Source organism: Indicator indicator, unplaced genomic scaffold (genome assembly GCF_027791375.1).
Source record: "Indicator indicator isolate 239-I01 unplaced genomic scaffold, UM_Iind_1.1 iindUn_scaffold_76, whole genome shotgun sequence".
Classification (NCBI taxonomy): Eukaryota; Metazoa; Chordata; class Aves; order Piciformes; family Indicatoridae; genus Indicator; species Indicator indicator.
Window position 1 is genome coordinate 6,463 of NW_026539202.1, and position 68,501 is coordinate 74,963.

At 56.0% G+C, this 68,501-nt stretch overlaps 3 protein-coding genes across 3 annotated transcripts in view; 2 read left to right on the forward strand and 1 right to left on the reverse strand.

The window, feature by feature from the left end:
- The window catches only part of UBE2T (ubiquitin conjugating enzyme E2 T), a gene marked incomplete at its 3' end in the record, with an annotated part of 4,899 nt that extends 1,666 nt beyond the window's left edge, over nt 1–3,233 (reverse strand). Inside the window, exons 1-2 of the mRNA XM_054398665.1 lie at nt 3,122–3,233; nt 1,960–2,029 (exon numbers count right to left, since the gene is read on the reverse strand). Coding sequence (XP_054254640.1) covers nt 1,960–2,029; nt 3,122–3,233 — 182 coding nt within the window. The remainder of the gene's footprint in view (nt 1–1,959; nt 2,030–3,121) is intronic.
- Nucleotides 3,234–11,232: 7,999 nt separating this feature from the next.
- LOC128980215 (cryptochrome-1-like) lies at nt 11,233–28,183 on the forward strand. The gene is made up of 10 exons (XM_054398670.1): nt 11,233–11,678; nt 13,220–13,336; nt 16,253–16,400; nt 18,405–18,545; nt 20,042–20,212; nt 21,874–22,014; nt 23,456–23,607; nt 25,414–25,511; nt 26,354–26,464; nt 28,092–28,183. Exons 1-10 carry the CDS (start codon nt 11,266–11,268, stop codon nt 28,181–28,183), a joined length of 1,584 nt encoding a protein of 527 aa, XP_054254645.1. The 5' UTR covers nt 11,233–11,265.
- A 28,763-nt stretch (nt 28,184–56,946) lies between these two features.
- LRIF1 (ligand dependent nuclear receptor interacting factor 1) overlaps nt 56,947–68,501 on the forward strand; it is a 15,995-nt gene continuing 4,440 nt past the window's right edge. The window contains exons 1-3 of the mRNA XM_054398667.1: nt 56,947–57,029; nt 64,373–65,840; nt 67,456–67,731. Of these exons, the coding sequence (XP_054254642.1) occupies nt 56,947–57,029; nt 64,373–65,840; nt 67,456–67,731 (1,827 nt within the window). The remainder of the gene's footprint in view (nt 57,030–64,372; nt 65,841–67,455; nt 67,732–68,501) is intronic.

Here is a 68,501-nt window from a genome sequence, read left to right on the forward strand (position 1 = left end):
CAAACACCTCCAGGGATGGAGCCTCAACCACCTCCCTGGACAACCCATTCCAGGCTCTCACCACTCTCATGGGGAAGAACTTCTTCCTCATGTCCAATCTGAATCTCCCCACTTCCAGCTTTATTCCATTCCCCCCAGTCCTGTCACTCCCTAACACACTCAAAAGTCCCTCCCCAGCTTTCTTGGAGCCCCCTTCACATCCTGGAAGGCCACAAGAAGGTCTCATGGGAGCCTTCTCCTCTCCAGACTGCACAACCCCAACTCTCTCAGGCTGTCCTCACAGCAGAGCAGCTCCAGCCCTCTGCTCCTCCTCATGGCCCTTCTCTGGACACCTTCCAGCATGTCCATAGCCCTCTTGGAACAGAGGCTCCAGCACTGGACCCAGAGCTCCAGGTGTGGTCTCAGCAGAGTGGAGCAGAGGGGCAGAATCCCCTCCCTGGCCCTGCTGGCCACACTTCTGCTGCTGCAGCCCAGGCTCTGCTTGGCTCTCTGGGCTGCAAGTGCTCACTGCTGGCTCCTGCTGAGCTTCTCCTCCCCCAGCACCCCCAAGTCCCTCTCCTCAGGGCTGCTCTCCAGCCAGTCCCTGCCCAGCCTGGATTTGTGCTTGGGATAGGTGATAAGAAAGCAAGAATGAGGTTTGGATTTGTGCTTCAGCCCCCAAACTGTGCCACCACAGCCTCCCCCTGGCCATTTGCAATCCCAGATGTGTCCAGGTTTGAGAAGACCTTTAAGGTCAGAGCCCATGGACTAAGGGATTCCTTCCCCACCCATATTCATGAATCAGGACCACAGAATGGTTTGGGTTGGAAGGGACCTTACAGATCATCTAGACCCATGGGCAGGGACACCTCCCACTAGCTCAGGTTGCTCAAGGCCTCATCCAATCTGGCCTTAAATGCTTGAAGCCTCCACAGCTTCTCTGGATAACCTGTTCCAGTGCCTCATGGGGAACAATTTCTTCCTAACATACGATTTAAATCCAGCTTCTTCCAGTTTGAAGCCATCTCTCCCTTGTCTTGTCACTCATGCCTCTGTATAAAGTCCCTCTCCAGCTCTCCTGCAGCCCCCTTCAAATTCCAGAGGGCTGCTCTAAGGTCTCCCTGGAGCCTTCTCCTCCCCAGGCTGCACAACCCCAACTCTCTCAGCCTGGCCTCCCAGCAGAGCCCTTCCAGCCCTGCCAGCATTGCTGTGGCCTCCTCTGGCCCTGCTCCAGCAGCTCCCTGTCTGTGCTGTGCTGAGGGCTCCAGAGCTGCCCCAGCACTGCAGGGGAGGTCTCAGCAGAGCACAGCAGAGGGGCAGAATCCCCTCCCTGCCCCTGCTGCCCACACTGCTGGGGATCAGCCCAGGCCAGGCTGGGGCTGGGCTGGCAGCACTCAGTGCCAGCTCCTGTCCAGCTCTGCACCCCCAGCACCCCCAAGTCCTTCTCCCCAGGGCTGCTCCCCAGCCTGGATTGATGCTGGGGCTTGCCCCAACCCAGCTGCAGGAGCTTGCCCTTGGCCTGGTTGAACCTCATGAGGTTGGCATTGGCCTGTCCAGGTCCCACCAAAGGGAGACCTTCTGGTTCCCTACAAGTACCCAAAGGCTGGAGCCAGGTGGGGGTTGGGCTCTTCTCCCAAGGAACAAGTGACAGGATGAAAGGAATTGATCTAAAGTTGCCCCAGGGGAGGTTTAGGTTGGACATTAGAAGAAACTTCTTCACTGAGAGGGTTCTCAAAGCCTGGCACAGGCTGCCCAGGGAGGTGGTTGAATCCCCATCCCTGAAGGTGTTTTAGAAACTGCAGAGCTGTGGTGCTGAGGGCCATGGTTTAGCCCCAGCCTTGGCAGAGGTAGAGAATGGTTGGACTGGATGAGCTGAAAGCTCTTTTTCAACCAGAACAATTCTGTGGTTCTATGAAATATTTAACATCAGTTAATACTGCCCCACAGCAGCTGCTTAACCAGGTGTGGCTGCCCACTCACCTTTCAGGAACAACTATTTCCAGGTTGAAGATTCCTTTCTCATATGGTGTGTCTGCAGCTCCTAAAATTTCTTGAGAAGAAAGAAGTAATTGTCAGCTGTCCCTTCAAAATCACCTGAATTCATCCAGCAGCCACTGAACTCTAACAGTGCTCACCTCCAGGAATAAATAATCAGGAATAAACATCAGCTCATGCAAGAATAGAAGGGTGACAGAGCTGGGGAAGGGTCTGGAGAAGAGGGCTGGGGAGGAGCAGCTGAGGGAGCTGGGGGTGTGCAGCCTGGAGAAGAGGAGGCTGAGGGAGACCTCATTGCTCTCTGCAGCTCCTGAGAGGAGGCTGGAGCCAGGTGGGGGTTGGGCTCTGCTCCCCAGTCTCAGGTGATAGAAGGAGAGGAAATGTCCTGAAATTGTGCCAGGGGAGGATTAGGTTGGAGAAGAGGAAAAATTTGTTTGCTGGAGGAGTGTTCAGGGATTGGAAGAGGCTGCCCAGGGAGGTGGTGGAGTCCCCATGGCTGGAGGTGTCCAAGCAAGGTGTGGCCATGGCACTTGTGGCCATGGTTTGGTGCCCATGGTGGGGTTGGGTTGGTGTTGGACTGGGTGATCTCAGAGGGCTTTGCCACAGAACTTGATGCCACCTCAGGGCAATCAGAACCATGGGCAATGACCCAGCCACAGTTAAAGAAAAAGAGCAATACAAACCCCTAAGTGATTTGCCAAAAAATTCCACACTTTCACAGATTGCAGCAGGTTGGAAGGGACCCTCCAAGGCCACCTTGTCCAACCCCCCTGCAGGCAGCAGGGACAGCTCCAACCAGATCACAGTGCCCAGGGCCACAGCAAGTTTGACCTTGAGCATCTCCAGGGCTGGGGCCCTCACCACATCCCTGAGCAACCTGTTCCAGTGTCTCCCCACCCTCACTGTGCAGAGCTTCCTCCTGATGTCCAACCTAAATCTCCAGTCCCAAGCCACTGCCTCTCATCCTATCTCTACAAGCCTTTTGAAACAGCCTCTCCCCAACTCTCCTGTAGGCCCCCTTCAGATCCTGAGGTTGTAAGGACTTTGCACTTCCATGCAATTTAGCAAGCCCAGACCTAGCAGCAGCTCTACCACCACCCTCCCTTGCAGAGGGCCCCCTCCCCCACCCCCCGAGAAGGACACCTACGTGCTCGCAGCTCGTCCAGCTGGCTGTGGTGGTGCTGCCAGCAGGTGATGCCGGGCGGGGGCTCCGTAGCCAGGAGTGAGAGCTCCCTCTGCAGCCGCGAGGCTCTCTGCATCCTGCTGTGACCAACCCCCCGGATCCGCTTGCTGGGTTGTCCGGAACAGCGCCGAAGCTTGAGGCTTTTTTCTTCTTAAGAATTAACCTGCGTTTGGAGCTGTTATCCCGATGTGATATTCCGTGAGGAGCCTGCTCCTGGAGGTGCTCTCACGCCCAGCTGGAGGAGGAGAACCAAATCCTTACCCTTTAGAACCAGTGGTAGAATTAGAGAATTGTTAGGAAGGGACCTCAAGGCTCAGCCAGTCCCAACCCCCCTGCCATGCCCAGGGACACCTCACACCACAGCAGGTTGCTTACAGCCACCTCCAGCCTGGCTGCAAACACCTCCAGGGATGAGGCTTCCACCACCTCCCTGGGCAACCTGTGCCAGGCTCTCACCACCCTCATGGGGAAAGACTTCTTCCTAACATCCAATCTGAATCTCCCCATTTCTATTCTTTCTCCACCCCACCCCCGCCCCGAGTCCTAACCCTACCTGACACCCTCAAAAATCCCTCCCCAGCTTTCTTGTAGGCCCCCTGCTCCCCCAGTCCCCAGCTGAGCCTAATAAAGCTTCCCAGTCCCCAGCTGGGCTCCACATCCCTAACAGGAACTGTGACACCTGCCCTCTCACCACCCTTGTTCCTTCAGGGTGAAATCCTCACCCTGCATGGGCAGGATCACCCTCCTAGGGACCACCTAACACCTATGGGTGCCTTGGAGAGGGACACCCACCAGTGCCACCTCCCTGCAGCAGGCAGGGAGCCTCTTCCCACCCCAAAGGCACCTTGGCTCTCCCTTCCCATGGAGCACCCAAAGCTGCCTCAGGGATGGGGGACACACACTGCAGGCATGCCCCTGACACCCCTGAAGGCAGGGATCCCCTCTGCTGTTGCTCACCTCCGAGGCCAGGGAACCTCCTCCTGAGCTCACAACTCAACCTCCCTCACACAGCCCTCACAAAGGGGACAGTGGGGACCTGGCTCCCACCACCCACTCCAGACCTCCCCACTCCCCCTCAGGTGGGGGAACCCTTCCCTGGCTTAACCACCTTCCCAGGACCTCGCCCCCCACCCTGGGCACAATTACCAGCACACAGACCAGAAACCACCCCATAGCCTACACATACCCCCCCTAGGTACTACCTAACCCCTCCTCAGTCTAGCTGCACCCCCCCAAGCCTCACTACCTCCATGCTGCAGCTTCACCTCCTCCCCAGACAGGGGATCCCTTCCTCAGCCTCATTCCCCCTCCCTCCAGCATACATCCCCCTCCCACAGCTGGGAATGGCCTCCCCTGGCCTAGCACCCACACCCCCAGGTACAACCTCCTCTCCCCCAGCCTAATTCCCCTCCCTCCAGCCTAATTCCCCCCCCTCCAGCCTAATTCCCCCCCCTTCAGCCTAATGACCCCCCCTTCAGCCTAATGACCCCCCCTCAGCCTAATTATCCCCCCTCAGACAAGGGTTTCCCCCCCCAGCTTAACTTCCCCCTCACAGTGTTGGGAATGGCCTCCTTCAGCCTAAGCCCATCCCCAGCCTCACAGAATCCCACCAGGAACAACCTCCCCTCCAGCCTCACTGCTCCCTCAGCCTCATTAACCCCCTCAGCCTAATTACTCCTCCCTGGGCCTAATTATCCACAGGCAATGACTGCCACCAACCTCCGCCTTAGCTGCCCCTCACGGGGTCGGGAACGGCCTGGAAGCAGCCGGCCCCCAGCCTCACGGAATCCCGCCAGTACCAACCTGCCCGCTATCACCTGGCTGTTTCCCAGACCTGACGCCCCTTCGCCAGCCGCTCCGCTACGGACCGGCAGCGCCGCGGCCCCGCTCGGCGCGCAGCCACCCCAGGGGACGCCTGGCCGGCAGCCCCGCCCCAATACCCGCAGCGCCGCCACTGATTGGCTACTACTCAGCACCGTCCCCTTAGCGGCTGCCGTTCGAATCGGAAGGGGTGACGCGCCGCCATTGGAGGAGCGCTGCAGGCGGGAACACAAGCCCCGCCCCCTCTCAGTAAATCCGCGCAGGGTGGGTGTGGCCCGCGGGCTGGGGGCGTGGCGCGGGCGGTGGCAGGCAGCGGTGGCAGGCAGCGGGGGCTGGCCCGCGGGCTGCCCCCTTCGTGTGGTGGTCCCGGTCCCTAGCCCCAGGCCAGCTGTCCCAAACGGTGTCAAACCTCCCCGGGCAGCTCACGGCGCCCCGGCGGGAGCGGGCTGCACCCTCCCGTCCAGTGGCTCTTGCGTAACTGACCCTGCCCGGCCCCTCCTCCACCGGCCGCCGTTGTGTAACCGGGCAGCGCCGGGCCAGGGACGGGAGCGGGAGCGGAACCGGGCGCTGGGCTCTCTGCGCTCCCAGGCCGCAGGGAGGAAGGTAACGGCAAGGCTGTGGGCGCTGGGAGCCGCGGGGTCGGGCTGGGCTGTTCGCCCCCTCCCCGCCGGCTGCCGACTTGGGGCTGGGGTCGCTGCCTGCTCTCCCGGCCGCGTCCTTTCCGCCGCCCGCCCGAGGGCCCCGGTCCGTCCCCCGCCTCGGGTCCTTGGGCCGCTCCACGGGGGTGGCTTTGGGGCTCCTTTGCTGGTGCGAGCTCGGATGCCGTTTCCTTGCCGCCGGTGCTGTGTTTATCTCCTCGTTTGTCACTCAGTGTTTGCCGCCTGAGCTGTTCGGAACCGGAGATGTTGGATCACGGCAGCCTCCGGGCTGGCTCCCTGCGGAGCCTGGGTTTATGTAACCAAATTCATGCGAAAAAAAAAAAACCAAACCAAACAAATAAACACCAAAACCCCAACCCCAAACACTTAAATCCCAAGGAAGGAGCCCTCCTGAAGCCTGCCAGATCAGAAGAAGATGAAACAACTTAATGCTGACAATTATCCCAATTCACAAACCCAGACTGCAGCTCCAGAGGTTTTTTGTTTGGTTGGTTTGTTTGTTGTTTTTTTTTTTTCTTTCCTTTCCTTTCCTTTCCTTTCCAGCTGCCTCAGACACCTATTCAAAGCTTTCTAATGGCGTTAGGGCTGCTTCCCAGCAGCTGGGCTTGTGGCCAAGGACAACAGCCCTGCTTGGACTGAATTGCACCTTCTGGCTCTCTGCAGCTCCCTGAAAGGAGGTTGGAGGGAGGGGGGGGGGTTGGCCTCTCCTCACAGGTCACAACTGCTAGGACAAGAGGAAAAGGCATTGAGTTTAGGTTTAGGTTGGACACTGGAAGTCATTTCTTCACTCAAAGGGTTCTCAAAGGCTGCCACAGGCTGCCCAGGGAGGTGGTTGAATCTCCATCCCTGGAGGTTAAGGGCAATGAAGCTGGGGAAGGGTCTGGAGAAGAGGGCTGGGGAGGAGCAGCTGAGGGAGCTGGGGGTGTGTGGTGTGGGGAAGAGGAGGCTGAGGGAGACCTCATTGCTCTCTGCAGCTCCTGAGAGGAGGCTGGAGCCAGCTGGGGGTTGGGCTCTGCTCCCTAGTCTCAGGTGACAGAAGGAGAGGAACTGGCCTGAAATTGTGCCAGGGGAGGGTTAGGTTGGAGAGAAGGAAAAATTTCTTTGCTGGAGGAGTGTTCAGGGATTGGAAGAGGCTGCCCAGGGAAGTGGTGGAGTCCCCATGCCTGGAGGTGTTTAGGCAAGGTGTGGCCATGGCACTTGGGGTTTGGTGGGGTTGGGTTGGTGTAGGACTGGATGATCTCAGAGGGCTTTGCCAACCCAAACAATTCTAGCATTCCATAACATTAGGAAAAACTTCTATGGCCAAAGGGTTCTCAAAGACTGGAACAGGCTGCCCAGGGCAGTGGTTGAATCCCCACCCCTGGAGCTGAGTAAAGCCATCTAGAGATGGTGCTCAAGGAGGTGGTGTGGGAATGACCCTGACAGAGTTGGACTTGATGAGCTTGGAGCTCTTTTCCAACCATCTGTGGACAACCAAGAGCACCCATGGAGGAAATGAAACTGTTAAAAGTTTTCCTTCCCAGCTCCTGGTCCATACCTGCCCCATCTTGTTCTGCAGGGTGGACCAGAGGGTGGTGAGCCAGCTGCCATCCTCCTCCTTCCCCTGCTCCTCCTCCTCCTCAGGAGTTGCACAAAGCCTTGAGCTGCTCAGGTTGCCTTTGCTGCAGGAGCCACCTCACTGCTGCTGTTTGTGATGTTCAGAAGTGTTTAAACCTGACAAGGAATTTCCCAATGCTTGCAGGGACAGGAGCTGAGGCACTGCTGGGGTCAGATGGTGACACCCTGAGGACCACAGCATCCCTCCAGCAGTTTCCTGCCCTCAGAAGAGCTGTGATGAGTGACTCTGTGACATCCTCTTCTGGGGCTGGCATGTTTTGAAGACCCCAGAGGTAGCCCTCGAGGTAAGGCTGGCTGGGGGACTTCCCTGCTCTCTGTCCTGGTTGTCCCCAACACGTGGGGGGTTGTCAGCTGGGAGGTGGATTTCCTGCCTGCACTGGAGCAGGCATAGCCCAGGAGTCTGCCAGGCCTTGCTGGGTGAACTGGTGCTGCTGGAGAGTTGGAAGGGGGCTGGTGGGATGCCAACACAGCTGATCCACAGGCAGTGTTGATCTGATCAGTCATTTGGTGCTGTCAGGCTTGGGCCAAACTCAGGTTAGGGCTTGAATGTCTGCAAAATGGGGAGGGAGGGGATTTGGGGCATTGGGAGGGTTTGGGATGTGCCAGCAGGCACTGGCATGTACTGGGTGGGGACTGGGAGTGGATTTGGAAGGACCAGGAGGTACTGGGGAGTACTGTGATGGGCTGGGAGGGACTGGTGGGCACTGTGAGGACACTGGGTGCTGAGCCTCCACCTCCTTCCCAACACCACCACTGTGCTGCCAGGCACCCACCAGTGGCTCCCCTCTCCTGTTCCTTGGCACCCAGTGCTGGATCCAGCCTCCCTACCCAGCCCTGACACCCTGCCAGCACCTTTCTATGGAACCCCTGCTCCCCACCAGCTCTGATTCCCTCAGTTCCCTGCACTGGGAGCCTCTGAGCTGCTCTAAACCCCAGCCCTGAAGCCCACCCTGGCCTGGTGTCCCCCTGCCCTCTGCCCAGTCCCTCCCAGTTCCTGCCCAGATGTGGCCTCACTCCCCACAGCTGTGCCCCACTGGTGCTGCAGGAGATGTCACCACTGGAGGGGATGGGATGGGGACCCCCTCCACCCTGGGACACCCTGGCTTGGGGTCCTGCTGAGGGCTGTGTGGGGCCCTGGGCTCAGTGGGACCTCAGTGACCATGTGGGGCTGCAGAGCCCTGGGCCCAGAGCAGTCCTGGGGCTGTGTGGGGCCAAGGGGCAGTGACTTTGGGGTGACTTCATGGTTTTTGTGGAGCTGCAAGCACCTGGGCTCAGGGGCCCAGGGTTTTGGGACAGCCCCAGAGGCTGCAGGGAGCCTTGGAGCCCCCAGCTTGGGGCAGCTCCTCAGCTGGTGCCATGCTCCTGCTGCAGGGTGCAGAGGACTCTCCCAGGGCCCTTTGCAGGGTTTGCTCCCCAAAGGTGGCACCAGCTGGGTGCTCCCTGAGCAGCAGGAGGCTTGTCTGGATTTTCTTGCCCTCCCAGGGTGGTGTCTGAGCTGGGGTGCAAGGCCAATGGGGGGAGGCTCAACAAGGTCAAGGGCCACATCCTGCACTTGGGTCACAACAACCCCATCAAGGCTCCAGGCTGGGGCAGAGAGGCTGGAAGCTGCCTGGGAGAAAAGGAGCTGGGGGTGCTGAGTGACAGCAGCTGGAGATGAGGCAGGGGGTGCCCAGGTGGGCAAGAAGGGCACCAGCAGCCTGGCCTGGAGCAGCAATGGTGTGGGCAGCAGGAGCAGGGCAGGGATTGTGCCCCTGGGCTGGGCACTGGGGAGGCCACAGCTTGAGTGCTGGGTTCAGTCTTGGGCTCCTCACTCCCAGAAGGATATTGAGAGGCTGGAGCAGGGCCAGAGAAGGGCAACAGAGCTGGGGAAGGGTCTGGAGAAGAGGGCTGGGGAGGAGCAGCTGAGGGAGCTGGGGGTGTGCAGCCTGGAGAAGAGGAGGCTGAGGGAGACCTCATTGCTCTCTACAGCTCCTGAGAGGAGGTTGCAGTGAGGTGAGGGTTGGTGTCCTCTCCAAAGGAACAAGTGACAGGACAAGAGGAAATGGCTTCAAGTTGCCCCAGGAGAGGTTCAGGTTGGCCATGAGGAACAATTTCTTCCCCTTGAGGGTTGTCCAGGGCCTGGCCCAGGCTGCCCAGGGCAGTGGTGGAGTCCCCATCCCTGGAGGGGTTTCAAAGCCTTGGAGCTGTGGTGCTGAGGGCCATGGCTTGGTGGTGCCCTGGCAGTGCTGGGTTAAGGCTTGGACTCCATGACCTGAAAGCTCTTTTCCAAGGCAAACAATTCCATGAGAAGGAGCCAGGTCATCACTGCAGCCCTTGGAGGGGATGTGAGCAGAGCAGTTTGGAGGAGCTGAGCAGGGTCAGAGATCAGTGCCTGCTGCCTTGCCAGACCCTTCACCTGCTTGCCCTCCTTCACCAGATTGCCCTCCTCAGTGTCCTCTGCCAGGTCCCTCCTGCAGCAGCTGTTTCACCACCTGGCTCCACAGAGCAGGGCCTCTTCCCCACATGGCTCACTCAAGCCCTTAAATTAAATCTCGGAATTAAATGAAAGCCAACAGCACTCATCAGAAGGAAGGAATCAAAACAGAGCCACCACAGCTCCATAGGCTTCAAGAACTATTTATAACCTCCTGGATGTGGTGGCTTGAAACTGTGCCAGGGGAGGGTTAGGGTGGAGATGAGGAAAGATTTGATTGCTCCTCACTCCCAGAAGGACATTGAGAGGCTGGAGAGGGTCCAGGGAAGGGCAACAAAGATGGGGAAGGGTCTGGAGAAGAGGGCTGGGGAGGAGCAGCTGAGGGAGCTGGGGGTGTGCAGCCTGGAGAAGAGGAGGCTGAGGGAGACCTCATTGCTCTCTGCAGCTCCTGAGAGGAGGCTGGAGCCAGGTGGGGGTTGGGCTCTGCTCCCCAGTCTCAGGTGATAGAAGGAGAGGAAATGTCCTGAAATTGTGCCAGGGGAGGGTTAGGTTGGAGAGAAGGAAAAATTTCTTTGCTGAGGAGTGTTGAGGGATTGGAAGAGGCTGCCCAGGGAGGTGGTGGAGTCCCCATGGCTGGAGGTGTCCAAGCAAGGTGTGGCCATGGCACTTGGGCCAGGGTTTGGTGGCCATGGTGGGGTTGGGTTGGTGCAGGACTGGATGAGCTCTGAGGGCTTTGCCAACCCAAACAATTCCATGTCTCTATTCCTGGTTTCTTCTCTCATGAGAGCTGTTTGGAGCTGCAGTTCTGCAGAGTGAATAAATGTGCTGAGGAGTGACTGAAGGAGCTGGGGATGCTCAGTGTGAAACAGAGGAGGCTGAGGGGAGACCTCAGTGCTCTCTACAGCTACCTGGGAGGAGGTTGTGGAGAGGTTGGTGCTGGTCTCTTCTCACAGGTAGTTAGGGAATGGCCTCAAGCTGCCACTGGGCAGGTTTAGACTGGACAGGAGGAAAAAATTTTTCCCAGCAAGAGTGATCAGGGATTGGAATGAGCTGCCCAGGGAGGAGGTGGAGTCCCCATGGCTGGAGGTGTTTTAAGGTGGTTCAGGTGTGGTGCTTGGGGATATCATAGAGTCATAGAATCAGTCAGGGTTGGAAGGGACCACAGGGATCAGCCAGTCCCAACCCCCCAGCCATGGGCAGGGACACCTCACACTACATCAGGCTGCCCAGAGCCTCATCCAGCCTGGCTGCAAACACCTCCAGGGATGGAGCCTCAACCACCTCCCTGGACAACCCATTCCAGGCTCTCACCACTCTCATGGGGAAGAACTTCTTCCTCACATCCAGTCTGAATCTCCCCACTTCCAGCTTTATTCCATTCCCCCAGTCCTGTCACTCCCTGGGAGCCTAAAAAGTCCCTCCCCAGCTTTCTTCAGATACTCTTTAGAGGTGACCCTTGTAGAGCAGGGTTCTGGGTTGGCCCTGGTGGTCCTGAGGCTCTTTTCCAAGCTGAATGTTTCTGTGGTTCCTCACAGGGGTCCTGGCTGCCAGCACTGAGGGTTGCTCTCCCCTGGCAGCACCCCAGGGCCCCCAGCCCCATGGCTCACCACAGCATCCACCTCTTTCGCAAGGGCCTTCGGCTCCATGACAACCCAACCCTGCTGGCTGCCCTCCAGTCCTCCCAGCTCCTCTACCCTCTCTACATCCTGGACCAAAACTTCCTCTCCTCTGTGCTGCACATGGGGGCCCTGCGCTGGCATTTTCTGCTCCAGTCCCTGGAGGACCTCCAGCAGAACCTCTGCCAGCTGGGCTCCTGCCTGCTGGTGGCCCAAGGAGACTATGAAGCTGTGCTCAGGGAGCTGGTCCAGCAGTGGAACATCACCCAGGTGACTCTGGATGCAGAGGTGGAACCATTCTACAAGGAGATGGAGGCCAAGATCCGATGCCTGGGGGAGGAGCTGGGCTTTGAGGTGCTGTCCCTGGTGGGCCACAGTCTGTATGACACCAAACGGTAGGTGCCTGCCCCAGGGACCTCCAGGAGGGCTTAGTTTAGATCTAGGAAAGCAGCAGGGAGAGGGCATGGCCTGGAGCTGTGCCAGGGGAGGGTTAGGGTGGATGTTAGGAAGCATTTCCTCATGGAAAGGGGAATAGGACACTGGAGTGGACTGCTCAGGGAGGTGGTGGAGTCCCCATCCCTGGGGGTGCTGAAGGCAAGATTGGATGTGGGACTTTGCCATGGGCTGGTCCAGGTGGTGGGGTTGGGTCAGGGCTGGGCTGGATGGGGTCAGAGGTCTGTCCCATCCTCAGTCATTTTGTGATCACAGAATGGGAGGGGTTGGAAGGGACCTCCAGAGATGAGTCCAACCCCCCTCCCAAAGCAGGGTCCCCCAGGGCAGGGCACACAGGAACACAGCCAGGTGGGGCTTGAAAGGCTCCAGAGAAGGAGACTCCAGAACCTCTCTGGGCAACCTGCTCCAGGCCTCCAGCAGCCTCACATCAAAGGAGTTTCTCCTCATGTTGAGGTGGAACTTCCTTGGTTCCAGTTTGTGTCATTGCTCCGTGTCCCATCACAGACTGCTTTGGGTTGGAACTGACACTTAAAACTCCTCCAGTCCCACCCCCTGCAGTCCCCAGGGACAGAGCAGGTTGCTCCCAGCCCCAAACCACCTGACCTGCAATGGTGCCAGCCATGGGGCAGCTCTCACCTCTCTGGGCAGCCTGGCACAGGCTCTCCCCACCCTCAGGGTCAAACATTTCTCCCTTCTCTCCACTCTCAATCTGCCTCTTTGAGTTCCAAACCATCCTCCCTTGTCCTGTCACAACAGACCCTGCTCAAAGCTCTGTCCCCAGCTTCCTTTCAGGTCCCTTGGAGCACTGCAAGGCCACCAGAAGGTCTCCCTGGAGCCTTCTCCTCCCCAGGCTGCACAACCCCAACTCTCTCAGCCTGGCCTCCCAGCAGAGCCCTTCCAGCCCTGCCAGCATTGCTGTGGCCTCCTCTGGCCCTGCTCCAGCAGCTCCCTGTCTGTGCTGTGCTGAGGGCTCCAGAGCTGCCCCAGCACTGCAGGGGAGGTCTCAGCAGAGCACAGCAGAGGGGCAGAATCCCCTCCCTGCCCCTGCTGCCCACACTGCTGGGGATCAGCCCAGGCCAGGCTGGGAGTCCAGCCAGGCTGCTCTCAGGGTAGACGTGCATCCCCCCAGGGAAGTTTTACCTCTAAATCTGTCATTTCCACATTCAGCTGTGTGAGCTTCTTGCAGTTTTTTTTCCCCTTGAGGGCTGTCCAGGCCTGGCCCAGGCTGCCCAGGGCAGTGGTGGAGTCCCCATCCCTGGAGGGGTTTCAGATCCTTGGAGCTGTGGTGCTGAGGGCCATGGCTTGGTGGTGCCCTGGCAGTGCTGGGTGAAGGCTTTGGCCTCCATCATCTTAGAGCTGTTCCACCCCAAGCAATTCCTTGATTCTTTGATTCCATGACCTGGGGCTGTGCTGTCACCTTCCTGTCCCCTGCAGCTTCCTTGTCCATTTCCCCCACGGTGAAAATTCCTCTTCTTTTGCTCAGAGTTTTGGACCTGAATGGTGGGAGCCCACCCCTGACATACAAGAGGTTCCTCCACATTCTGTCCCTGCTTGGTGACCCTGAGCTGCCTGTCAGGAACCTTACAGCTGAAGACTTCCAGTGAGTAACAGGAGCCAGCAGGAACTGGCAGCTCCTTCTCCATGCCCAAAAGAAGAGCCAGGACCAAGCTGCTCATGGGGTGGTTTAGGTCCTCTGTGGTAGATCCACACCTGGAGGGTTATTGACCAGGGGAAGAGGGGATGTGAGTCTGCTCTCAGCAGGGGAGAGGGGGTGAGAGGTGGCACAGTCCAAAGGCTTCTGCTTTGCAAGGCAACAATGAGGGAAACTTTTAAGGGTTATAAAAGTTTAGCAGAGAAATGACCCAGGAAGAGCAGAGCTGACCCAGGAATGGCAGATCCATGACCCAGGAATGGCAGAGCTGTGACTCAGGATTGGCAGAGCTGACCCAGGAAGGGCAGAGCTGACCCAGGAATGGCAGATCCATGACCCAGGAATGTCACATCCATGACCCAGGAAGGGCAGAGGTGACCCAGGAAGGGCAGAGGTGACCCAGGAATGACAGTGGTGACCCAGGAATGACAGATCTGACTCAGGAATGGCAGAGGTGACCCAGGAATGGCAGATCCATGACCCAGGAATGGCAGAACTGACTCAGGAATGGCAGAGGTGACCCAGGAATGGCAGATCCATGACCCAGGAATCTCTTCTCAAGGGTGTCCTCAGCATTCCTCCCAGATCAAAATCCTGGGCAGGAATTGGTTGAACCTCTCTGATTTATGCAGACATTTGCTGGAATTATCTCCCTGCTCCCTTCTGCTGTGGGAGCTTCTCTCCTCCTCCTGCTGTGTGGGCAGAAGGGGCTGAGGTTGTATCTCCTAGGCCTTGAGAAGAAGCTCAGAGTCAAGGATGCTTCTCCCTCCCAGAAGGACATTGAGAGGCTGGAGAGGGTCCAGAGAAGGGCAACAAAGCTCCCCAAAGGTGGCACCAGCTGGGTGCTCCCTGAGCAGCAGGAGGCTTGTCTGGATTTTCTTGCCCTCCCAGGGTGGTGCAAGGCCAATGGGGGGAGGCTCAACAAGGTCAAGGGCCACATCCTGCACTTGGGTCACAACAACCCCATCAAGGCTCCAGGCTGGGGCAGAGAGGCTGGAAACTGCCTGGGAGATAAGGAGCTGGGGGTGCTGAGTGACAGCAGCTGGAGATGAGGCAGGGGATGCCCAGCTGGGCAAGAAGGGCACCAGCAGCCTGGGCTGGAGCAGCAATGGTGTGGGCAGCAGGAGCAGGGCAGGGATTGTGCCCCTGGGCTGGGCACTGGGGAGGCCACAGCTTGAGTCCTGGGTTCAGTTCTGGGCTCCTCACTCCCAGAAGGACATTGAGAGGCTGGAGCAGGGCCAGAGAAGGGCAACAGAGCTGGGGAAGGGTCTGGAGAAGAGGGCTGGGGAGGAGCAGCTGAGGGAGCTGGGGGTGTGCAGCCTGGAGAAGAGGAGGCTGAGGGAGACCTCATTGCTCTCTGCAGCTCCTGAGAGGAGGCTGGAGCCAGGTGGGGGCTGGGCTCTGCTCCCTAGTCTCAGGTGATAGAAGGAGAGGAAGTGTCCTGAAATTGTGCCAGGGGAGGGTTAGGTTGGAGAGGAGGAAAAATTTCTTTGCTGGAGGAGTGTTGAGGGATTGGAAGAGGCTGCCCAGGGAGGTGGTGGAGTCCCCATGGCTGGAGGTGTCCAAGCAAGGTGTGGCCATGGCACTTGGGGCCAGGGTTTGGTGGCCATGGTGGGGTTGGGTTGGTGCAGGACTGGATGAGCTCTGAGGGCTTTGCCAGCCTGAACAGTTCTGTGGTTCTCTGCTCAGCTCAGCATGAGGAGAGGTCAGGGATCCACAGGGAGGTGAGGCTGGGGTGGGAAAGAGCTGGCAGCTGGGAATGAGACTGCAGAGACTGGGATGGGGCTGCAGAGACTGTGATGGGCTTGGGACTCCTGCATGACCTCAGCTCTGTGTTGGTGACCTGGGCTTAGGGCTTCCCATCCTGGGGGAATCTGCATTGCTGCCTGTTGTCCTCAGCCAGTCCCACCAGGAGGTCCTTGTAGATCAGCTCCTGTATTTTTTTTCTTGCACTGTGTTGGGTTTTTTCCCTCTCTAATTTGTTTATCTGCACTTTTAACACCACTGCTGCTTAAGAGGTAAGTGGTTCACATGCTTCCCAGCAGGCCCCAGTTAAACCAGTGCTCTGAGAGCTGCACTGGGCCCTTGTCTAGCTGTCTGCAGCTGAGCTCAGTCGGTAAGCAGAAAGATCTCTTGAGTTCTTTGATGCTTTTTGAGACACCTGCTTACCACTGGTGCTTCCCTGAGCCTCCTCTTCTGTGATTTACAAGGGGGGAAAAAAATCTCAACCCTGGTCCTCTTCCAGCCTCACAAGGGGCAGAGACCTTGGGGAAGCCTCTCAGCAGCTGAGGCTGCAGAAGAGACATGGGAGGAGTGCTCAGAGATGGGAGCTTGGGGAACTTTCCCCTGGGTTAGGAAAGAGCAGCTGGGGAGGTGGCCCAGGGACGCTGATCTGTCTCCTCCTCTATGAAACCTCTCCCAGAGTGACCTCTCCCCAGGGGCTGTGGAGCTGGAGCAGCCTTTGGAAGCAGCCCAGAGCTCCAGAATTCTGCTCAGAGCCTGAGGAGGCTCTTGGCTCCCTCCCTGGGGGGGATGAGAGAGCAGAGGGGGGAGCTGGAGGGGAGGTGACTCTGAGTCTGGTGTAGCAGGGGGGATGAGAGCTGGGGGAGGGCTGCAGCCAAGCCCTCTGAGCACTGAGGTGTGGTGGTGGAGCTGTTCCTCTTCCAGCTGACAGTCCAGCTGACAGTCCCCTGGAGGGGCTGCAGGATGAGCTCTTCCTTCACACGGAGGGTGCAGCCTGGGGGGGGTCTGGCTGTGCTTTTGTTGCGCTGGGCTGTGACAGAGGAGGTCTGGGCGTGTGCAGCGGGCAGGGCTCTGCCTCCTGCTCCTCTTCCCGCTCTGAAGGAGGTTTATCTTTCACTTCAGGAGATGCCAGCCCCCTGCCCCGGGCCTGGCTGAGCGTTACAGGGTGCCCCTCCCCGCGGACCTGAAGGTGCCTGCGCAGAGCCTCTCCCCCTGGAGGGGAGGAGAGTCCGAAGGGCTTCAGCGTCTGGAGCGGCACCTGGCAGACCAGGTCAGCCCTGAGCACATGGCTGCTGCTGCTGCCCTCCCTGCATGGCCTGAGATCAGAGAATGATAGAATCAGGCAGGCTTGGAAGGGACCACAGGGATCAGCCAGTCCCAACCCCCCTGCCATGGGCAGGGACACCTCACACTGGATCAGGCTGCCCAGAGCCTCATCCAGCCTGGCTGCAAACACCTCCAGGGATGGAGCCTCAACCACCTCCCTGCACAACCCATTCCAGGCTCTCACCACCCTCATGGGGAAGAACTTCTTCCTCATGTCCAATCTGAATCTCCCCACTTCCAGCTTTATTCCCTTCCCCCCAGTCCTATCACTCCCTGACATCCTCAAAAGTCCCTCCCCAGCTTTCCTGTAGCCCCCTTCAGATCCTGGAAGGTCACAAGAAGGTCTCCCTGGAGCCTTCTCCTCTCCAGACTGCACAACCCCAACTCTCTCAGGCTGTCCTCACAGCAGAGCAGCTCCAGCCCTCTGCTCCTCCTCCTGGCCCTTCTCTGGACACCTTCCAGCATGTCCATAGCCCTCTTGTAACAGAGGCTCCAGCCCTGGACACAGAGCTCCAGGAGTGGTCTCAGCAGAGTGGAGCAGAGGGGCAGAATCCCCTCCCTGGCCCTGCTGGCCACACTTCTGCTGCTGCAGCCCAGGCTCTGCTTGGCTCTCTGGGCTGCAAGTGCTCACTGCTGGCTCCTGCTGAGCTTCTCCTCCCCCAGCACCCCCAAGGCCTTTTCCTCAGGGCTGCTCTCCAGCCAGTCCCTGCCCAGCCTGGATTTGTGCTTGGGATTGCCCTGCCCCAGCTGCAGGACCTTGCCCTTGGTCTTGTTGAACCTCCTGAGGTTGGCTTGTGCCCAGCTCTGCACCTGTCCAGGTCCCTCTGGATGGATCCCTTCCCCCCAGCTGTCTGCACCACACAGCTTGGTGCCATCAGCAAACCTGCTGAGGGGGCACTCAATGCCTCTGTCCATGGCACTGACAGAGATGTTGAACAAGCCTGGTCCCAGGACTGATCCCTGAGGGACTCCACTTGTCCCTGGCCTCCACTGGGACATGGAGCCATTGACAGCCACTCTTTGGGTGCAGCCATCAAGCCAGTTCTGTATCCATCTTGTGGTTCACCCATCAAACCCATGTGTGAGATGAGTCTCCTCCTCTGACCTCTGCTTGTGTGAGGACCTCAGGAAGCTGCTCAGCTCTATTCCAGCTCTGGCTGAGTTTTTCTCCACTGGGGCTCAGCTCTGGATGAAAAAATCTGGAGGTGCAAAGCTGGACAGGAGCTGGCCCTGAGGGCTGCCAGCCCAGCCCCAGCCTGGCCTGGCCTGATCCCCAGCAGTGTGGGCAGCAGGGGCAGGGAGGGGATTCTCTGTGAGCCCTTCTGCTTCCCAAAGGGAATCTGAGAATGGTAGTGGTTGGAAGGAACCTCTGGAGCTCATCCAGTCCAACCCCCCTTGCCAAAGCAGGGTCAGCCAGGGCAGGTCACAAACATCTCCAGGTGGGTTTGGAATCTCTCCAGAGATGGAGACTCCACAACCTCCATGGGCAGCCTGCTCCAGGGCTCCCTCACCCTTGAATTACAGAAGTTCCTCCTGATGTTCAGATGAACTTCTGATGTTGCAGTCTGTGCCCTTTACTCCTTGTCCTGTCCCTGGGCACCACTGAACAAAGCCTGGCCCCATCCTCCTTGGGGTATTGATCAGCATTGATCAGATCCCCCCTGGGGCTGCTCTTCTCCAGACTCTCAGCCTCTCCTCCTCCCAGAGCTGTTCCAGGCCCCTCAGCAGCTTTGTAGCCCTTTGCTGTGCCCTCTCCAGCACTTCCCTGTCCTTCCTGAACTGGGGAGCCCAGACCTGGGCCCAGGCCTGCAAAGTGTCCTCAGCAGGGCAGTGATGCTGCTGCTGCCTTCAGGCTCAATGTTTTCCATGCATGCAGAACCTACTTGCCAAGACCTTTTCTTTTCCCCTGGACCTTGCAGCTGACCCTGGCTTTCTCTTTCCATTTCAGGGCTGGGTGACAACTTTTACTAAACCAAAGACAATCCCCAACTCACTGCTGCCAAGCACCACAGGCCTGAGCCCCTATTTCAGCCTGGGCTGTCTGTCTGTCCGTACCTTCTTTTATAGGCTGGCAAAGATTTATGCCCAGGTAAGGAAGGGGTTGGTCAGAAGGAAGCAGCTCCAGCATTTCCCTGTCTCTGGGATGTGAGGTTGGGATTTAAGTCCTGGAGTTTCATGGTACAGACCTGGGAAAAGGAAAAAAAAAAAAAAAGCAAGCTGCTTGGCTGATGTCTTCTCACAGCTTCCTGTGACATCTGAGGTGGGTTTAGGTGTGGGACAGCTGCAGTGGGACAGCAACCTCAGCCAGGGGACTGTCATGTGGCCAAGAGGGACAATGGGGTCCTGGGCTGCATCAAGAAAGTGTGGCCAGCAAGGCTAGGGAGGTTCTCCTCCCCTTCTCCTCTGCCCTGCTGAGACCACACCTGGAATGCTGTGTCCAGTTTTGGGCTCCCCAGGTCAAGAGGGACAGGGATCTGCTGGAGAGAGTCCAGGCTGTGAGGATGATGAAGGGAGTGGAACACCTCTGCTGCGAGGAAAGGCTGAGAGCCCTGGGGGTGTTTAGTCTGCAGAGGAGAAAGCTGAGAGGGATCTGATCAATGTCTATCAATAGCTGAGGGCTGGGGGGCAGGAAGAAGGGGCTAGGCTCTCTTTGGTGGTGCCCAGTGATAGGACAAGGCCTTCTTGGCCACCTGAGCAGACACTGGCTGAGAAATCCCAGGGTGGCACCATGCTGGCAGGTAGGTAGAGGAAACACTGAGCTCTGAGAGAGTTCTCCTTTGCTTTGGGGCTAGGAGCACTGCTTCAGCCCTTTGGTGTCTGTGGCTTCCCTGCTGAGGTGCCATGAAGGCAGCAGTGCTGTGATAGCCCTCAGAGTCACACAGGGAGTGAGGCCATGGTAGAGGTGAAGTGAAGCAGGTCAAGAGAGGTGATTCTGCCACTCTGCCCTGCCCTGCTGAGACCCCACCTGGAGCTCTGTGTCCAACTCTGGGGTCCCCAAGAGAGGAAGGAGATGGAACTGCTGGAGAGGGTCCAGAGCAGGCCATGAAGATGCTCAGAGGGCTGGAGAACCTCCACTCTGGGAATAAGCTGAGGGGGTTGGGGCTGTTCAGCCTGGAGAAGAGAAGGCTCCAGGGAGACCTCAGAGCAGCCTTGCAGGACCTGAAGGGCTCCAGGAGAGCTGGGGAGGGACCTGGGACAAGGGCTGGGAGTGCCAGGATGAGGGAGAATGGCTTTGAGCTGCATTTCAGTATCTGAAGGGAACCTACAGGAGAGCTGGGGAGGGACTGTGTGGAAGGGTTTGCAGTGCCAGGACAAGGAGCAATGGTTTGAAGCTGGAGCAGGGCAGATTCAGGTTGGACATCAGGAGGGAGTTCTGCTCAGTGGGGCTGGTGAGACACCTCCCAGGGAGGTGGTGGAGGCCTCATCCCTGGAGACATCCAAGGTCAGCCTTGCTGTGTCCCTGGGCAGCCTGCTCCAGCTGGAGATGTCCCTGCTGCCTGCAGAGGGTCTGCACAAGATGCCCTTTGAGGATCCCTTCCAGCCCAGTGCAGTCTGTGAAGCTTTCACCTCGGGTGTCTTTTGCAGGCCAAGCATCACTCTCTGCCTCCAGTGTCCCTCCAAGGGCAGCTTCTCTGGAGGGAATTCTTCTACACAGTGGCATCAGCAACCCCAAACTTCACCAGGATGGCAGGGAACCCCATCTGCCTGCAGATCAGCTGGGCTGAGGATGCAGAGAGGCTCCACAGATGGAAAACGGTGAGGAGAGGCCTTGGCACCACTGCTTCTGCCTCTGCAGAGTTCTGCTGCTGCCTTGGGATAGCTCCCTGCTGGCTGTGAGCAGGAGAGAAGGATCCTGAAGGGTCCTGAAGGGTCCTGAAGCTTTGTGTGGGAGGGCAAGAAGAAAGACTCAAGTACCTACAGGGCAGTCTGCCTCAGCCCCGGCCCTTGAGAGGAGAATTAAGCTGCATTTGGAGTTGTTATCCTGATGTGCTATCCAGTGGCAGAGAGGAGCCTGCTCCTGCAGCTGCTCTCACACCCAGCTGGAGGAGGAGAACCAAATCCCCACCCTTTAGAACCAGTCCTGCTCCCCCAGTCCCCAGCTGAGCCTAACAGAGCTTCCCAGCTCCTTCTGGAGGTCATCCCTAAGCACATGGAGGAAAAGAAGGATACCAGGATTGGGCAGCATAGATTCACCCAGGGGCAATCATCCCTGACCAATCTGAGAGGCTTCTCTGATGGCCTGGCTGGCCGGGCAGAGGGCAGAGCAGTGGCTGGTGCCCACCATGGCTTCAGCCAGGCCTTGGGCACTGCCTTCCTCCTAGGGAAGCTTAGGGAGGGTGGTTCAGATGAGTGGGCAGTGAGGTGAGCTGAGAAGTGGCTGAGGGACAGAGCTCAGAGGGCTGTGCTCAGTGGGGCAGGGTCCAGCTGCAGGGCTGTACCTGGTGGTGTTCCCCTGGGGTCAGGACTGGGCCCAGCCTCGTTCAGCATCTTCATCACTGACCTGGATGAAGGCACAGAGTGCAGCCTCGGCCAGTTTGCTGATGATCCAAACTGGGAGTTGTGGCTGGCACCCTTCAGGCTGTGCTGCCAGCCAGGGGGCCCTGGCCAGGCTGAGAGCTGGGGGAGAGGAACCTCAGAAAGCTCACCCAGGGCAAGGGCAGGGAACTGCCCCTGGGGAGGAACAACCTCCTGCAGCAGCACAGCTGAGGGGGGACCTGCTGGAGAGCAGCTCCAAGGAGAAGGACCTGGGAGTGCTGGGGGACAGCAAGTGCCCAGGAGCCAGCAAGGTGCCCTTGGGGCCAGGAAGGTCAATGGGGTCCTGGGGGGCATGGAGAAGAGTGTGGGCAGCAGGGCAGGGGAGGTTCTCCTGCCCCTCTGCTCTGCCCTGGTCAGGACACAGCTGGAGTCCTGGCTCCAGTTCTGGGCTCCCCAGTTCAGGAGGGACAGAGAAGTGCTGGAGAGAGTCCAGGGCAGGCTGGGAAGCTGCTGAGGGGCCTGGAGCAGCTCTGGGAGGAGCAAAGGCTGAGAGCCCTGGGGCTGAGAGCCTGCAGAAGAGCAGCCCCAGAGGGGAGCTGAGCAATGCTCAGCAAGAGACAAAGGAGCTGTGGGGAGCAAGAGGCTGGGGGCAGACTCTTGGCAGTGGTGCCCAGGGACAGGCCAAGGGTCAAGGGCCACAAATTGGCACCCAGGAGGTTCCACCTGAGCAGGAGGAGAAACTTCTTTGGTGTGAGGGTGCTGGAGGCCTGGAGCAGGCTGCCCAGAGAGGTTGTGGAGTGTCCTTGTGTGGAGAGCTTCCAACCCCCCCTGGGCATTGTGCCCCTGGGCAAGCTGCTGTGGGTGCCCTGCTGGAGCAGGGGGTGGATGATCTCCAGAGGTCCTTCCCAAGCACAGCTTGCTGGGGTTGCTCTGTGCTGCAGGCCCAGACAGGGTTCCCCTGGATCGATGCCATCATGACCCAGCTGCGCCAGGAGGGTTGGATCCATCACCTCGCTCGCCACGCCGCCGCCTGCTTCCTGACACGAGGAGACCTTTGGATCAGCTGGGAGGAGGGCATGAAGGTTCCTGTCTGTTCTGTTGTTGTCTTTCTTCTGGGGGACCTAGAGGAGCCCCCTGCAAAATGTGTGCCTGGTGGTGGGAGGAGGAGCTGCAGAGTGCTGCTGCCCCACTGAGCCTCACCACAGGGCTCGTGGTTCAGGAGGGCTCTTGCTTGAGTCTGAGCGTCTGGGTGGAGCCCTGAGAGGTCATTTCCAGCCCCAAGACATGATGGGTTTGGGATGAGGAGGACATTGGAGACCTGCTCAAGTCTGCAGCAGGCCTCAGCCAGAACTGTGGGGCTTTGGGTTTGGGCTCCTAACTCCCAGAAGGACACTGAGAGGCTGGAGCAGGGCCAGAGAAGGGCAACAAAGCTGGGGAAGGGTCTGGAGAAGAGGGCTGGGGAGGAGCAGCTGAGGGAGCTGGGGGTGTGCAGCCTGGAGAAGAGGAGGCTGAGAGGAGATCCCTGAAAGGAGGCTGGAGGCAGGTGAGGGTTGGACTCTTCTCCCAAGGAACAACAGGAACAGAGGAAATGACTTCAGGTTACCCCAGGAGAGGTTCAGGTTGGCCATGAGGAACAAGTTCTTCCCTTTGAGGGTTGTCCAGAGCTGGTCCAGGCTGCCCAGGGGCAGTGGTGGAGTCCCCATCCCTGGAGGGGTTTCAAAGCCTTGGAGCTGTGGTGCTGAGGGCCATGGCTTGGTGGTGCTCTGGCAGTGCTGGGTTAAAGCTTGGACTCCATGACCTGAAAGCTCTTTTCCAAGGCAAACAATTCCATGAGAAGGAGCCAGGTGACCACTGCAGCCCTTGGGGGGGATGTGAGCAGAGCAGTTTGGAGGAGCTGAGCAGGGTCAGAGATCAGTGCCTGCTGCCTTGCCAGACCCTGAGCTCCTCATTCTCTGCCTGCTCACACTCGAAGCAGAAGCAAGTGGAGACCCTGCTCGGGGGTGGGCACTGAGCTGCCCTCTCCCGGGGCAGAGCTGAGGCTGCGGTGCGGCCGGGCGTGGACACAAGGTGGCAGCAGAGCTCCGTCTGGAGACCTCCAGCCCCGAGCCGAGCAGACAGCAGCCGTGGAGGGAGCAGCAGCTTCAAGGCTCTGCCCTGAGCTGCCCCAGGGGAAGAGCCAGGACCTGCCCTGCTGCTGTGTGCTGCAGCATGGCTGGGCTCGGGGGAGACCTTTAAGGTCAAGTCCAACCAGGTCTGGCGCGTTGAACACCTCCAAGGAAGGGGCATCCACAACCTCCTTGGGCAACCTGTTCCAGGGCCTGAGAACCCTTGCTGGCCAGGCTGGATGAGGCCCTGAGCAGCCTGGGCTGGTGGGAGGTGTCCCTGCCCATGGCAGGGGCTGGGCACTGCCTGATCCCTGAGTCCCTTCCAACCCAGCCCTTGCTGTGGTTCCATCATTCGCTTCTCTCTCGCAGCACAGCTGCTTCAGGGAGGTTTCTCTCTTCCTCTTCCCCATCCCTGCAGGTGTTTGAGGAGCTGCTGTTGGATGCTGACTACAGCATCAACGCAGGGAACTGGCTGTGGCTCTCAGCCAGTGCCTTCTGCCCCCAGTCCCGCCGCATCCTCTGCCCCGTGCGCTTCGGCCGCCGCACCGACCCCCAGGGACACTACATCAGGTAGGCTGCTGGGCACCCTGGCACCCCCTGCTCCCCCTCCAGCACAGAGCCACAGCTTGCAAAAGAGCCTCCCAGGATCAACCAAGTCCGACCCACAACCCTACTCTGCAAGGGTCACCCCCAAACCGGAGCCCCAAACACATCCAAACCAGCTTTGAACGCATGCCGGGTTGGTGACTGCACCAACCTCCCTGGGCAGCTCCTTCCAGTGCCTGATGGGCAGGAGCTGAGGGGCCAGCTCTGTTTGGAGCACCCACCCCTGCCTGCTCATGGCTTGGATGATCCTTAAGGTCCCTTCCAAGCCTGACAGTTGTGGCCTTCCAGGATCTGAAGAGGGCTACAACAGAGCTGGGGAGGGAGAGGAACTTTTGAGGGTATCAGGGAGTAGAAGAACTGGAGGGAGTGGATCCAAGCTAGAGGACAGAAGGTTTAGATTAGACCTTAGGAAGAAATTCTTCCCCATGAGGGTGGTGAGAGCCTGGCACAGGTTGCCCAGGGAGGTGGTGGAAGCCTCATCCCTGGAGGGTTTTGCAGCCAGGCTGGAGGTGGCTGTGAGCAACCTGCTGTGGTGTGAGGTGTCCCTGCCCATGGCAGGGGGGTTGGGACTGGCTGAGCCTTGAGGCCCCTTCCAAGCCTGGCAGTTCTCTGACTCTCTGATGTGGCTGCTTGGACATCAGTAAAGCCTTTGGCACTGTCTGCCACAGCATCCTCCTGCAGAAGCTGCCTGCTCCTGCCTTGGACACTTCCCTGGGTGACAAAGTGGCTGAAGGCTGGACCCAAAGAGTGCTGGGGACTGGAAGCAGCTCCAGTTGGTCCCCAAGGGTGTCCCCAAGGCTTGGTGCTGGGACCAGTTCTCTTCCATGTCTTTGTCCATGATCTGGGTGAGGGCATCAAGGGCACCCTCAGTCAGCTGCAGGTGGCACCAAGCTGGGTGCAGGGAAACTGAGGCAAGGGAAGCAGAGAGACAGCCCCAGGGGTGCCCAGGTGGGAGCTGAGCAGGGCTGAGCAGGGCACTGTGTTGGTGTGTGGGGAGTGGAGCTGAATGCAGCTGTGGGCACTCAGCAGTGGTGTGCCCAGGGCTCAGGCCTGGCACCTGTTCACTTCCAGGTCTTTAGCATTGGTCTGGCTGAGGGCATGGAGGCTCCTCAGGCACTCTGCAGATGGCACCAAGCTGGGTGGCTGTGCTGAGCTGCTGGAGGCTTGGAGGCTCTGCAGAGGGCCCTGGCCAGGCTGCATCCCACTGGGAGGAGGCTCAAGAAGGCCAAGGGCTGGGAGCTGCCCTTGGCTCACAACCACCCCAGGAGGGCTCCAGCCTGGGGGCAGAGTGGCTGCCAGCTGCCCAGCAGAGAAGGCCCTGGGGGTGCTGGGTGACAGCAGCTGGAGAGGAGGCAGGGGGTGCCCAGGGGGGCAAGCAGGTGGCAAGAGGAAGGGACCAGGCTCTTTTTGCTGGTGCCCTGTGACAGGACAAGGAGCCATGGACACAAACTGCAACCCAGGAGCTTCCATCTCTCCATGGAGGAAAAATTTCTTTGGGGTGAGGCTGCTGGAGGCCTGGAGCAGGCTGCCCAGAGAGGTTGTGGAGTCTCCTCTGGAGACTTTCAAGCCCCACCTGGATGTGTTCCTGTGTGCCCTGCCCTGGCAGGGGGGCCTTGGACTGGATGATCTCTGGAGGTCACATCCAACCCCTCCCATGCTGTGATTCCATGATCAATAGGGTCCCCAGGAGTTCTTTTGGCACAGGTTGCTTTGCTCTCTCTCCAGTTTCATCTGCAGGCTCCCAGCCCCCACCTCATGCCTCTTTTGTAGGAAATATTTGCCCATACTGAAGAACTTTACCTCCAAGCACATCTATGAGCCCTGGACAGCATCTGAGGAGGAGCAGAAGCAAGCAGGGTGCATCATAGGTAACTCCCCTGGGTACCCTCTGAAGGGTTTCACTGCTGCTGACTGAGCACAGCAAGGACAGCTGTGAGGTGGAAGTGTCCCAGTGCCACCACAAGTCCTCTCCTTGTCCTCTGAAAAGGGATTCAGCCAGCAGTCTGCCTTCTGCCCCTTCTCCTGCATGGTTTGGTACTGGAGTCTCATTTCACACTGCACAGTTTGGCCTCAGTGGGAGCTCCTCAAGTGGGAGATCCTCAGATGGGAGCTGCTTGAAATGGGAGCTGCTCAAATGGAAGCTCCTTCAAGTGGGAGCCTCTTCAAATGGGAGCCTTTTCATGTTGGAGCTTCTCAAATGAGAGCTTCTTCAAATGGGAGATCTTCCAGTGGGAGCTCCTCAACTGAGAACTCCTTCAAGTGAGACCCTCCAAGTGGGAGCTCCTTCAAGTGGGAGCTCTTCAAATGGGAGCTCCTTCAAGTGGGAGCTCCTTCAAGTGGGAGCTCTTCAACTGGGAGCTCTTCAAATGGGAGCTCCTTCAAGTGGGAGCTCCTTCAAGTGGGAGCTCTTCAAGTGGGAGCTCCTCCAAGTGGGAGCTCTTCAAGTGGGAGCTCCTCCAAGTGGGAGCTCCTTCAAGTGGGAGCTCTTCAAGTGGGAGCTTCTTCAAGTGGGAGCTCTTCAAGTGGGAGCTCCTCCAAGTGGGAGCTCCTTCAAGTGGGAGCTCCTCCAAGTGGGAGCTCTTCAAGTGGGAGCTTCTTCAAGTTGGAGCTTCTCAAATGAGAGCTTCTTCCAATGGGAGCTCCTCAGATGGGAGCTCCTCACCCCTCTTTGCTTAGCTCCATGAAGTTCATTGTCCCTGTGTCACACCAGGTCAGGACTACCCCTTCCCAATGGTGAACCACAAGGAAGTCAGTGACCACAACCTGGAGCTGATGAAGCAGGCCAGGGAGGAGCAGCACAGGACAGCTCAGCTCACCAGAGGTAAGAGGAGCTGCAGGCCTGGGAGTGCTGAGAGGCAGAGCTCTGGGGCTGGGCTGGTTCCCAGGACACCTCTGCTCTTGGTTAGGACCAAAATGTGGCTGCTGCTCCTCTTGTGCCTGTGAAAAGGGACCCCAGAGGCTGAGCAGTGATCAGCCCCCAGAGTCCATCCAGACTGGGGATGAAGGGCTGGGGAGCAGTCCTGGGGAGAAGGACTTGGGGGTGCTGGGGGTGCAGAGCTGGACAGGAGCTGGCACCAAGCACTGCCAGCCCAGCCCCAGCCTGGCCTGGGCTGATCCCCAGCAGTGTGGGCAGCAGGGGCAGGGAGGGGACTCTGCCCCTCTGCTGTGCTCTGCTGAGACCTCCCCTGCAGTGCTGGGGCAGCTCTGGAGCCCTCAGCACAGCACAGACAGGGAGCTGCTGGAGCAGGGCCAGAGGAGGCCACAGCAATGCTGGCAGGGCTGGAAGGGCTCTGCTGGGAGGCCAGGCTGAGAGAGTTGGGGTTGTGCAGCCTGGGGAGGAGAAGGCTCCAGGGAGACCTTCTGGTGGGCTTTCAATGCTTCAAGGGACCTGGAAGGAAGCTGGGGACAGAGTTTTGAGCAGGGTCTGTTGGGACAGGACAAGGGGTGATGGTTTGGAACTCAAAGAGGCAGATTGAGAGTGGAGAGAAGGGAGAAATGTTTGAGGGTGGGGAGAGCCTGTGCCAGGCTGCCCAGAGAGGTGGTGAATGTTGTTGGGATTGCTCTTGGGGGATATGGAAAGCCAAAGGTTGAAAACCAGACTCTCCCATTTATCCTGAGTGCTGTGTCCAGTGCTGGGCTCCTCAGTTTAAGGAAGATGTTGAGATGCTGGAAGGTGTCCAGAGAAGGGCAATGAGGCTGGGGAGGGGTCTGGGGCACAAGGCTGGGGAGGGGTCTGGGGCACAAGGCTGGGGAGGGGTCTGGAGCACAAGGCTGGGGAGGGGTCTGGGGCACAAGGCTGGGGAGGGGTCTGGGGCACAGCCCTGTGAGCAGAGGCTGAGGGAGCTGGGGGTGTTCAGCCTGGAGAAGAGGAGGCTCAGGGCAGACCTCATTGCTCTCCACAACTCCCTGAAGGGAGGCTGCAGCCAGGGGGGGTTGGGCTCTGCTCCCAGGCAAGCAGTGACAGGAGGAGAGGACACAGCCTGGAGCTGCCCCAGGGGAGGTTTGGGCTGCATGTGAGGAAGAAATTCTTCCCAGGCAGAGAGATTGGCCCTGGGGATGTGCTGCCCAGGGAGGTGGTGGAGTCCCCCTGCCTGGAGGTGTTTAATAGAGGCTGTGTGAGGCACTCAGTGCCATGGCTGAGCTGATCAGAAGGTGTTGGGTGCTAGGTTGGACTGGATGAGCTCTGAGCTCTTTTCCAGCCTGCTTGATTCTGTGGTTCTGTGATCCCAGACTGGTTTGGGTGGGAAGGGACCTTGGAAGCTCCTCCAGTGCAAGCCCTGTGCAGGCAGCAGGGACAGCTGCAGCTGGAGCAGGTTCCCAGCCTGGCTGCCTGTGGCCAGAGGCATTTTCTGCCACACTTTCTCTTGCCAGGCTGCTGCTGGCTGCTGCTGCTCTGCAGCCAGGCCAGGATTGGCAGACTTTAATTCTTTCTTCCCCCCTTGCTGCAGATGACTCAGCTGAGCCAAGGGACCTGAAGGTCAGACATGAGCACTCAGAAGAAAACCTCCCCAGAGGGAAGGTGCCCAGGGTGACAGAGTGAGCCCAGCAGGGCTGAGCTGCTGGGGACCAAACAGATGGCAAAGGGACAGCCAGAGGCCACCTGGGCAGGACAGGCTGCACTCAGTGCTGTGTCCTAGAGCTGGTGCCTGGGGAACCTGCAAGAAAACTACCTACAGGATCCGAGGATGGGTTGGGTTGGAAGGGACCTCAAAGCTCAGCCAGCTCCAAGCCCCTGCCATGGGCAGGGACACCTCCCCCCAGCCCAGCTTGCTTAAGGCCTCATCCAGCCTGGCCCTGAACACCTCCAGGGAGGGGACAGCCACAGCCTCCCTGGGCAACCTGTGCCAGGCTCTCCCCACCCTGGTGCTAAAGAACTTCTTCCTCAGCTCCAGTCCAACCCTGCTCTCCCTCAGCTTCCAACCGTTCCCCCTTGGCCTGTCTCTAGACACCCTCAGGAAAAATCCCTCTGCAGCCTTCCTGCAGGATCCCTTCAGGCAGCTCTGAGGTCCCCCTGGAGTCTTCTCTTCTCCAGGCTGCACACCCCCAGCTCCCTCAGCCTGTTCCAGTCTCTCCCCACCCTCACTCTCAACAATTTCTTCCTCCTCTCCACTCTCACTCTCCCCACTCCCAGCTCAAAGCCATTCTCCCTCATCCTGTCACTCCCAGCCCTTGTCCCAAGTCCCTCCCCAGCTCTCCTGGAGCCCCTTCAGCTACTGGAGGATACTGGATGGGACCAGGGGAGTTTATGGAGGCTCCAATCCTGGGGTTGTCCAAGGCCAGGCTGGATGAGGCCTTGAGCACCCCGGGCTGGTGGGAGGTGTCCCTGCCCATGGCAGGGGGTTGGAGCTGGATGATCTTGAAGGTCCCTTTCAACCCAACCCATTCCATGACTCCATGAATCCATGAAATTGGACTTCTTGGGCATTTTAAGGGTAGCCTTGCAAAATGTCTCACTGCATGAGGGCTGAGCTACAACTTTCCCTCACTCTCACAGAATCCTAGGATGGGGTGGGTTGGAAGGAACCTTGAAGATCAGCCAGTTCCAGACCCTTCCTTCTTGGCTCATTCCTCCAGATTTTTCTGTCATGTGCAAAAATGTCTCCTTCCATGGCAGCATCTCCCTGGGCAGGTTCTGCAGGAGGCTGGAAGAGTGAAGGCTCCTTGGGGGTGGGGAGGAGGTTTTGAGCACTCTGGCTTCTGGTTTGGTTTATGGATGGAAATAAAACTGGTTTCTGGCAGGAAAACTGAAAGCTCTCTGGAGTGGGCTCTGAACACCTCCATCCCTGGAGCCCTGGCTGCAAGGGGACTCCAGCAGCAGCCCAGTGCACCCAGCCTGCCTCACCTTGACCACAGCTCTGCAGAAGCAGCACAGGACCCCTCCTGGGCCTGTGGGACCCCTCCTGGCTCTGTGGGCCTCCTCCTGGCTCTGTGGGACCCATCTTGTGTTGGGTTTGTCCCTGGGGGGGTTGGTGGCAGGGAAGGGGGAGGGGTCCTGCTGTGGCTCCTGTAAGAAGCTTGAAGAAGCTCTCCCCAGCTCCAGCCCCACCTCTGGCCAAGGCTGAGCCACACAGCACCGCTGTGACACTGCAGAGGGGGAAACTGTTGGGGGAGTTCCTTAGTTTTGGAGGTTCTTTGGTGCCCTTCTTGCCCCCCTGGGCACCCCCTGCCTCCTCTCCAGCTGCTGTCACCCAGCACCCCCAGGGCCTTCTCTGCTGGGCAGCTGGCAGCCACTCTGCCCCCAGGCTGGAGCCCTCCTGGGGTGGTTGTGAGCCAAGGGCAGCTCCCAGCCCTTGGCCTTCTTGAGCCTCCTCCCAGTGGGATGCAGCCTGGCCAGGGCCCTCTGCAGAGCCTCCAAGCCTCCAGCAGCTCAGCACAGCCACCCAGCTTGGTGCCATCTGCAGAGTGCCTGAGGAGCCTCCATGCCCTCAGCCAGACCAATGCTAAAGACCTGGAAGTGAACAGGTGCCAGGCCTGAGCCCTGGGCACACCACTGCTGAGTGCCCACAGCTGCATTCAGCTCCACTCCCCACACACCAACACAGTGCCCTGCTCAGCCCTGCTCAGCTCCCACCTGGGCACCCCTGGGGCTGTCTCTCTGCTTCCCTTGCCTCAGTTTCCCTGCACCCAGCTTGGTGCCACCTGCAGCTGACTGAGGGTGCCCTTGATGCCCTCACCCAGATCATGGACAAAGACATGGAAGAGAACTGGTCCCAGCACCAAGCCTTGGGGACACCCTTGGGGACCAACTGGAGCTGCTTCCAGTCCCCAGCACTCTTTGGGTCCAGCCTTCAGCCACTTTGTCACCCAGGGAAGTGTCCAAGGCAGGAGCAGGCAGCTTCTGCAGGAGGATGCTGTGGCAGACAGTGCCAAAGGCTTTACTGATGTCCAAGCAGCCACATCAGAGAGTCAGAGAACTGCCAGGCTTGGAAGGGGCCTCAAGGCTCAGCCAGTCCCAACCCCCCTGCCATGCCCAGGGACACCTCACACCACAGCAGGTTGCTCACAGCCACCTCCAGCCTGGCTGCAAACACCTCCAGGGATGAGGCTTCCACCACCTCCCTGGGCAACCTGTGCCAGGCTCTCACCACCCTCCTGGGGAAGAATTTCTTCCTAACATCCAATCTGAACCTCCCCACTTCCAGTTTTGTTCCATCCCCCCCAGTCCTATCCCTCCCTGACATCCTCAGAAGTCCCTCCCCAGCTTTCTTGGAGCCCCCTTCAGATATGTAAGGTCACAAGAAGGTCTCCTGGGAGCCTTCTCCTCTCCACCCTGGCCCTCAGCCACTCAGAGCTCATCTTGCAGAAGGAGATGAGGTTGGTCAAGCAGGACCTGCCCTTCATGAGCCCCTGCTGGCTGGGTTGATGCCCTGCTTCTCCTGGATGTGCTGCATGATGGCTCTCAGATGATGTTCTCCTCGACCTTTCCTGGCACCAAGGTCACACTGGCAGGTCTGTAGTGACAGCACCACAGCAGCACAGAACATGAGAGGTTGGAAGGGACCTCTGGAGATCATCCAGTCCAAGCCCCTGCCAGAGCAGGGTCCCCCAGGGCAGGGCACACAGAACACATCCAGGTGGGGCTTGGAAGGCCTCCAGAGAAGGAGACTCCACAACCTCTCTGAGCAGCCTGCTCCAGGGCTCCAGCAGCCTCTCACCACAGAAGTTTCTCCTCATGCTGAAGTGGTTCCCTGGCTCCTCCTTCCTGCCCTGCTTGCAGGTCACATTTGCCCATCCCTGGTCAGCTGGGACCTCCCCACTCAGCCAGGGCTGCTGGGCAGTGATGGGAAGGTGCTTGGGGAGCACCTCCAGCAGCAGCCTTGGGTGGCTCCCACCTGGCCCCATAGACCTGGGTGGGACCACACCACTTGGGTGGGTGTCAGTGATCTCTTCAGCCCTGATGATCTGCAAGGAGGAACAGAATGAAGAGCAGCTGTGGAAGCCCTGAGGAGGGCAGAAGGCCACCCAGGTGGTTGTCACTTCAGGGAAGATGCCTCCAGCTCTGCAGCCTCTTGTCCTCCATCATCTTTGTAACTGGTTCCTTCCTGTGCTCAAGGATATGTTGCCTGCACCCCTGCAGTGCTGGAGCCCAGGGCTGGTGCCCACAGGGCTGCTTCTTGCCTCATATTTTAAGGCATAATCATTGTCTTCAGGTCCTCCATGGGCTGGGTTCTGAGCAGCTAAAAGATCTCTGTCTTGAGGAGCTTTGAGTCACCTGAGCTTCACTGTGAGGCCTGGGAACCACAGAATCATGGAATGGCAGAAGGGGAGGGGTTGGAGCAGGTCCAGAGAGGGGCAACAAAGCTGGGGAAGGGTCTGGAGAACAGGGTTGGGGAGGAGCTGCTGAGGGACCTGGGGGTGTCCTGCAGCAGTGAGGGAAGTCCCTCCCCAGCTCTCCTGGAGCCCCTTCAGGTCCTGCAAGGCTGCTCTGAGGTCTCCCTGGAGCCTTCTCTTCTCCAGGCTGAACAGCCCCAACTCTCCCAGTCTGTCTCACATCCTCTGATCATCTTCATGTCCTCCTCTGGCCTCTCTCCAGCAGCTCCAGGTCCTTCTTGTGCTGGGGGCCCCAGAACTGGAGGTAGTGCTGCAGGTGAGGTCATTGAGAGGCTGGAGCAGGGCCAGAGAAGGGCAACAGAGCTGGGGAAGGGTCTGGAGAAGAGGGCTGGGGAGGAGCAGCTGAGGGAGCTGGGGGTGTGCAGCCTGGAGAAGAGGAGGCTGAGGGAGACCTCATTGCTCTCTGCAGCTCCTGAGAGGAGTTTGGAGCCAGGTGGGGGTTGGTCTGCTCTCCCAAGGCACAAGTGATAGGACAAGAGGAAATGACCTCAGGTTGCCCCAGAGCAGGTTCAGGTTGGCCATGAGGAACAATTTCTGCCCTTTGAGGGTTGTCCAGGCCTGGCCCAGGCTGCCCAGGGCAGTGGTGGAGTCCCCATCCCTGGAGGGGTTTCAGAGCTGTGCAGATGTGGTGCTGAGGGCCATGGTTTGGTGGTGCCCTGGCAGGGCTGGATTCAGGCTTGGACTCCATGACCTGAAAGCTCTTTTCCAACCTTAAACAATTCCCTGATTCTCTGACCTGAGGCTCAAAGAGCTGCCAGGAGGAAGGAAGAAACTCAGAGCAGTTTCCTTCTGGGCTGCCCAAAGGCTGAGGAGGCTCTGGGGCTCTTCCACTCTGCACAGGGTACAGGTCAGCCCCAGCTGCCCCAAGGAGGGAACCACAGGAAGGGGACTCTGTGCAGCCAGGGGGACTTGGCCTGAGGAACACTGGAGAGGGAAGGGCAAAGGGCTGAAGGAGGTCAGGTGAATCACAGAGTGGTAGGGGTTGGGAGGTAGAACTTCCTGGCTTCCAGTTTGTGTCCATTGCTCCTTGTCCTGTCCCTGGGCACCACCAAGAGCCTTGGCAGCTCCATCCTGCCCCCCACCCCTCAGACACTGAGCAGATCCCCTCTCAGCCTCCTCCAGGCTAAGCAGCCCCAGGTCTCAGCCTTCCTTCTCAGCAGAGATGCTCTGCAGGACCATCAGCAGCCACTGAAGGTCTTTTGCTGCTCAGCACAACTTCTAACACTGTGGTACAGGAGATGGCTTTGGACACTCATGGTCAGGGATCTCCATGCAGCCAGACTGGCATCCACCCTAGCAGGAGAGACTTTGGTGGCCCTTGGGCAGCCATGAAAGGAGCCAGGAGGGTCAAAGCCTCTTTAGGGCTCCTTCTGTCCTGCAAGGTGTTAGCTGTGCTTGGAAGTGGCAGGGGAAGTGTCTGCTCTGGGGTGGAGCAGGACACTGAAGTGCAGTTGGGCTCTAGGACATCTGCTACTGGCTGACAGAGTACCAGTGGGGAAGTTCCCGGGAAGCAGGAGAACCAAGGTCCAGTTTGTGATCTAGACTCACTCAGGAACCCAGGAGGTTCCATCTGAGCAGGAGGAGAAACCTCTTCAGTGTGAGGGTGCTGGAGGCCTGGAGCAGGCTGCCCAGAGAGGTTGTGGAGTGTCCTTGTGTGGAGAGCTTCCAACCCCCCCTGGGCATTGTGCCCCTGGGCAAGCTGCTGTGGGTGCCCTGCTGGAGCAGGGGGGTTGGACTGGATGAGCTCCAGAGCTCCTTTTCAAACTCCTTCACCATTCTGTGATCCCATGACACAACTTCCTTCCTTGAATAGCCTGAAATTGTGCCAGGGGAGGGTTAGGTTGGAGAGGAGGAAAAATTTCTTTGCCGGAGGAGTGTTGAGGGATTGGAAGAGGCTGCCCAGGGAGGTGGTGGAGTCCCCATGGCTGGAGGTGTCCAAGCAAGGTGTGGCCATGGCACTTGGGGTTTGGTGGCCATGGTGGGGTTGGGTTGGTGCAGGACTGGATGATCTCAGAGGGCTTTGCCAGCCTGAACAGTTCTGTGGTTCTCTGTTCAGCTCAGCATGAGGAGACGTCAGCTCCTCCAGCCTTGGTGTCTGCACTGAGCCTTCTCTCCTCCAGGCTGAGCACCCCCAGCTCCCTCAGCCTTCCCTCACAGGGCAGAGGCCTTCCAGTCCTCTGCTCATCCTCCTGCCCCTTCTCTGCACATCTCCAGCCCTGCCCACAGCTTTTTTTTTTTTTTTTCCACAGAAGGGACCAACCCTGCAGGCAGTGCTCCAGGCTGAGCAGAGTGGGGCAATGACTTCTCTCTCTCTGCTGCTGATGCCCTTGGTGATGCCACCCAGCAGCCTGTTGGCTTCCTGTGCCCCTGCAGCTCTCTGTTCACTCCAGCTTGGCTTGGTGGCCACCCAGACCCCCAGCTCCCTTTCCACAGGGCTGCTCTCCAGCCAGCTGGGTGCCAGGCTGGGCTGCACTCCTGGCTTCTGTCTTCCCAGGTGCCAGAACCTGCCCTTGGCCCTGCTGAGCTGCAGGAGCTTCTTGCCAGCTCACTCCTGCAGCCTGCCCAGGCCTTCCTGGAGCCTGGCTCTGCCTTCTGCAGTGCCAACCTCTCCACAATCCTATGGCTGAGGGCTCCTCTGGAGCTCTGCACCCACCTGTGCACAGCTTTCCCACCCTGGGAAAAGCCCAGAGGAGAGCCTCAGAGATGCTCCAGGGCTTCACTGCTCCATCCCCAGCATCTCTACCTCCTCTGCCCCCTGAGCACTGCAGGTGGATGGGGAATGGGAGCCTGTGGTCTCCTCTGGGAAGATTGAGGCCCCTGGGCTCAGCCTCAAGGAGAGAAGGTGAGAGGGACCTAAGAGCTGTCTTCAGCTGCCTGACTGAGTGCCAGTGGAGAAGACAAAGCCAGAATCTTCCTGGAGGTGCACAGTGAAAGGGCAGGAGGCAGAAAGGGCAGCAAAGGAAATCCTGGGTGGGCAGAAGGAAAATATTTCACTGCAGAATCACAGAATGGTCGGGGCTGGAAGGGACCTCAAGGCTCATCCAGTTCCAACCCCCCTGCCATGGGCAGGAACACCTCACACCACAGCAGGTTGCTCACAGCCACCTCCAGCCTGGCTGCAAACACCTCCAGGGATGAGGCTTCCACCACCTCCCTGGGCAACCTGTGCCAGTCTCTCACCACCCTCCTGGGGAAGAACTTCTTCCTAACATCCAATCTGAATATCCTCTCCTCCAGCTTGGATCTTGCTACCGGTGTGGCTGAGCAGCAGTGTGGGGGCCAGAGAGGGTCTGGGATCTCTTCCCTATGGAATAGTCCAGACTTAACTCACTGTGCTGGGGCACACCCATCCTGGATGGGGCTGAGAAGAACCCAGCCCGAGGTGGACAAAAGAAACTTAATCTGGGGAGGGTTTGGCCCCTCCCCTGCTGGGAGAAGGTGGTCCCTGACTCAGAGGTGGTCTATTCCACTCCACCTTCCTGTCCAGCAAGCCTATAAAAGGGGGATATCTTGCTGCTCTTCCCTTTTTCCTGCCTCGTCTGCTCGAGAGGATTTTCTGCTGCTGTTGCTGTCTCCTGCACCGGACCACGTGGCTGGGGCCCTCTCTCTCTCAGCTGAATCCACGACATCCAGGGGAACACAAGGCCATCCAGGCTTGGGTTTGTATATTTTTTTTTTCCACTTACCCTCATCCCTCACCTCTGTAAACCACGCCCCTGTTACTGAGATAGATATATATATATATATGTAAAATTATTTTTCCTTTCCCTTTTGTAAAAAAAAAAGAAAAAAAATTTACTCCTCCTACTTCCAAACTGACTTTAGACTATTTCTTTCACGAATTTATTTTTTTTTCTTTCCCCTACCTTTTTTTTTTTTTCCTTTCTTCTCTCTCTCCACCCTGCTGAGGAAAAAGGGAGGACAGGGGGAGGAATTTATATCTATTATCATTTGAGCTCCTAAACTCAGAGCTCAAACTACCACAATATTTCTTTTGGCGCTTCCAACATGGGGCTTGGGAAATAATATTTTTTGCTTGAAAATAACACCTGATTGGGAAAGAAGGGTTTGGAAGTAGAGATGGTAATTTTACAGATTCTTATGGTTCAAGTTTTTGGATGGGCTGTTGGCTGGATCTTTTGGACGCATGTGTATAAACTACTGACTTACCATGTGCTTTGGTTAATTATAGAGATGCTGCTTGACTGGATAAAAACTCTGCCAATGCAGTTTTGCATGTACCTCTTGAATTCCATCAATCTTACTGGCGGTGGGCACTTCTCAAACTTTTCTGACATAAAGAATTTCTCTGAAACCTGTTATGAAACTAAACGTGTGGATAAAAACATTGCTGAAGGAGAATGGGACTATGTAAAAATATGCTCTGTAGGTTTAAATGTAATCTTGATAATCATACTGGCTCTGGCCATGTGGGGAAGGGGGTGCCCCAACCCTTTAAGAGCTATCTGTGGAGGGACAATGGGTTTAGGGAATTCTTTTGTAAGCCTTAATGGCCCAAAGGAGGAGAGCTGTAAGCACTGCAGGCACTGTGATAATGTTTATGAAAACAGGAGGGAGGGGTCTGGCTGCTGTGAATGCTGTCCAGCCCGATGGAATGGAGGCTGGCCAAACCTGAGGCCCAGCCCCGAGGGTTTGACCCCCCACCAACAGCTTCACACATAACCCCTGATGCTCCTCCACCTGTAGTTTCCCTAGCACTGGTTACCACACGCAGGAAAAAGATGCAAAAATCAGCTCCAAATACGGATGGTGAAGAAGGCACCTCAGCAGGACCCAGCACATCTCAGAACCCACCAGCAGATGGAGAGGACTCAGATCAGGAGATCATAACCATCACATCTCTGCCCAGAAAAGAATTAAGGCAAACTCGTCTGGACTACGCACGGAGAGAGGGTGAGACAATACTAAACTGGACCCTAAAATGTTGGGATGAGGGTGCAGAAACTGTAGATCTAGATAAGAGGGAGGCAAAACTTCTAGGCTCCCTGTCTCATGATGCTGGCCTGGATAAAGAATTAGCAAAACTCGATGGAACACACACTCTCTGGGCCCGGATTACTAATGCTATAAAGCGCAGGTACCCTACCAGAGAGGATTTGCCTTGGGCCCCAATTAAATGGACGGCTATGGAACAGGGCATTCGGTACCTGAGACAGATGGCTGTGCTGGAGATCATCTATGGAAATGGCCAGCTCCCCTTGGACCCAGATCAGGTGTCCATGAAACGGTCCTTAGTAAAGAAACTCACCCAGGGTGCCCCTCAAAGATATGCACACACACTAGGAGGGATGCTTCTGACTGGGCAGGATGGAAGTCCTAAAACTGTGGGTGAGTTTGCTAGTGACCTGAGGGAATATGAGGACAGTGTCAGTCACAGGCCTGTAATCTCAGCCATAGAGGCTATGACTAAAGACATCATCAAAGAGATTAAGGCCTCCAAGCCTGAACTGAAGGAAGGGGATGACACCTTTTCTTCCCTTTCACCTTCTCCATCAGAATGGATCCATGTTTCAGCCATCAGGAATAAACGTCATTCTCCTCCCCCTAGGAGACCACCCCAAGCTAATCAGGGGATGTCAAGGGTGGCTCTGTGGAGAGCTCTCTGTGACCATGGGGAAAACATGAACCGCTGGGATGGCCAACCCACCTCTGCACTCTGGGCCAGAGTACGGGAACTGCAAGGTGGCCCCAATGGGAATAACTCGCCCAGGAGAAGGGCAGCCCCAGTTTTCCAGTGTGGTTCCTCCCGTTCAAGAGACCCTTCTCCCAGTAACACAGGGCCCTGTGACAAATGTGGGCATCGCCGCCAGCATTAGAGGTGCCCTGCCTCCAGCCAGGCGGAGGTCAGGGACAACAGAGTGTACTGGGATGTGTTTGTGAAATGGCCTGGCACTTCTGAAGCCCTGAAGTACCGAGCTCTGGTGGACACAGGGGCCCAATGCACCCTAATAGCATCAAGCTACAGAGGGACCGAGCCCATAACCATTCAAGGGGTCACAGGGGGCTCACAAGATCTGACTGTACTGCAGGCTGAGATAAGCCTGACTGGGAATGAGTGGGGAAAACACACCATAGTGACTGGTCCAGATGCACCTTGCATTCTTGGCATTGACTTTCTGCGGGAGGGATGTTTTAAGGACCCTAAGGGGCACAAGTGGGCATTTGGGGTAGCAGCTGTAGGGACTGCAGACTAGGAACAGCTGTCTGCCATGCCTGAGCTGTCAGATGACTCCTCCGTAGTTGGCAGCCATAAGGTGCAGGATTTGAAGTTACCAATTGCTCCTCACATAATGCATGGCAGGCAATACAGGACCAACCGAGACTCTCTGCACCCCATACATCAACTGATTCGACGACTGGAGAGCCAGAAGGTAATCAGCAAAGCTCATTCACCTTTCAACAGCCCAATATGGCCAGTGGGGAAGGCAAACGGGAATGGAGATTGACTGTGGACTACCGTGGCCTGAATGAAGTGACTCCTCTGATGAGTGCTGCTGTGCCAGACATGCTGGAGCTCCAGTACGAACTGGAATCGAAGGGGGCCAAGTGGTATGCCACAACAGACATTGCTAATGCTTTCTTCTCCATTCCCATTGCAGAAGAATGTAGGCCACAGTTTGCTTTCACCTGGAGAGGTGTCCAATATCAATGGAATCGTCTCCCCCAGGGGTGGAAACACAGTTCTACCATCTGCCATGAAGTGATCCAAACTGCGCTGGAGAAGGGTGGAGCCCCTGAGCACCTGCAGTTCATTGGTGACATCATTGTATGGGGTGAGACAGCAGAGGAGGTCTATCAGAAGGGTAAGAGGATAATAGATATCCTGTTGGAGGCTGGCTTTGCCATAAAGAGAAGCAAGGTAAAAGGGCCTGCCAGAGAGATCCAGTTTCTGGGAGTTCGATGGCAAGATGGCTGTCGCCACATCCCTCAGGATGTGGTGAATAAGGTAGCCACCATGGTGCAACCCACTAGTAAGAAAGAGACACAATCCTTCTTGGGGCTTGTGGGCTTCTGGAAAATGCACATTCCTGGGTACAGTCAAATAGTGAAACCCCTCTTCCATGGAACAAGGAAGAAAAATAATTTTGTGTGGGGATCTGAGCAACAGGTAGCATTTGACCAGATAAAAGGAGAAGGAAGTGGTCCATGCTATGGCTCTGGGACCTGTTTGAAGTGGGCCAGAGATCAAGAATGTGCTGTATACTGCGGCTGGTGAGAGTGGTCCTACATGGAGTTTGTGGCAGAAAGCTCCTGGTGAGACAAGGGGCAGGCCCCTAGGTTTCTGGAGTAAGGGTACAAAGGTTCTGAGGCCAACTACACTGCAACAGAAAAGGAGATCCTAGCTGCCTATGAGGGAGTCCGAGCTGCTTCTGAGGTAATTGGGACCGAGTCACCACTCCTTTTAGCTCCAAAGCTTCCAATCCTGACTTGGATGTTTAAAGGGAGGGGCTCAACCCCACATCATGCTACAGATGCCACCTGGAGTAAATGGATGGCCCTGATAACTCAGCGAGCTCGAATGGGGAACTTTGAACGCCCTGGCATAGTAGAAGTGATCACCAACTGGCCAGAGGGTGCTGACTTTGGGTTGCTACCAGAGAAGACAGTGACCCGTGCTGAGGAAGCTCCCCCATATAATGACCTCCCTGATAATGACAAGGGCTATGCTCTATTCACAGATGGACCTTGCCGTCTTGTAGGGAGCAAGCGGAGATGGAAGGCAGCTGTCTGGAGCCCAACAAGGCAAGTGGCAGAAGCAAGGGACGGAGAAGGCGAATCCAGTCAGTATGCAGAGGTAAAAGCTGTCCAGCTGGCCCTGGATATAGCAAAACGGGAGAACTGGCCGGTGCTTTACCTATATACTGACTCCTGGATGGTGGCAAATGCCTTATGGGGGTGGCTGAAGGAATGGAAGAAGAACGGATGGCAGAGGAAAGGAAAGGCTATCTGGGCCGCAGACCTGTGGCAAGACATTGCTGCCCATCTGGACAAGCTGCCAATAAAGGTACGGCACATCGATGCACACATTCCCAAAAGCAGAGCCACTGAGGAACACCAGCACAGCCACCAAGCAGATCTGGCTGCTAAAATCTCCCAGATAGACTTGGACTGGGAACACAAGGGTGAGCTATTCCTAGCTCGCTGGGCCCATGACACTTCAGGTCACCAAGGGAGAGATGCCACACACCGGTGGGCTCGGGACAGGTCAGTGGACATATCCATGGAAGCAATCTCCCAAGTTATTCATGAGTGTGACATCTGTGCTGCCATAAAGCAGGCTAAGCACATGAAGCCTTTATGGTATGGGGGGAGATGGTCAAAGTATAAGTACAGAGAGGCCTGGCAGATCGACTACATCACCCTTCCTCGATCTCACAGTGGCAAGCAGTACATACTGACCATGGTGGAGGCGAGTACAGGGGGGCTGGAAACCTACCCAGTACCTCATGCCACTGCCCGCAACACCATCCTGGGCCTGGAGAGACACGTCCTGTGGAGACACAGCACCCCAGAGAGGATCGAGTCGGACAATGGAACCCACTTCAAGAACCATCTCACAAGGGACTGGGCAAAGGAACATGGGATTGAATGGATTTACCATATCCCATATCGTGCACCAGCTGCAGGGAAGGTTGAATGCTACAATGGCTTGTTGAAGACCACCCTAAAAGCCATGGGGGGTGGAACCTTTAGGAACTGGGAAAGACACCTAGCTCAGGCCACTTGGTTAGTCAATAGCAGAGGGTCTGTAAACCGAGCTGGTCCTGCCCAGTCCAACCTGCTGCAAACAGTGGATGGAGATGGAGTTCCTGTGATCAATGAGAAAAACCTACTAGGAAAATCAGTATGGGTTTTCCCTGCTGTTGGTGGGGGCAAACCAACCCGAGGGGTGGTGTCTGCTGAGGGGCCTGGTCACACATACTGGGCCATGCTAGAGACTGGGGATATTCAGTGTGTGCCACAACAAAACGTGACGTTGGCTGAAAAGGTATAGCCTCTGAAGGTAACACCAATTAATGTCATGTAATCACTGTATAATAGTTATAAGTCGTTGTAAGTTTTCTCTCCTAGTTTGATAACAACCTGGTGTCCAGGATCCAGCATGAACACACCGCACACAAGCATCAGCTCAAAAGGACTTCTGCATCATCTCGCCTATACCTGCTCCTGCTTCCTATGCAACAATAGACTGTTCCTGACTCCCCTTCAGAGGTGAAGATGGTTTCCTGTTCTCTCTTATTCTTCTCCACGTTCCTGCCCAGCTCAAGCACCACCTGCATCAACTGGCACCGGAGAGAGAGACTGCCCTGAGAGAGAGAGACACAGCCGGGATAAAGAGAGACTGCCCTGAGAGAGAGAGACACAGCCGGGATAGAGAGAGACTGCCCTGAGAGAGAGAGAGACACAGCTGGGATAGAGAGAGACTGCCCTGAGAGAGAGACACACAGCTGGGATAGAGAGAGACTGCCCTGAGAGAGAGAGACACAGCCGGGATAGAGAGAGACTGCCCTGAGAGAGAGAGAGACACAGCTGGGATAGAGAGAGACTGCCCTGAGAGAGAGAGAGACACAGCTGGGATAGAGAGAGACTGCCCTGAGAGAGAGACACAGCTGGGATAGAGAGAGACTGCCCTGAGAGAGAGAGAGACACAGCCGGGACAGAGACTGCCCTGAGAGAGAGAGAGACACAGCTGGGATAGAGAGAGAGACTGCCCTGAGAGAGAGAGACACAGCTGGGATAGAGAGAGACTGCCCTGAGAGAGAGAGAGACACAGCTGGGATAGAGAGAGACTGCCCTGAGAGAGAGAGAGCACAGCTGGGATAGAGAGAGACTGCCCTGAGAGAGAGAGAGACACAGCCAGGATAAAGAGAGACTGCCCTGAGAGAGAGAGACACAGCCGGGATAGAGAGAGAGACTGCCCTAAGAGAGAGAGAGACACAGCTGGGATAGAGAGAGAGACTGCCCTGAGAGAGAGAGAGACACAGCTGGGATAGAGAGAGACTACCCTGAGAGAGAGAGAGACACAGCTGGGATAGAGAGAGACTGCCCTGAGAGAGAGAGACACAGCTGGGATAGAGAGAGACTGCCCTGAGAGAGAGAGACACAGCTGGGATAGAGAGAGACTGCCCTAGAGAGAGAGAGACACAGCTGGGATAGAGAGAGACTGCCCTGAGAGAGAGAGACACAGCTGGGATAGAGAGAGACTGCCCTGAGAGAGAGAGACACAGCTGGGATAGAGAGAGACTGCCCTGAGAGAGAGAGACACAGCTGGGATAGAGAGAGAGACTGCCCTGAGAGAGAGAGAGACACAGCTGGGATAGAGAGAGACTGCCCTGAGAGAGAGAGAGACACAGCTGGGATAGAGAGAGACTGCCCTGAGAGAGAGACACAGCTGGGATAGAGAGAGAGACTGCCCTGAGAGAGAGAGAGACACAGCTGGGATAGAGAGAGACTGCCCTGAGAGAGAGAGAGACACAGCTGGGATAGAGAGAGAGACTGCCCTGAGAGAGAGAGACACAGCTGGGATAGAGAGAGACTGCCCTGAGAGAGAGAGAGACACAGCTGGGATAGAGAGAGACTGCCCTGAGAGAGAGAGACACAGCGGGGATAGAGAGAGACTGCCCTGAGAGAGAGAGAGACACAGCTGGGATAGAGAGAGAGACTGCCCTAGAGAGAGAGAGACACAGCTGGGATAGAGAGAGACTGCCCTGAGAGAGAGAGACACAGCTGGGATAGAGAGAGACTGCCCTGAGAGAGAGAGAGACACAGCTGGGATAGAGAGAGAGACTGCCCTGAGAGAGAGAGAGACACAGCTGGGATAGAGAGAGACTGCCCTGAGAGAGAGAGACACAGCTGGGATAGAGAGAGACTGCCCTGAGAGAGAGAGAGACACAGCTGGGATAGAGAGAGACTACCCTGAGAGAGAGAGAGACACAGCTGGGATAGAGAGAGAGACTGCCCTGAGAGAGAGAGAGACACAGCTGGGATAGAGAGAGACTGCCCTGAGAGAGAGAGACACAGCTGGGATAGAGAGAGACTGCCCTGAGAGAGAGAGAGACACAGCTGGGATAGAGAGAGAGACTGCCCTGAGAGAGAGAGAGACACAGCTGGGATAGAGAGAGACTGCCCTGAGAGAGAGAGACACAGCTGGGATAGAGAGAGACTGCCCTGAGAGAGAGAGACACAGCTGGGATAGAGAGAGACTGCCCTGAGAGAGAGAGAGACACAGCTGGGATAGAGAGAGACTGCCCTGAGAGAGGGAGACACAGCTGGGATAGAGAGAGACTGCCCTGAGAGAGAGACACAGCTGGGATAGAGAGAGAGACTGCCCTGAGAGAGAGAGAGACACAGCTGGGATAGAGAGAGACTGCCCTGAGAGAGAGACACAGCTGGGATAGAGAGAGACTGCCCTGAGAGAGAGAGACACAGCTGGGATAGAGAGAGACTGCCCTGAGAGAGAGAGACACAGCTGGGATAGAGAGAGACTGCCCTGAGAGAGAGAGACACAGCTGGGATAGAGAGAGACTGCCCTGAGAGAGAGAGACACAGCTGGGATAGAGAGAGACTGCCCTGAGAGAGAGAGAGACACAGCTGGGATAGAGAGAGACTGCCCTGAGAGAGAGAGACACAGCTGGGATAGAGAGAGACTGCCCTGAGAGAGAGACAGACACAGCTGGGATAGAGAGAGACTCCCCTGAGAGAGAGAGAGACACAGCTGGGATAGAGAGAGACTGCCCTGAGAGAGAGAGACACAGCTGGGATAGAGAGAGACTGCCCTGAGAGAGAGAGAGACACAGCTGGGATAGAGAGAGACTGCCCTGAGAGAGAGAGAGACACAGCTGGGATAGAGAGAGACTGCCCTGAGAGAGAGACACACAGCTGGGATAGAGAGAGACTGCCCTGAGAGAGAGAGAGACACAGCTGGGATAGAGAGAGAGACTGCCCTGAGAGAGAGACACAGCTGGGATAGAGAGAGACTGCCCTGAGAGAGAGACACAGCTGGGATAGAGAGAGAGACTGCCCTGAGAGAGAGACACAGCTGGGATAGAGAGAGACTGCCCTGAGAGAGAGACACAGCTGGGATAGAGAGAGACTGCCCTGAGAGAGAGAGACACAGCTGGGATAGAGAGAGACTGCCCTGAGAGAGAGAGACACAGCTGGGATAGAGAGAGACTGCCCTGAGAGAGAGAGACACAGCTGGGATAGAGAGAGACTGCCCTGAGAGAGAGACACAGCTGGGATAGAGAGAGACTGCCCTGAGAGAGAGAGACACAGCTGGGATAGAGAGAGACTGCCCTGAGAGAGAGAGACACAGCTGGGATAGAGAGAGACTGCCCTGAGAGAGAGAGAGACACAGCTGGGATAGAGAGAGACTGCCCTGAGAGAGAGAGAGACACAGCTGGGATAGAGAGAGACTGCCCTGAGAGAGAGAGAGACACAGCTGGGATAGAGAGAGACTGCCCTGAGAGAGAGAGAGACACAGCTGGGATAGAGAGAGACTGCCCTGAGAGAGAGAGAGACACAGCTGGGATAGAGAGAGACTGCCCTGAGAGAGAGAGAGAGAGACACAGCTGGGATAGAGAGAGACTGCCCTGAGAGAGAGAGAGACACAGCTGGGATAGAGAGAGACTGCCCTGAGAGAGAGACACACAGCTGGGATAGAGAGAGACTGCCCTGAGAGAGAGAGAGACACAGCCGGGATAGAGAGAGACTGCCCTGAGAGAGAGAGAGAGAGAGAGACACAGCTGGGATAGAGAGAGACTGCCCTGAGAGAGAGACACAGCTGGGATAGAGAGAGACTGCCCTGAGAGAGAGACACAGCCGGGATAGAGAGAGACTGCCCTGAGAGAGAGACACAGCTGGGATAGAGAGAGACTGCCCTGAGAGAGAGACACAGGTGGGATAGAGAGAGACTGCCCTGAGAGAGAGAGAGACACAGCTGGGATAAAGAGAGAGACTGCCCTGAGAGAGAGAGAGACACAGGTGGGATAGAGAGAGACTGCCCTGAGAGAGAGAGAGACACAGCTGGGATAGAGAGAGACTGCCCTGAGAGAGAGAGAGACACAGCTGGGATAGAGAGAGACTGCCCTGAGAGAGAGAGAGACACAGGTGGGATAGAGAGAGACTGCCCTGAGAGAGAGAGAGACACAGCTGGGATAGAGAGAGACTGCCCTGAGAGAGAGAGAGACACAGCCGGGATAGAGAGAGACTGCCCTGAGAGAGAGAGAGACACAGCCGGGATAAAGAGGGACTCACAACATGAACTCTAATACCACAGCTCATGACTGGATAAAGAAACTGTGACAGGAAAGTGGAAGTGAAATAGAGGAGTGGACTGTGCTGGGGCACACCCATCCTGGATGGGGCTGAGAAGAACCCAGCCCCAAGTGCACAAAAGAAATTTAATCTGGGGACGGCTTGGCCCCTTCCCTGCTGGGAGAAGGTGGTCCCTGACTCAGAGGTGGTCTATTCCACTCCACCTTCCTGTCCAGCAAGCCTATAAAAGGGGGATATCTTGCTGCTCTTCCCTTTTTCCTGCCTCGTCTGCTCGAGAGGACTTCCTGCTGCTGTTGCTGTCTCCTGCACCGGACCACGTGGCTGGGGCCCTCTCTCTCTCAACTGAATCCACGACATCCAGGGGAACACAAGGCCATCCAGGCTTGGGTTTGTATAGTTTTTTTTCCACTTACCCTCATCCCTCACCTCTGTGAACCCCCCTGTTACTTATATATATATATATTATTTTTCCTTTCCCTTTTGTAAAAAAAAAGAAAAAAAAATTTACTCCTCCTACTTCCAAACCGACTTCAGACTATTTCTTTCACGAATTTATTCTTTTTTTCTTTCCCCTACCTTTTTTTTTTTTCCTTTCTTCTCTCTCTCCACCCTGCTGAGAGAAAAGGGAGAGGGGCAGTGGGAGGAATTTCAATCTATTAACATTTGAGCTCCTAAACTCAGAGCTCAAACTACTACACTCACCAAAGCTCTGCACAACCTGACCTGCCTTTGGGGTTGGCTCTGTTTGAGGTTGGCCATTCAGCTTGAAGCATCCTTGTGTTAGAGTGACCATGACAGCATCAGAATGCAAAATTCTCTTCCTTGAAGGTTCTGACCTTCAGCTCAGCATGGAAGGTTCTCCTGTCTGACTTAGTGTCTCACAAAGCAACCTGCCAGGGGCTTGGAATCACAGAATGGGAGGGGTTGGAAGAGACCTCTGGAGATCATCCAGTCCAACCGCCCTGCCAGAGCAGGGTCACCCAGGGCAGGGCACACAGGGACACAGCCAGGCGGGGCTGGAAAGGCTCCAGAGAAGGTGAGACATGCTGGGGATGGAGCAGTGAAGCCCTGGAGCATCTCTGAGGCTCTCCTCTGGGCTTTTCCCAGGGTGGGAAAGCTGTGCACAGGTGGGTGCAGAGCTCCAGAGGAGCCCTCAGCCATAGGATTGTGGAGAGGTTGGCACTGCAGAAGGCAGAGCCAGGCTCCAGGAAGGCCTGGGCAGGCTGCAGGAGTGAGCTGGCAAGAAGCTCCTGCAGCTCAGCAGGGCCAAGGGCAGGGTCTGGCACCTGGGAAGACAGAAGCCAGGAGTGCAGCCCAGCCTGGCACCCAGCTGGCTGGAGAGCAGCCCTGTGGAAAGGGAGCTGGGGGTCTGGGTGGCCACCAAGCCAAGCTGGAGTGAACAGAGAGCTGCAGGGGCACAGGAAGCCAACAGGCTGCTGGGTGGCATCACCAAGGGCATCAGCAGCAGAGAGAGAGAAGTCATTGCCCCACTCTGCTCAGCCTGGAGCACTGCCTGCAGGGTTGGTCCTTTCTGTGAAAAAAAAAAAAAAAAGCTGTGGGCAGGGCTGGAGATGTGCAGAGAAGGGGCAGGAGAATGAGCAGAGGACTGGAAGGCCTCTGCCCTGTGAGGGAAGGCTGAGGGAGCTGGGGGTGCTCAGCCTGGAGGAGAGAAGGCTCCAGGGGGTACCTTCTCACCACAGCCCAGGCCAGCAAAGGTGGCTAGCAAGAGGAGGAAGACTCCCTTTGTGCAAGGAGTGCCATGGAGAAGACACCAGAAGGGGTGCTGGGGACAAGGGGCTGCTGGGGACATTCCCCTTGGACTCCAGAAGAAAATTCTTCACAACAAGAACAGACAGAGGCTGGAATCATCTCCCAGGGGTGGATTCCCTGCACAGGACAGGTTTCATTCCCAGCCTGCCAGGCTGCTGGGGCAGCTCACTGCAACTCCACCACCACCTAGAAAGGTTGCACCAGCTGAGCCCTGGGGTCCCTCCCATTCTGTGCTGCCCCTGGTTGACACCAGCTGCCCACTGAGCTGCTCTCTCACACCTCCTCCTCAACAAGGGGGAGAAAAGAGCAGGGCAGAGCTCATTGGTGAGCTGCAGACAAGGAGGTCTCTGCACCACTTCATGCCATGGGCAAAGCACTTGGGGAAAAGTCATCTGCTGCAAAAGGAAAGCAACCCAGAGAAGGAAGCAGGGGCTGGGGGCTGCCCTGGGCTCACACTCAGCTCTCATTAGCAACCTCCCAGCAGAGACTGAGAGAGAAAGGACCCCAAGCACAAGCCCTGGGCTGGGATCAGGAGTCCCTGGAGCTGATCCCATGCACAATTCCCTCAACCTATCTCACAGCACAGTAGCAGAAGACAGTCAGAAAATAACCATCCCCTCCCCAACCCCCAGCCCCCAGCCTGCAGCCAGCCCAGTGGCCAAGCTCAGCACCCCCAGACTGGAAACCAGGAGCAGCAAGTGGCACAGGAGCCTCTCCTGCTCCAGCCTCACCCAGCCCCAGGATGCTTGGCTCCAGCCAGCACTTTGGGATTGAAGCTGACAGGGCAGCAGCATGGGATGGAATGGCAGCAGCAGATTCAGCTCAACCCATGGCAGGTCCTAAGAGATCTTAAAGCTCCTCCAGTCCAACCCCCTGCAGTCCCCAGGGACAGAGCAGGTTGCTCCCAGCCCCAAACAACCTGACCTGCAGTGGTGCCAGCCATGGGGCAGCTCTCACCTCTCTGGGCAGCCTGGCACAGGCTCTCCCCACCCTCAGGGGCAAACATTTCTCCCTTCTCTCCACTCTCAGTCTGCCTCTTTGAGTTCAAACCATCCTCCCTTGTCCTGGCACTCCCAGCCCTTGGCCAAAGTCCCTTCCCAGCTCTCCTGGACCCCTTCAGGCACTGGAAGGCTGCTCGAAGGTCTCCCTGGAGCCTTCTCTTCTCCAGGCTCCACAACCCCAACTTCTTCAGCCTCTCCTCCCAGCAGAGGGCTTCCAGCCCTTCCACCACTGTTGTGGCATCCCCTGGCCCCACTCTAACAGCTCCATGTCTCCCCTGTGCTGCAAAATAGATTTGGATGGTGAGAAACAAAGACCAGAATTAAGCTACCACCTCTTCACTCCTTGACTTCACTTCTTCATCCATAACTTCTCTGCCTGCTCTCCACCCTGAGCACTGCAGGGTGATCACAGTCTGACAGCCTCACAGTGTAGGAGAGGCTGGAATGGACCTCAGGAGATCATCAGGTCCAAGCCCCCTGCCAGAGCAGCATCACCCAGGGCAGGGCACACAGGGACACATCCAGGTGGGGCTGGAAAGGCTCCAGAGGAGACTCCACAACCCCCTGGGCAGCCTGCTCCAGGGCTCTGCCACCCTCACTGTGAAGAAGTTTCTCCTCAGGTTGAGGTGAGATCTTCTCTGTTCAAGTTTGAAGCTGCTGGTCCTTGTCTTATCACTGTGCACCACCCAGCAGAGCCTGGCCCCCTCCTCCTGACACCCACCCCTCAGCTATTGATAGACATTGATCAGATCCCTCTCAGCCTTCTCCTCTCCAGACTAAACAGCCCCAGGGCTCTCAGTCTCTCTTCACAGGGGAGATGCTCAAGTCCCCAAATCATCCTCATGGCTCTCCCTTGGACTCTCCCCAGCAGGTCTCTGTCTCTCTGGAACTGGGGAGCCCCAAACTGGACACAGGATTGCAGCTGTGGTCTCAGCAGGGCAGAGGAGAGAGGCAGAAGAACTTCCCAAGCCCTGCTGGACACCTTCCTTGCTGCACCCCAGGCTCCCATTGGCTCTCTTGGCCACCAGAGCACATTGCTGTCCCATGCAGCACTTGCTGCCCACCAGCACTCCAAGGTCTGTCTCTGTGGAGCTGCTCTCCAGCAGGGCAGCCTCCAACCTGTCCTGGTGCCTGTTGTTATTTCCCCCCAGCTGCAGGACCCTACACTTGTCCTAATTAAACTCATAGAATGATAGAATCAGTCAGGGTTGGAAGGGACCACAAGGATCAGCCAGTTCCCAACCCCCCTGCCATGGGCAGGGACACCTCACACTGGATCAGGCTGCCCAGAGCCTCATCCAGCCTGGCTGCAAACACCTCCAGGGATGGAGCCTCAACCACCTCCCTGGGCAACCCATTCCAGGCTCTCACCACCCTCATGGGGAAGAATTTCTTCCTAACATCCAATCTGAATCTCCCCACTTTTAGTTTTGCTCCTTTCCTCCCAGTCCTATCACTCCCTAACACACTCAAAAGTCCCTCCCCAGCTTTCTTGGAGCCCCCTTCAGATCCTGGAAGGCCACAAGAAGGTCTCCTGGGAGCCTTCTCCTCTCCAGACTGCACAACCCCAACTCTCTCAGGCTGTCTCCACAGCAGAGCAGCTCCAGCCCTCTGCTCCTCCTCATGGCCCTTCTCTGGACACCTTCCAGCATGTCCATAGCCCTCTTGTAACAGAGGCTCCAGCCCTGGACACAGAGCTCCAGGAGTGGTCTCAGCAGAGTGGAGCAGAGGGGCAGAATCCCCTCCCTGGCCCTGCTGGCCACACTTCTGCTGCTGCAGCCCAGGCTCTGCTTGGCTCTCTGGGCTGCAAGTGCTCACTGCTGGCTCCTGCTGAGCTTCTCCTCCCCCAGCACCCCCAAGTCCCTCTCCTCAGGGCTGCTCTCCAGCCAGTCCCTGCCCAGATCATTCAGTCCTGCATCAACCCAACCCCACCATGGCCACCAAACCATGGCCCCAAGTGCCATGGCCACACCTTGCTTGGACACCTCCAGCCATGGGGACTCCACCACCTCCCTGGGCAGCCTCTTCCAATCCCTGACCACTCCTCCAGCAAAGAAATTTTTCCTCCTCTCCAACCTAACCCTCCCCTGACATCAACCTAAATGTCCAACCTGAACCTCCCCTGGCACTATTTCAGACCATTTCCTCTTCTCCTATTTCTGGTTACTTGAGGTAAGAGCCCAACCCCCACCTAGCTCCAGCCTCCTCTCAGGAGCTGCAGAGAGCAATGAGGTCTCCCTCAGCCTCCTCTTCTCCAGGCTGCACACTCCCAGCTCCCTCAGCTGCTCCTGCCCAGCCCTCTTCTCCAGCATTCCCCAGCTTTCTTGCCCTTCTCTGGCCCTGCTCCCTCAGCCTCTCAGAGTCCTCCTTGGAGTGAGGAGCCCAAAACTGAACCCAGGCTTCGAGCTGTGGCTTCCCCAGTGCCCGTCCAAGAGGTAATCCCTGCCCTGGTCCTGCTGGCCACAGTTCCATCACCCACAGGTCCTTCTCTGTCCCCAAACAGCAGCTGCAGGAGGTACTCTTCCCAGATGACTCTCACCAGCTGTCTCAGGAAGTTCTCCACACACTCTGGGAAGCTCTGGGGCTGCTCCCTCTGCTGTGTTGTGTTCCCAGCAGACATCTGGTGAGCTGACATCCCCCAAGAGAGCAAGGGCTGAGGACTATGAGACTTCCACCAGCTTCATCTGCCTCTTCATCCTGGCTGGGGGGGTGTAGAAGAGAGCCCCAGCAGGGCGCCTGCCTTGCTGGCCTCCCCTCTCATCCTCACCCAGAAGCACTCAACCTTCTCCTCACAATCCTTCACCTCTGGACAGTCCAAACACTCCTCCCCTGCTGCTTCTCCTCCCTTGCCATCCCCTCTGAGGAGCTCACAGCCACCCTTGCAGTGCTCCACTCCCCAGAGGCATCCCTCAGAGCTCTCTGCTGGCAGCAGAGTCACAGCTGTCCTGCTGCACAATGGCTTCCAGCTCCTCCTGCTTGCTGCCCACACTGCTGCCCACCCATGGCTCCACCCCATGGATGGCACTCTTGGTATGAAGCTGAGGGGTGCCCAGGGTCAAGGCTGTCCCTCAGTGCCAGAGTCCAAGGAGGTCTCTGTCCACTCTGCCTTTGATCCCTCTGGGCAGCCTGGCACAGGCTCTCCCCACCCTCAGGGTCAAACATTTCTCCCTTCTCTCCACTCTCAATCTGCCTCTTTGTGTTCCAAACCATCCTCCCTTGTCCTGTCCCAACAGACCCTGCTCAAAATTCTATCCCCAGCTTTCTTCCAGGTCCCTTGGAGCACTGCAAGGCCACCAAAAGGTCTCCCTGGAGCCTTCTCCTCCCCAGGCTGCACAACCCCAACTCTCTCAGCCTGGCCTCCCAGCAGAGCCCTTCCAGCCCTGCCAGCATTGCTGTGGCCTCCTCTGGCCCTGCTCCAGCAGCTCCCTGTCTGTGCTGTGCTGAGGGCTCCAGAGCTGCCCCAGCACTGCAGGGGAGGTCTCAGCAGAGCACAGCAGAGGGGCAGAGTCCCCTCCCTGCCCCTGCTGCCCACACTGCTGGGGATCAGCCCAGGCCAGGCTGGGGCTGGGCTGGCAGCACTCAGTGCCAGCTCCTGTCCAGCTCTGCACCCCCAGCACCCCCAAGTCCTTCTCCCCAGGGCTGCTCCCCAGCCTGGATTGATGCTGGGGCTTGTCCCAACCCAGCTGCAGGAGCTTGCCCTTGGCCTGGTTGAACCTCATGAGGTTCACACAGCTCCATTGCTGCAGCCTGGCCCAGGGCCCTCTGGATGGATCCTGTCCCTCAGCTGCCTCCTGCACCACTCAGCTTGGTGCCACCTGCAGAGCTGCTGAGGTGCCTCACCAGGATCTTGAACAGCTCTGGTGCCAGGACAGACCCCTGAGGGTCACCACTCTCCCTGCTCCCTGTCTGGCCAGCCAGCTGTTGCCCACTCCCCTCCAGCTGTGCCCATCCAACCAGTTCCCTACCCACTGAGCACTCCACCAACCCAAGCCACATCTCTCCAGCTCAGAGAGAAGGTTGCTGCTGGGACCTGTGGCAGAGGCTCTCCCCTGTGCCCCTGAAGGGTCTCACAGCCAAAGCCTGGTCCCTGCCAGCAGCTGCCACTCAGAATCATCAGTCCAAGGCCATCAGAGACACCAGAGCCAGCAGCAAGATGTAAGCACTGAGGAAGGTGCAGAGCTGATTCCAGAGCAGGAACAGGGAGTGAGATCCCTGCTGAGTGAAGAGGATTCCCAGGAAGGAAACTGACAACAGAGGGAGCAGGGGAGGAGGCTGAGGGAAGCTGAGCCAGCAGTGCCAGCAGTGCCAGCAGTGCCACAGTGCCACTCCTGGCAGGCTCTGTTAGTGCCACTGAGATGGTCTTGAAGGCTCTGCTGCCACCACTGTGTCAGAAGGGTCAGGACAAGCTGCAGGAGAAAACTGACCTGGAAGGAGCCCTGAGGCAGCCATGTTGAGCATCTTCCTGTGACAAAGGAGAACTGAGGGGAAATAGACACAAGCCTGGGCAGCTCCGTTCAGCATCTCATAGAATGATTCATGGAAAGGGTTGGGTTGGAAGGGACTTCAAAGCTCAGCCAGTGCCAACCTCCTGCCATGGACAGGGACACCTCCCACCAGCCCAGGGTGCTCAAGTCCTGGCCTTGAACAGCTCCAGGCAGGGGACAGCCACAGCCTCCCTGGGCAACCTGTGCCAGGCTCTCCCCACCCTCACTCTCAACAATTTCTTCCTCCTCTCCAGTCTCACTCTCCCCTCTCCCAGCTCAAAGCCATTGTCCTCATCCTGGCACTCCCAGCCCTTGGCCAAAGTCCCTCCCCAGCTCTCCTGGAGCCCTTCAGGTCCTGCAAGGCTGCTCTGAGGTCTCCCTGGAGCCTTCTCTTCTCCAGGCTGAACAGCCCCAACTCTCCCAGCCTGTCCCCACAGGGGAGGTTCTCCATCCTCTGACCATCTCTGTGGCCTCCTCTGGACCCTCTCCAGCAGCTCCAGGTCCTTCCTGTGCTGGGGGCCCCAGAGCTGGAGGCAGTGCTGCAGGTGGGGTCTGAGCAGAGCAGAGCAGAATCCCCTCCCTGTGCTGCTGCTCTCCTGCTCTGGATGCAGCTCAGCACTCAGCTGGCTCTGGGCTGCCAGGGACCACTGCTGCCTCCTGGTGATCCTCTTCCTTACTTGGTCACTTCTGTTCTCATTTCTCAAGCTTCAAGCCCCCCCTACAGAGGAGTCCATTGGTGTCTGGAGTTTCAGTGAAGCCTTTGTAGGTAAAGCCTCTGGAGCTTCACTGAAACTGCACAGTAGCAGAAGACAGCCAGAAAATGACTACCCCCTCCCCAACCTGCAGCCAGCCCAGTGGCCAAGCTCAGCACCCCCAGACTGGAAACCAGGAGCAGCAAGTGGCACAGGAGCCTCTCCTGCTCCAGCCTCACCCAGCCCCAGGATGCTTGGCTCCAGCCAGCACTTTGGGATTGAAGCTGGCAGGGCAGCAGCATGGGATGGAATGGCAGCAGCAGATTCAGCTCAACCCATGGCAGGTCCTAAGAGATCTTAAAGCTCCTCCAGTCCAACCCCCTGCAGTCCTCAGGGACAGAGCAGGTTGCTCCCAGCCCCAAACAACCTGACCTGCAATGGTGCCAGGCATGGGGCAGCTCTCACCCCTCTGGGCAGCCTGGGCCAGGCTCTCCCCACCCTCAGGGTCAAACATTTCTCCCTTCTCTCCACTCTCAATCTGCCTCTTTGAGTTCCAAACTTTCACTCCTCATTCTGGCACTCCCAGCCCTTGGCCAAAGTCCCTTCCCAGCTCTCCTGGACCCCTTCAGGCACTGGAAGGCTGCTCGAAGGTCTCCCTGGAGCCTTCTCTTCTCCAGGCTCCACAACCCCAACTTCTTCAGCCTCTCCTCCCAGCAGAGGGCTTCCAGCCCTTCCACCACTGTTGTGGCATCCCCTGGCCCCACTCTAACAGCTCCATGTCTCCCCTGTGCTGCAAAATAGATGCTTGCCTGCAGCCAGCACTTTGGGTTTGAAGCTGGCAGGGCAACAGCATGGGATGGAATGGCAACAGCAGTTTCAGCTCAACCCATGACAAGTGGCAGCAGCTCAGGGTCCAGTTAGAGACTGCCCTGCAGCCTCTGCTGAGTCTGCAGTTGATCCTCTGCAGCCCATGGGCAGTACCAGCAGAGGGCATGCAGCACCCAGGGGAATCCCATTCTGGGCTGCATCCAATGAAGCACAGGGAGGGGATCCTGCCCCTCTGCTCTGCTCACAGCCCACCTGCACCAGCTCTGGGGTCATAAACACAGGAAGGACCTGGAGCTGATGGAGAGGGTCCAGAGGAAGGAATGAAGATGATCAGAGGCTGGAGAACCTCCCCTGTGGGGACAGGCTGGGAGAGTTGGGGCTGTTCAGCTGGGAGAAGAGAAGGCTCCAGGGAGACCTCAGAGCAGCCTTGCAGGACCTGAAGGGGCTCCAGGAGAGCTGGGGAGGGACTTTGGCCAAGGGCTGGGAGTGCCAGGATGAGGGACAATGGCTTGGAACTGGGAGAGGGGAGAGTGAGAGTGGAGAGGAGGAAGAAATTGCTGAGAGTAAGTGTGGGGAGAGACTGGCACAGGTTGCTCAGGGAGGCTGTGGCTGTCCCCACCCTGGAGCTGTTCAAGGCCAGGCTGGATGAGTCCTGGAGGAAGCTGGGCTGGTGGGAGGTGTCCCTGCCCACGGCAGGGGCCTGGAACTGGAGGAGCTTTGAGGTCTCTTCCAACCCAACCCAGTCTGTGGTTCTCTGACTTCTCATAACCACACAGATCTTCAAGGATAGATCTTCTCAGAATGCTGTTTCAGAGCTAATTTTCTGTTGTTCCAGGGTCAATTATCTCACTGTCAGCATCCCCTTAAACCATCTGTCACCCTCTGCTCTTATCTTGTGGCCATCCAGGCTTGAAAGAGTTAATCTCCAATCCATGTCAGATCCCAACAACCAGTTGTCAATCACTCCCTTCATGACTGCATGAAGAACTTCACACTCTCAGTTTCTTCAGCATCAGAGTCCCTGTGCGATGTGGGCAGAATGCTGGGATGGAGATTTGGTCTCTGCTTCAGGTTGAGCTACATCTGGTGTCCACCAGGAGTGCTGCCACGACTCCCTGTGCCCCTTGTGACCACTGGGGAAGAAGAACTCCCTGCAGCAGGACAGGTGAGGAAAAGCAGCTCCTAGAAGGAGGATGTGGGAGTCCAACCGACAAGTTGCCTTTGAACCAGGAATGTGCCCTAGTGGCCAAGAAGGAAAATGGTCTCCTGGGATGCATGGAGAAGAGTGTGGCCAGAATGTCAAGGGAGGTTCTCCTTTGCCTATCCCCTGCCCTAGTCAGGCCACATCTGGAGTTCTGGATCCAGTTCTGGGCTCCCTGGTTCAAGAGAGGCAAGGAGAGAGTCCAGGAGAAGTTACAAAGTTGCTGAGGGGCCTGGAGCAGCTCTGTGAGGAGCAAAAGCTGAGAGCCCTGGGGCTGAGAGCCTGCAGAAGAGCAGCCCCAGAGGGGAGCTGAGCAATGCTCAGCAAAAGAGCTGTGGGGGGCAAGAGGCTGGGGGCAGACTCTGCTCAGTGGTGCCCAGGGACAGGCCAAGGGGCACAAACTGGCACCCAGGAGGTGCCACCTGAGCAGGAGGAGAAACTTCTTTGGTGTGAGTGTGCTGGAGGCCTGGAGCAGGCTGCCCAGAGAGGTTGTGGAGTCTTTCCTGAAGAAATTACAACCCCAGGTGGCCATGGTGCTCCTGGGCAAGCTGCTGTGGGTGCCCTGCTTGCCCCTCCCACTCCCACACCGTTTTGTGCTTCAGCTCCACAGGAGGTCGCAGCTCAGGCTGGCTGTGGGGGCAGCCTGGCGCCAAGTCTCACATTGCCTGCGCTGGGGCTGTGCAGGTCCTGCCCCTGGCTAAGCTCAGCTCAGCTCATCCCTTCCCCATGCTCCACAGGGCGCTGCTGGGGAAGGCAGAGCTCCAGGGCTGCCCCTTCCCTTTCAACGCCATCTTAGGGACAGCGGCAGCCATTTGCAGGCATTAAGCCCAGGCAGACCGGAAGCACTCCCTCCTCGTACCAACTACTTCCGGCGACGACCAGAAGCGCCGCCGCCATTTGTTGTGCCGATTGTGGCCGCTCGGCAGCGCACCGCTCCCAGTCCTGTCCTCGGCCGGAAGTCACTGGAGCGGAGGCGGTCGCCGATTGGTGGCGGCTCGCTGCGGGCGCGGTGCCGCCCTGCGGAGCGGCTGGGAGGGGTGAGCGGAAGTGACGCGTTCCCCGCGCCCCGCCGCGGCCGTTGTGTGCGGCCGCGCTCGCGCCCCCGGCGGCCGGGAGCAGTCCCGCGCCTCCCTCCCGCCGCGGCCGCCGCTCCGCCATGTCCAGCCGCTCGCAGCCGGCCCCGCGGAGCCGAGAAGAGCGGTCGGGTAGCGCCACGCAGTCGTGAGTACCGGGGCCCCGGGCGGCGCGGCGGGGGCCGGCGCTCGCCCCCTCCCGGCGTTGGGCAGAGATAGGCGGGCAGCGCCTCCGCAGACGGGCAGCCGCCGCTGCCCTTGTCCCGCTACCGCGGTTCTCCGAGACAGCTCTGGAGCGCCCGGCACGGCAGAGCAGGGAGAGATCCGCCAGGTACAGTCCCGCCGCCTTCCCTCTCGCTCTCGGCGGAGCCCCAGCCCTGCGTTTCGGGGCATAGCGGCTTGGGAGGGGCCCGGTGCCGCCATCCGCCGTCTTCCCCTAGCGGGGAGGAGGCGAGGTGCCGCCGGCTGCTGTCTGGGGAAGCGTCGGCCTATGCGGCGGAGAACCGGCAGAGGGCGGTGCGGGGACGGGCGGGGCTGTGGGCCGGGGGCGGGCCGCGGTTCCTCCTCCGCTCGCGCCTGCGTTCTTCCGCCGCGCCCCGCATGCTGCGCGCTTCCTCCGCTCGCATGGCGCCACGGTGCCGGCCGCTGCTGGCTGCTTCCTGCCGCTGCTGGCTGCTTCCTGCCGCTTCTCACTGTGTCGCTGCCGGGTTCGTGTTTGTGTGTGGCCAGAGTGGTGCCGGCGCCGTGAGACTTGTGCCAGGGGCAGGCAGGAAACGGAAGGAGGAAGGGAGTGAGGTGCGAGGGCTTAGCCCTCAGCGGCAGGGGAATGGCTTTAAGCCAAGCTGTTGAACCACCTGCAGCAGAAGCGTGCAGCTGTAGGGCTGAGGTGAGCTGGGTGATGCTGATTCTGCTCACGCCAAGGATGTTTTTTCTGTGCTGCCTAAGAGTCCGTGCCCACATTTCTGCTTTAAACTGGCAGCAGCGCGGCAGGGGCTGACTGCTCGAGGCATGGTTTGTTTCCTGATGTGTTTTGCTTGGCTCTCTGAAGTTCTCTGGTTGCTCCTCTGTTTGGTGAAGAGATTTGGGCTTTTTGAGCTCAGTAAAGCCCCAGGGGGGTTGTGGCCATGGGATGTGGGTATGGTGCTGGTAGCGTTCTCTGGTTCTTGGGCTGAAGGAGCTGCTGATTGTTGATCCCAATCGCAGAATGGGAGGGATTGGAAAGGACCTTGGGACATCACCAAATCCAAACCCTCTGCCAGAGCAGGGTCACCCAGGGCAGGGCACAAAGGAGCACATCCAGATGGGGCTTGAAAGTCTCCAGAGAAGGAGACTCCACAACTTCTCTGGGCAGCCTGCTCCAGGGCTCCAGCACCCACACACCAAATAATTTTGTCCTCATGTTGTGGTTGAACCTCCTGGGTTCCAGTTTGTGTCCATTGCCCTATCACAGGGCACCACTGACACCCTGACCCCTTCTGGACCCCCACCCTTCAGATATTTACAAACATCAATAAGATCCCCCCTCAGGCTGCTTTTCTCCAGAGACTAAACAGTTGATGGTGAAGCACAGAGACCATTCCCCAGCAGTTAGCACATCCCAGAGGGGCTGTCCTCACCCTGAGCAGCATCCCACAGCAGCTGAAATGTACAAAATTACTGTCAAACAGAAAATGCCTCTTCTGCCATTGCTGAAAGCTTCTGGATCCCCATCAAACCCTGAGCCTTTAGGCATGGCTTGGGCATTAAATTCTGGATAGGACTCCCAGCCTTGTAGGCAACATCAACTCAACATCAGTTTCCAGAGGTTATCATAACCCCAAAAATAGATTTTTGTTACAAAATTCAGCTGATAACCTGGATGGGCTACAGCTGTATAAAGTCAAGAACAAATAAGGAATCTAAATTAATATAATAAACTAAATGCAGACTACAAGCAATGAGTTTAACTTTGGCCCCCAGTGCCTGCTTCCAAATGCTAATATATTTAATTTTCCTGCTTTCTGGGTTCAGCTTAACTCATTGAAATAAATCAAATTGATTCTTTGAAGTTGGTAGTAGGTTATGGTCCCAGCTTCATTGATTCATTCTCATTGAAGATGTAAATTGTCTCTAAATGAATAGCTGGGAGCAGAGGCAGACTGAGAACTTGCTTGTTTCTGCTGAAGGGGAAAGTTTCTTCTGACAGCTTTGAATAGAATTGAAGTTTGAGCAAGGCCTTCTTGCATTGTCTCTCTGCTGCTGTGTTTCATGATGGCATCATCCCCTGGGGAGAGCTGAGCCCCAGCCAGCCTCATGAAGTTCAGCAAGGCCAAGTGCAAGGTCCTGCAGCTGGGTCAGGGCAATCCCAAGCACAAATCCAGGCTGGGTGAGGAATGGCTAGAGAGCAGCCTTGAGGAGAAGGACCTGGGGGTGTCAGTTGGTGACAAACTCCCCAGGAGCCAGCAGTGGTCCCTGGCAGCCCAGAGCCAGCTGAGTGCTGAGCTGCATCCAGAGCAGGGAGAGCAGCAGCACAGGGAGGGGATTCTGCCCTGCTCTGCTCAGACCCCACCTGCAGCACTGCCTCCAGCTCTGGAACCTGTGGACACAGGAAGGACCTGGAGCTGCTGGAGAGGGTCCAGAGGAGTCCCCTAAGAGGATCAGAGAGCTGGAGAACCTCCCCTGTGGGGACAGGTTGGGATAGTTGGTGCTGTTCAGCCTGGAGAAGAGAAGGCTCCAGGGAGACCTCAGAGCAGCCTTGCAGGACCTGAAGGAGCTCCAGGAGAGCTGGGGAGGGACTTTGGCTAAGGGCTGGGAGTGCCAGGATGAGGGAGAATGGCTTTGAGCTGGGAGAGGGGAGAGTGAGAGTGGAGGTGAGGAAGAAGAAATTGTTGAGGGTGAACGTGGGGAGAGACTGGCACAGGTTGCCCAGGGAGGCTGTGGATGTCCCTTCCCAGGAGGTGTTCAAGGCCAGGCTGGATGAGTCCTAGAGCAAGCTGGGCTGGTGGGAGGTGTCGCTGCCCATGGCAGGAGCTTGTCACTGGATGATCTTGAAGGTCCCTTCCAACCCAACCCATTCTGTTTCTGTGCTTTGTGTTGCAGCCATGTGTTGGTTTGCTGTGGTGGCTGCAGTGGATTTCCCTCATGGTTTGATTGACTGAAAATATTCTGAGGGTGTTTTTTTGTTGTGAAGCACAGAAGATGAAGGTTCAATTATTCAATCTTTTGTTCTTTGAAACTGCTGCTGAGTAAGAGCAATAAACTACATGAGGTGAGAATGTAGAGAGTAAAATTGTTGTGGCTGATGGTTTTAAGTGAAGAAGATGGGAATTTTGTTTTGGGGGAAGGGTGTGTGGGGAGTGGTCACATGTAGGCCACTGTTGTGTTTTGGTAGAAATAAAGAAATCAATCAATCAACCTTGCTGCTTCTTTCTGTGATCTCTGCTTTCCTAGCTTGCTGAATGCCATTTCCATTGTTGATTAGGAAGCCTTTGACAGTGCCATTCAAGCCCTTTAGCTGAAGAAGTAAAGACCCCTGAGGGTGAAGAAAAATGCCACCTGGTTGACAGTTCCCTCTCTGAATGTCACAGAATGTTAGGTTTTTTTTCTCTAAAGAAAGCTGACTGCTTGAATTTGATCATAGAATCCCGGAGTTGTGTTGATTGGAAGAGACCTTTCAGATCATGGAATCCAGCCCTTAACCCAGCACTGCCAGGACACCATCAAACCATGGCCCTCAGCCACCACATCTCCACAGCTTTGAAACCCCTCCAGGGATGGGTACTCAACCATTGCCCTGGGCAGCCTGAGCCAGTCTGGACAACCCTCAATGCGAAGAAATTGTTCTTTGTGGCCAACCTGGACTTCCTCTGGTGCAACTTACGGCCATTTCCTGCTGTCCTATCCTATGATAGCTTCTGTGGTGACATCAAGGAAGATACCTCTTAGTCCACCCCTTTTTTTTTTTTTTTTCTCCCCTCTCTGAGATTATTTTCAGCAAGTTCTGTTCAGGGATCTGCCTCATGCAGGCCTTGGGCTGTGCTAAAGTATCTCAACAACAGAAGGATTTCTAAGCACTAATGGAGGAGATTTAGTGAAGTTTCTCTTTATGAGATAGGGAATTGAAGGAGGATGAAGAGAAGAAGGAAAATTCTACTTAATTAGGGGAAAAAATATCCAAATATAATTTGATTTATGGATTTCTCTTTTTTTTTAAACGCTGTTTTAAAACTAAATTAATTTGATGATTAGGGAGATACTGATGAAGATTTTTCTCCTCTGCTTAAGGGGTTCCTGAAACATCTTCTTTGAAGAAACAATGGCCTGAATTCACATAGATTCTGGCTCTCCTCTTCATCACTCCATCATGTATGAAAAAGCTGCAGATGTTTTTCTTTGTATTGGTGACATGAACCAGCAGTCTTTATATCACCTGGGAAAGTCTTCAATGATGTGAGACACACGTGGTAGAGTTTTCACTCCTATCTGAAAGAGCAAAAGTGGCTGAAAACATTGACAAAGACACACCAGTGCTGGGGCCAGCTCTGGAGTCCTTGGTACAGCACAGACAGGGACCTGGTGGAGCAGAGCCAGAAGAGGCCACAGCAATGCTGGCAGGGCTGGAAGCCCTCTGCTGGGAGGCCAGGCTGAGAGAGATGTGCATGGTCAGCCTGGAGAAGAGAAAGCTCCAGGGAGACCTTCTGGTGGCCTTGCAGTGCTTCAAGGGGCCAGGAAGAAAGCTGGAGACAGAGTTTTGAGCAGGGCCTGATGTGACAGGACAAGGAGGGATGGTTTGGAACTAAGGTAGATTGAGAGTGGAGAGAAGGGAAAAATGTTTGACCCTGAGGGTGAGGAGAGCCTGGCCCAGGCTGCCCAGAGAGGTGAGAGCTGCCCCATGGCTGGCACCATTGCAGGTCAGGTTGTTTGGGGCTGTGAGCAACTTGCTCTGGTTGGGGATATCCCTGTTGTGAGTGCAGGGGGCTGGACTGGATGAACTTTGAAGGTCCCTTCCCATCCAAACCACTCTGTGATTCTATGATCCTTCCTTCCTCTTCCATAGACATTTGAGTAAATATTTGAACACAACCTCTCAATGTGGCATCTGAAGATTTCCATCTTTCCAGTCCATCTTTTATCAGTCCTCAAAGAACCTGCCACTTTTTTCCCCCCAAGTAAAAGAATTCTGTTTTCTAGAAAATTGGAATTTTGGAGCTTCTTGCTTTTCTTGCATGGAATATGACGATTAAAGTGTCCATTTGTCTTCTGTAATCATGAAAACCAGAATGATCTGGATTGCAGACAAACTGCCTTTGCTTTTTTTTTTTTTTTTGTAAAGGAAGTGTCTTCTTCAGCCTGATTAAAAGCTCCTGTTTGTAGCACAGTGGCAAACCCTTTTTATTTAAGTTCATCAAGAGGAACATCAGAAGTGACTCAAGGTAGGAATGAGGACTGGAGTTGAGCACTGGAAGCCATCATAACTGCTGAAGAAAACCCTTCTGCAACTGCATCCTCTTGCTCATCTTTCATTTTCTTGCTGCCTTGCTCTGATCTGCTCCCCCTGCTGTTGCCCAAAAAGTTAGAGGTGTCCCCTTGCTTTGACAGGTGGAGCAGCATTGCCTCTTTGGAGGTTTCTTCTGCCCTTTGGTGCCTATTTGCAGTGCTAGGTAGTTGGGGTGAAGGTAAGTGTGTGCCTGCTTGCTCTCTACTAGTTGCAGGGGTTGAGCGGTTCTTGGTTTCTCGTGGAACTTGCTGAAAATTTCCTGTCGGGATTTGCCTTCAGAATGTTCATTCTGAGAAGTTGTCAGTGGAGAACTTGGTGGATTGCTAAAGAAACATTGAAGAGATTCAAAGCATTTAACAGAGCATCCAAGAGCTCAGGGCTGATCTTCTTAGTTCTGCGTCAGAAGTAGCATTAGGAAGCAAAAAGTGGCTCCAAGAGTGCTTATTTTCTGCTTTCATTCAGTTCAGGTGTACAAATAATTCTTAATTGCTCTTTGTTTAAGCAATTCTACTCCTGTAAGATCATTTCCTTTCAGTGCTGGTCCTTCTCAACTCTCATTTGTGACTCCAAATCATCCCAGCTCCATTTTACTCCTAAAACATCTGAGGGCAGCTTCCCCTGGGAACCATGGGGTCTAGTGGCTTTTGAAAACAAAAAAGGATTGCAGAATTTCCTGCCCACTGCACTGAGCATCTGCTTTTTCACACAGAAAAACCCAGAAGTGAGATATCTTAGCAAAACGCTGCACCTGGGAGCTAATTATGAGCTTACAGTGAGGAAAGCTCTGCCTAAAGCCATTGTGGTTCAGATGTGGTTGTTTATGTTGACCACCAAGGGGAACATGACCCCTGAGCTTGTAGCAGGAGCTGTCCAACTCTGACAGTGAAGAGCATCCTTATGACTTCTCACTTGATGGGACTTGTCTTGACTGACTTCCTGAGCAGCTACAACGATGGGACTCGAGAATGGTGTCTCCAAATCACTGTGTTCCAAGCTGAGTTGGAAGCCCAAACTGCCAGAAAAAAATGCCAGTGTTCCAAAGCTCCTTGACAGTAACAGAACCCAGTGGTGATGTTATCTGGACTGGGAAATAATCTCAGTCCATGGTCTCCAGGCATTTATTGATGTAGAAAGTCAATAGCACAGAGCTAGAATGCTTTTGGTGACTGAAATTGGAGCTGGCAGCCTTTAAATCGTTCTGGATCTGATACCAAGACCATGAAACCTCCTTCCAGTTGATATGAGCTCTTCTGTACTAGTGAGGGAGGCTCAGTTCTGAGCAGTCGTGTCTCAACACACCGTGGTGCTCCTGCAGTGCTTTGGGCACTAGATTGTTCTTCTGAGAGCCCAAGAGTTCTTTGGAGAGCTCACATTGGGGCAAACTCACCTAAGGTGGGAAAGGTTTCTCTGTCCTGCAATGGACTTGAAAACTCCTTGCATTTGAAGCAGTCTTGACCAACTTTTGCTTTGCTGATTTGAGATCTTCACCTGCACAAAAAAAAAATCCTTCATTTGCTCTTCAGATTTCACTGATGCTGTGTCCATTTCTTCTTCCTTGGGTTTTAAACCTTTTCCCTCCTAGACTTCCAACTAATTTTCTCCTTAAATATCTCTAACTTGAGAGCATTTGATGTTGGTTGTTCTACCTCTTTGAACATGACCACCTTTGTAGGCTCTATCTGCCTAAACATTGGGTTGGGCAGGCGAGATTGAGAGTAGGAGTCAGTCACCCTCCATCCTATTCCTCCAAGCGTTCTACATCTTCATTTCTTTTTGTTCTTCCTATGTGTGTGAAGTAATTCCTGCTTCAATCTTGCCATGGAGCTAATTCAACTGTATCCTCCTAACCCTTTCCTTGAAATTTAAACTTCATGGCACTCAGTAGGGCTGGAGAGCAAATAACCCATGGCTTGTCTCTGAGATATGAGTCAGTCACCCTCCATCCTATTCCTTCAGGTGTTCTACATCTTCATTTCTTTTTGTTCTTCCTATGTGTCTGAAGTAATTCCTGCTTCCATCTTGCCATGCAGCTAATCCAAGTGTGTTCTCTTAAATCTGATCAACCTGATCTAGTGTGAGGTGTCCCTGCCCTTGGCAGGGGGGTTGGAACTGGATGATCCTTGAGGTCCCTTCCAATCCTAAACAATTCTATGATTCTAAGAACCCTCTCCTGAAATCCAGACTTCATGGCACTGAGTAGGGCTGGGAGAGCAAATAAACAACCCATGGCTTGTCTCAGAGGTCTAGGGATGTTTTTCAGAGTGAAAGGAGGATAATGGGAGGTGTTCCCTTGGGTCTTTTTAACTTAGATCTGAGAAGGATGCCATTTCTCGCTGCGATGTAAAGGTTGCACTTATCAGCTTGTCAGTGGTGTTGGGAAATACTCACCCTGAATGTAGCCTTAAGTAGCTCAGTGTGGGTGTTTTTGTCTTGAAGAAGGCATTTTTCAGCCACTAACCTGCATGGCAGCTCTGGGTGTGAGATGCAGATGAATTGCTGAGCTATGCTGTCGGTCACTTGCGCTGCTCTCTTCTCATTGTTCTTTTTCTTTCCCCTTTTCTTTGTTTTGTTAAGCGTTGCAGGCTGTGTATACCGAGTAGTGCAGACGACGGGACCCGATGGAAAAAACCTTCTGAATTTACTTCCAATCTCTAAATCTTCTGGACCCTTTGTGCCAATAGCTCAGCCTTCAGCCATGGCGAATCATTCTGAGGCGAATGTTTCTAGTCTGCTCCATCTTCCCTTTAACACGCAGCTCACCAATCCTACTGCCCCTTCCTCCGTTAACATCCCTGGGTTCCAACCTCCTAATCCTGGCAAGGTTGTTCTTCCAAGGCCCTTAGACAAAGAGGAGAGCGTTAGGGCAGGTTCTGAGAAAGGAAGCTCAGTTCCAAACGCGGCTGCCAGCGCCCCGAGCGGCTGTACTGCGGTGGACGCTGCATCCGTAACGAGCGCCTCGGACCATCCCAACACCGCCTACATGTTTGTGAACTCCCACAACCTCCGAGTGACTGTGAAGTCGCCAGTGCTGCCTTCTGGCCACCACCTTCAGATACCAGCTGATGCAGAAGTGAAATCTCTCCCAGCTTCTTCTTTGCCACCTTCCATACAGCAGAAAATCCTCGCGACGGCAACCGGCAGCGCCCCAGGAGGAGGCGATGGGAGCAAGACGCCCACCGTCATTTATGTCTCGCCGGTCAACACGGTGAAAACCGTGGTGCCCAAATGTGTGGGCACCCTCTGCCCCAAACATGCCCCTCCAGGGTCCCAAACGCTCCTGATGACCTCTAACCAGAAGGAGAAGAGTTCTTCTCCTGAGGCAGTTGCGTCCAGCGGGCAGCAGTGCCAGCTGCCGCCCATGAAATGGATCGTGCAGGAGAGCCCGCTCGCAGCACCGCCGTGTCTGATTCCAGTCAAGTCGTCAAACAACGTGGCTTCCAAGATCTTGAAGACTTTGTTGGGCATGAAGAACCTAAAAGGGAACTCTGCCAACATTTTGCCTCTTTATTCTAGCAGAAGCCAGACGAAAATCACCACCTTTAAAGAGAACGCTCTGGTCATGTGCAATGGGAAAGTTTATCTGTTGACTAAAAGGGGCTCTGATATCCTGTCAGCCCAAGCTGAGAAGCAAACATCTCCCTCTGCTGATGCTTCACTTAGAAAGGAGACCCCCAAGTTAATTGATTTGACTGAAGTCAATAAAATAACTGATGAAGTGGTGAGTCTCTTGTCAAAAAGCAAAGAGAAGCTGCTGCCTCAGAAGGATCCAAACTCCAAAGCTTCTTCGCCAATTGACATAACCAACGACTTAAACTCTCCCCCTGCAGTCGTGGTGGTCCCCAGCACTAACCAGCAGAATTCCTCTGGAAACCAAAGAAAGAGCTTGCCCACCACTGAGGGCATCTCAAGTGGAGCCACCCTTGTCCCAGCTGTAGTGACACAGGAAAATATCTGCCAAAATGGCAAAGAAAGGAGTCCTTCCCCCAAAGCAGCAAGTGCTGTTTTACCTCAGTCTGTGGCTTTCAGTGAAGACTGTCAAAAGGTAACTGTCTCCAGTAAAGCTGCCCACCTCAGCCCACCTCAATCTCTGCTGCCTTGTTATCTGCTCCTGCTTCTTCTGGTTCAGTCAAGTGGCTGTTAATAAGGTCACAAATACTTCCTAACTAGAAAACGCAGATCTAGAGTTTCTTTCTGCTGAATAAATGATCTTTTCTTTTCACCCAAGATTGTACTATGCAAGTGAGAAAATGCCTAAAGGAAAGAAAGAGGCAGGGAAAAGAGGATAAGTTGTCAGCAGCAACTGAAACTTGAGGGAAAGCTGTTCATTGTTTGAACTCTTGGAGCTGTCTGCTTTCTAGTGTTGTTGATGCCACGTTCTCACAGCATTGCCCTTGACTCTGTTGTAGGTGTGATGGAAGGTAGAGAAGTTTGCAGCTCCACAAGAGGAAAATGTGGTGTAAGAGCAGAGTTTGCCAGCCAGAGTTAGCTCTAGTCTCTGCTAGCTCAGCCAGCCAAGAACACGAGCTGTGTTTCCTTCCTTTCATGCCATCATAGGGAGAGATCCACCTCCTTTGAGTCATGATTTCCTGTCAGACAGAAGAAACTCCTGAGGTCTTTGATTGCTTTGCTCCTTCAGACTGGACCTATATAGTCTTTTAAGATCAGAACATCAAAAATATGTAAAAGAATCCTTAGCCTCTAATCCCAGAAACTCTACCCAAGAAGGACTGGAGGCCAAGCTTGCAGTTGTTTGAGACCAGAATGAATTTTCCTCTGGATAAATCATTCTGAAGCTAGTTTGTACTTCCTTGAGTTGACCAAGCAGAAGAAAAATGTGAGCTAAGCATCTTTGTGCAAATTTTAGAGGTTCTAGGGCCTCGTTTTGGTTGTTCCTCACCTGAAAATTGGTTTAAAAAAGAAAAGACTTTTTACTGCTATTTTAATTCAGTGCTCTGTAATGCCAAGTAGGATTCTCATTTGCTTTAACCTCTGTGAAAAGAGCAAATCAAATGTTTGATGCTTTTCATTTGCTGCTAAATTTCCAAGACCATAGGCTGCCAGACTTGATGGTGTGAAGATGAGAAACAGCTCAGGTTCTAAAGAGGTCAGAGAGGAGAAGTGGCTGATGGTGCTGTGTTAGGATTTTCAGTCACAGTGCACATACTGAGTGCATTCAGCTCTCTGAAAGGGACAGTGCAAGGACACTCTGTGACCTGCCATCATCTTCCTTTGTTACTTGGAAGTTTTAGAACAGAAGATACTAACCAGCAACAGGTTGCTCAGGGATTTGGTTGAGGCCACATCCATGAAGACATTGTGGCCCTGGGCAGCCTAGCTAGAGATATCCCTGCTGACTGCAGAGGGGTTGGCCAAGATGACCTTGGAGGGTCCCTTCTAACCCAGTGCAGTCTGTGGATCTGATTTCCCTGTTGCTGCTTTGCTTCTGTGGTGGGTTGGCTGGACTGGGCATCTTCTGGATGTTCCTCCATGTGCTTGGGGAAATAACTAAACTAACTTGAGAGCTATGACACTGTGGCTGTATTTTCTCCAAATGGGCTTACCTGACTAAACAATGTTCACCTTTCTAGGAAGTGGGGTCTGTAGAGAGAAAAAGAGTGAGAGATACTGATGGCTCTCTCACTGCTTCTGTATTTCAGATCCAGTGTGAAAAGATGAATCCACCAAGAAAAGTTACTCAATCCAAACACCGAGAGAAGCCACATTGGAAACAGTACTTGGAACTAAGGAAAAAATTTGGTCTGTTGAAGGAGGAGAGAGTGTACCTTAGGAGAATACCTCTGCCTCCCTCCAGTAATAAACCAGAAGAGGATTGTTCCAGTAACAGCTTGGAAACGAGAACTGACTCTTGCAGTTCTGCATCGGTAGATGTGGAATTCCTAACCCAGCAGCAGGAGTGTGCTAAAGAGGAAAAGGTACCTTGAAGTTTTGCAGTGCTAAACAGCTGGTGTGTAGTCACTAGAGAGCTACCTGAGTTTGGATCCTCCCACCTCTGGATTCCACCAGGAGAAGTCAATCATTGTTATGGCCCCTGGGAGAGAGTTATTGCTAAAGCTGTAAAGCACAGCAGGGCTGTGTGGATTTCAGCCCCACTTGGGTACCATCTTGAGAGTTTTTATCTACTTTTCTTGCTTCTGCTGGAGAAAGTTGGGAGAACAAATGGTTTGGAGAAGTCTGGAACCCCTAATACTGGCTGAATAGTGCAAGGGGATGTTGTAATTGGAATTGAAACCATATCTCTGTGTTCTGATTTGTGTAGCCTTCTGCCAACAGTTATGGTCAGCCAGTGGTGCAATAGATTGAAGCAGAACAGTGGAAGAAGAATTTCTTCTGAGGCGTTACCCTTGAGTTTGAAATCAGCCAAGTGCCATCATTTCAAGGCACTTCACCCATGGTTGGGTGTGGCTTCCAAAGCAAGATGTCCACTTAGCCATGTGTGGTTTTAGTAGGAGAAACTTCCCTGTGCACCTGTCTAATCATAGAGTGGATTGGGTTGGGAAGGACCTTCAAGGTCATCCTGCCACGGACAGGGATACTTCCTGCCAGCCCAGCTTGCTCAAGACCTCATCCAGCCTCGCCTTGAACACCTCCAGGGAGGGGACAGCCACAGCCTCCCTGAGCAACCTGTTCCAGTCTCTCCCCACCCTCACTCTCAACAATTTCTTCCTTATCTCCAGTCTCAATC

Excerpts from the sequence above, each read along its gene's own strand:
- LOC128980215 (XM_054398670.1), top strand. The coding sequence starts at position 11,266 with ATGGCTCACCACAGCATCCACCTCTTTCGCAAGGGCCTTCGGCTCCAT. Across the intron at positions 20,213-21,873 it reads GGCTCCACAGATGGAAAACG|GCCCAGACAGGGTTCCCCTG; the intron begins GTGAGGAGAGGC and ends TCTGTGCTGCAG. Across the intron at positions 23,608-25,413 it reads CCCCAGGGACACTACATCAG|GAAATATTTGCCCATACTGA; the intron begins GTAGGCTGCTGG and ends CCTCTTTTGTAG.